Genomic DNA, 72,089 nt, shown 5'->3' on the forward strand with positions numbered 1-72,089 from the left:
CATCAATTCAATGCTGAAGTCTATCTCTCGAATCGGAGGCAATCCAGGAATCTCGTCTGGAAAGACATCACCAAATTCACCGTGATCCTCGGTTTACTTCGTACTTCTGGCAGAGTTTGCAGCAGGCTCTAGGTACGAAATTACATTTGAGTACCGCATATCATCCACAGACTGACGGACAGTCAGAGCGGACGATTCAGACTTTGGAGGATATGCTGAGAGCTGTAGTGCTTGATTTTGGCACTAATTGGCAGGATGCATTACCACTTTGTAAGTTCTCGTACAACAATAGCTATCAGACGAGTATTGAGATGGCTCCATTCGAAGCGTTGTATGGAAAGAAGTGTCGATCCCCTCTGTAATGGGATGATATCTCTGAAGTTTCTGAGATTGGACCTGACATGATCAGAAATATGACTGAGAAAGTAAAGTTTATTCAGAAGAGAATGAAGGCAGCTTAGGACAGACATGCCAAATATGCCAATGTTCGACGACGACCGTTGGTATTTGAGACAGGAGACCGAGTATTTTTGAAGATTTCACCTTTTAGAGGAGTTATCAGATTTGGCAAGAAAGGGAAATTATCTCCACGATATATTAAGCCTTATGAGATTCTCGACAATATAGGAGATCGTGCCTATCGACTCGCCCTACCGCCTTAATTATCTGGGATACATGATGTCTTTCATGTATCCTTATTGCGGAAGTACATACCGGATGCTTCACATATTATTCAGCCGAACGAGGCTGAACTGGACGAGACGTTGAGCTATTTCGAAAAGCCGATTCAAATTCTCGATCGGAAGTAAAAGCAGCTCAGAACGAAGACTATTCCACTTGTAAAGATTCAGTGGAGTCGTCATGGCATTGAAGAAGCTACCTGGGAAACTAAGTCTGATATGAGACAGAGATTTCTAGAGTTATTTCACTGATGTGAGTTTTTTTTTATTCGCTTCTGTTATACATTTCTTTCTCATATGATTTGATTGCCTTTGATTTCGGGGACGAAATTTTATCTTAGGGGGGGAATGTAATGCCCGAGATTTTGATTCTGTTAATATGAGATTATTGATTATGAACTGATATGATATAGACGGGCCATTCCGAAACCAGATTGGGTGAAGCATGTGATTTATGTATATTTTGTACAGAACTGCTGGCACCCGAGCGGTAGAAAAGGGCCGCCCAAGCGCCAATGCACCACAAGAATGGATTTTGTACAGAGAGTCTGGCGCCCGAGCAGTAGTTTTTGACCGCCCGAGTGCCAGGGTTCAATAGGATTATATTCGGGCAAAAGATGTGGCGCCCGGGTGGTAGTTTGTGACCGCCCGAGCGCCAGTGCATAACAAGTAACAAGTGCTTGCAGAACGTTTCGCGCCCGGGCGGTAATTCTCGACCGCCCGAGCACCGCCTGAAAGGTGTGAAAATAAGACACATTGCTTTGACATGCATTAGGATATATATATATATATATATACGTATATCCTTCAGAATTAAGGAGAAATGAAGAAAGGAAATCGAGAATCTTTCGATTCGTCCGTCTGATTTTCAATCCGACTATAGTACCGTGTTCCTAGCGACGAGAGCTTTAACTGGACGTAAGTTTTGTTACGTTTTGTTATCATTCAAAATTATGATATTTCCAGAATCGGATATGATTCATATATGGTGTTTCTAATATGTTAAACATCCTATAATTGAAACCAGATTGAAGAACGGTTATCTTATGAAATTTTTATGATTTTCTGAACTGATTAGATTGAGATGTGATATCAGATTTGTATCGTTATTGATTATGAGTTGCAGGAATTGATATGTATTTATTTGTACTGCTGGGTATATTGAGATTGTACAGTTATGCTGTTGAAACAAAATTTAATTCAGTTCTGATAATATCCAGTGTTGATTGAGGGAGGTATTGATATTGTATTCCTCGTTATTGTCATTGTCAGATTGAGTATTGAGAGGCATTGAATCTGAGACTTCGTGTTCCACCAGTGTTTAGCAACGTCATGCATCTGGTGTCCGATCAGTTTCACCCTCTTTTCCTCATTATATTCCAAGGATTCGAACAACGATTCAATATCGTCCAACCAACTTTCACATTCCACGGAATTCTCCGTCCCTTTCAAAGTCGGTGGATGGAATGACTGAAATATTTTCAACAATTGCTCCATTGGAGTAGGGGTTACATCCATAGGAGGATTCGATGTACTTCCCTGTTCTGGTATCCTTCTCGGAGGCATATCTGATAATCGAAGAGGTTAGTAATTCCAAATGCCACTTACCAGTTTCAATCCTCCTCGGATCATCTTACAGCTGATCCATTCCAATAATATACAATACCATATCAATATCAGATAATTCAGGTAGCATATATTAAAACAGGAATCATGCTAGCAATCAAAAGCAGGAAAGAAAATCAATCTACCCCGCTCACTAGCTTCTATCTCAGTCTAAGGGATCTATCGCTCTGATACCACCTTTTGTGGGGACCCGGACGCTAATCAAGTTCTTAATCATCTTTGGGACTAATTAATCAATTATAAACAGGGTCTAATTTTTTTTTTTTTTAAATGCGGAACGTAGTGAAATTAAAACATATATACATATCAGTATATAAAATACAAGTCCTGTATTACAACACATTTATTCAAACTAGGGTTTGACAACTACTATCAAGTGTTCAACCCTATCTCTAGTCCAAGTCCGGTGCCACCACTCTAATCACGATCTCTCTCTTCATCTTCTCGACCCTGAACCTGTCCCACCTGTTGTCAAGTACACATACAGACAAGACAACAGCCGGATAAACCGGTGAGAATATACTCCCAGTATAAATCAACGAAACATGCAATCATATAAACAATATAAAGCATGTAATCAGGTAACAGATATATGTAACAAAGTCTGAAACATAATCATTATCAAACTGTCAACAATACTCGTAGCTACATCATTCAGACTAGACTCAATTCTAGTCTAGGGATCCCGATTCCAGAAGTTGGCATGCATATATCGACTAACAGTAATAGAAAAGACTCCAGTTCTATTCACGCCGATATGGTATCGATCAACAGTAATAGAAAAGACTCCAGTTCTATTCACATCGATACGGTATCGATTACCAGTAATAGAGGAAGCTATTATTCTATCCACATCAATATAGTACCGATTAACAGTAATAGAAGCAACTCTAATTCTATCCACATCGATATGACATCGATTAACAGTAATAGAAGAGCTACTAATCTATCCACATCGATACAATACTGATTAACAGTAATAGAAAAAGCCACCATCCTATCCACATCGATAGCCAAACATCCAGTGACAGTCTTTGGCACATCCGCCAATACACCATCTTATGACATCGTGCAATGTGCCCGTGGTGATCCCACCACTAACGGCACTTCTGTCATAAGATTACTCTTCTAATACCTGTAATCTATAACTCAAGAAAACAAGTATATCAATCAATCAATGCAAATATCAATGCAATAAAGTAAAGTATGTGATTTAGGGAAACTCAAGTCTCAGCTGACTCAAGTCCATCTCCCAATACCACATTGATTTACACCTTTCTTTTGTCGATTTCTGGCTCAGTCGAAGTCCTGAACTCAAAGCCTGTCTGGTACTGACAATATCAATAATCTCATATCAATATACCAGTCAATTCCATAATAATCTGATCAATCTGGATTTAATTCAAAATCAACGGTATAACGGTACAATTTCAATATCCCCGTCCATACCAATTCACCGGATAACAGTTACAATCTATAACCCAGTCCAATACAATCTATAATCAATCCATAATCTAAATCTGTCCGATATCAACCGATTATAATCAGAAATTCATAACAATTCCATAATCAGTCTATTTCTTAATCTGACTTCGATTCTATGATGTCTAACATGTCAAGAACATCATATATGAATCCTATTTAATTCTGACAATAGCATAATTTCAAAGCATGTCAAAACGTATCAAAATTTACGTCAAAGTGTAGCCTACGTCGATAGGATAACAGTACCGAAGTCGGATTATAATTAAGACGGACGGATTGATCGCACGGTTGAATTCTCCTAACAAAAGTCGAAGCTTTCCCTGGATTCTCGTTTTCCTTCCTATTTCATTTCTGAAGATTCATTTTGCATGTGTGTGTGTGTCTATATATATATATATATATTTATATATATATATATATATATCTCGCACATGCAATGAGCCAAGTGGCCGAGTGTGCCTATTGCATGTCTCGCGCATATGCGCGATTCATTGCGGCGCATATGCGCGAGAACAAAATCTCCGCGCGTGTCTTGCACACTGCCTCGCGCATATGCGCGCACACTATCGGCGCATATGCGCGGGGCCAATCAAAATTTAGGGGGGCTACTGTCCCCTTCGTGCATATGCGCGCAATCAACCGCGCATATGCGCGAAGCCCAGTGTTCGATGCGCGCGCATTGGTCCGCGCATGTGCGTGCTGCCTCCTTACACTTACACACACTTTTCACACGTACCTGTATTTCGTGTCCCGATTAATCCTTTCGTAATCACATCAAATTATATATCAATAATTACGGATTAACAGGATCAAATTCCCGGGCATTACATATTAAACAATAACCAATAAGTATGTCATTTAAGGAAACTCAAGTCAAGTCTAACTCGAGTCTTATCTCCTAGATCAACATTGATTTATACCTTTCATTCGTCGAGGTTTCAACTATGGTCTATCGTTGAATCTACAATATCGATCTGGAATGACATATTCGAGGAATACCATATCAACATATACCCCAATCAATATCATATATAATCAGAACTCAATCTAATTCTGTTTCGACGGCATAATTGATATATGTGATTTTTTTGTGTTTTTATTTCGTTATTCTAAGTCTGTTGTTACACTATTTTATCTGTATTTATTCATTTATTTTATAATTTATGTTTTTGAGTCAGTTATTAATTATGTTGATTATATTTTAGGAGAAATACCAAGAAGATGGACCTAAGACGAAAAAATAAATTTTATGACAGAAGGTCTCGCGCTCGAGCCAACAAAGATGACCGCTCGAGTGAGATTGGCACTGAAAAAAAAAGGGAATCACTTCATATGGAAATCAAGTTGCTTAAGTGGGGCCCGCATCAATTGAGATTAAATGGGTGACCAAGAATTGTGACTTCGATTTTGACTAGGAAAGAAAATTAATATGGGGCCCGCCGCTAGGATTAATTGTGTGGAGGCTTTACGGGAAATTTATAGAAAGAAGTGGGCCAGTGATTTTGAAATTTGAAATTGGGCTGCACGAATTAAAAAGAAGGAAGAACAGATAAAAAATGGGGGAGAGGAAGAAGGCGCCGACTTGGTCTGGGGAGGAGAAGGCGCGAAGCACGAGGATAGAGCATCACTGTAGCAAGCGCATATCAATTCAACCGGAACAAAAACCCGACAGTGTTTTCTCTTTACTCTTTTATTGTAGTTAGGATTTAGGGTATCCGACCCCGAACTGTTGTTTGATTATTTAATTCTCGACTTTTGATTTATTCTTGATTGTGTTATTATTTTACATTGAATTGTTAAAGCCTAGCTAACTTTAATAATATCTAATATTGTGGGTGAGTTCGAGAGATTAACTTGCGATGGGAACGAGTAGCATAATCCGTGGATCTACAATTTACATAGAGATATAAAGTTGGATACACGTTGGTAGTCATAGTCCAGTAGAGCGAATGCTAAAGGATTTCACAGATCGACATGCAATTCACCGTTAGTAAATAATAAAAGAAATTTTAGTATTCTTTCGTGTAGAATTAATTTAGCATAGCTCGAGAGAGTATGTTAATTGTTTAGGAAATCCTGTCAAAAGCGTAAATCAGTGTCAAGATTAATTAATTAAATTAACGACGGGTAGGTGAACCGAGATCCTAACACTCGTTTATTTATTATTTTAGTTTATATATTTTTTAATGTGTTTGTTTCAATTTATTGTTCTAGTATTAATTTAGTTATTAAGTAATTCGATTGTCGTTTTAATTAATTAAAGAATTTAATTTAAAGTAAATTTGTCTAATCAATCTCTATGGGATAGGTACTCGTACTCTTATATGTTTTACTATAACTTGACATCGTGAACTTACGATTATTTCGAGCTTGGATTTTTGTTTATTTTTACTGGAGATTCCACAATGCAAGTTTTGCCCGATCAAGTTTTTGGCGCCGTTGCCGGGGATTGAAATTTACAAATTTTTCTTTTTGTTATTTTCTTTAGTTAATTTAAATTTTATTTATTTATTTTTATTTATTTTATTTTATTCCTGCATAATCTATCATTTTCTATTTTCTTTTTGCAGGAAATTTTCTTGTGCAATACTTTGAGATGTTTCATCGAAAAGTATTCACAAGATTTGCCCAACAACGCGGAGAGCCTTTTTATGCTACATGGGAGAGATTCGATTATTTAGCAAACAATTTCCTGTATCATAGGTTTTCTAACTATTCTCTTCTTAAATTTTTCCTTAATGGTTTGGATGCAGTTACACGAAGATGGGTGATCGACGGAGCACTAACAACCGGCAGTCCACTATTTTGCCGAGATGATGAGGAAATGATACTTTTGTTGGGTGATATAGCTGACTTTGACTACCATAAGTATTGGGGTCTTTCACCACAGTGTTGGAGTCATCAATACACACAAGATCATTACCCAGAGTTTATAGACCAACCATTTGAGTTTCAAAATGATGAGAGAGATAGCCATGACTGATCACTAGTCAACTAGAAGATACCGTGAATAGGTATGTGGCACTGACTGAGGCAGCTATGGAAAATCAAATTAATTCTCTGTGCAACCTTGAGGAGCAAATAGAGAATATCAAGAAACCCATCTTTCAGAGTCGCCGAAAACATGAAGTGAAGCGAGATACTCAACCGGTGATCGATCCGGTTTGGTTTGATGATGATGACTCAAACAACCAAGATAGTGAGAATGATTTGGATAAGACTGAAAATCTAGAGTTGTTTGAGCCTTCGCTGGTATTTGAGCCTCAGTCGGAAGAGATTTTTGAAGAATTTTCTGATAAAGGAGTGCCGACACTGTTTTTCTCATCTCATGCCGATTATTCAGAGTTGTGTGTTGTTGAGGTGACGAGCTTAATGTGTCTATATCTAGCCAGACTTGAGGGCATATGGAATCCAGACCTAGATGTGGAATCATATGACACTTACTTTAGGCATCAGCTGCTCTTTGATAAGGGCTTCTGAGGGTCAAGCCGACGACTAGAAATCAGGCGCTACTTGGGAGGCAACCCAAGAGTTTTGTATTTTAGTTATTTATTTTAATTTTAGTTGTTGCATTGAGTCTTGTTTCTTTGTGATTTGATTTTGCTCAATTTCTTGTGTGCAGGGTGAGCATATTGCAGACGTGGAAGATTGATGGCCTCAAGGGCTCATACAGTAGGAAAAGATTAATATCCAACTACAAGTACTACATTATAATCAACCAGGGGAGTTTTTAGTTTTATTTTTTATTTTTTATTTTTTTGTATGCATGCATTTAGTTGTTGGTGTTAGGTCGACTTTTTTTTTCTTTTCTTATGTGTGGGGACCCGAACGCTAATTCCAATTTTAATCATTCTTAGGAATTAATCAATCAATTATTATAAACATGGTCTAATTTTTTTTTTTTTTAAATACAAAGCAGAAACATAATGTAATTTACTTCAAATCACATATTAAACATAAACATACAAATCGTGTATTATCTACAAGAACTCAACTAGGTTCAACTATATATTCGTGCTGAATCCTAAGTTTCTTTGGAGCTCGGATCTCCACGCTATCTAGTCCAGCTTCGTTCTCTTCATGACCCTGATCCTATCCCACCTGTTGCCATGCACACATACAAACAAGACAACAGCCGGATAACTCCGGTGAGAATTACATTCTCAGTACAAATCATGTATACATGCAATAACATAATCAATGTAAATGCATAAAACAAACATTCATAACATGTATCCAAATCAGATTATAAATCCATATCAAGAATAAATCATATTCTAAACATGTACCATCATCAGGAACATAAATCGACATGCACCATATTCAGGAACATAACCAACATAAATCAATATGAACTGTCAATCGTACTTGTGACTCCACGACTCAGACCAGACTCAATCCTAGTCTAGGGATCCCGATCAGAATAAGAACATACACCCACCTACACTCCCGATCGGGGTGGTGGTATGTTCTTATTCACGGACTTTGGCTCTTTCCATATCGAATACCAGTAATAGAAGAAACTCCGATTCTATCCACTCCGATATAGCCAAACGTCCGGTGTCTGACCTATCCGTCACAGACTTTGGCATTTTCACCAATACACTATCCTGCGACAAAGTGCAATGGGCCAGTGACGAGTCCTCACTATCTGTCCCGTCTGTCACAAGATCAAATGTCTACAACTAGGCACATCCACATTTGACCCAAGACATACATTGTCTATACATCCATAGACCAAAGATATCAATCACATTCAATTGCAAATAACAATGCAATAAAATAAAGTATGTGAATAAGGGAAACTCGAGTCAAACCTCGCTCGAGTTGTGCAATCCCAACTCAACATTAATTTATACTTTTATCTTCTCGGTCTGACGAAGACGAAGTCCCGAAATTAAATCTGTCCATATCCAATCTGAAATGACAATATCGGATAGAATATGTAATAAAAAATTCAATTCACGGCCTGTTCTGATCAATACGCAAATGAAGACATAATCTGATCAATATCGAATCAAGATATAATCTAATCCATATCGATGATATCCCGATAAAATGGAAATCACTACTGAATCTGATCAATATCTACCCACTGATATTTCGACGGCATAATATTACTGTCTCAATAATTCTGTCAATCTCAATATCACAGACATAGTACCAGACTTGTTACCAGTATCAGTATAACTCATAATCTCCATGATAATACAAATCTTATATCGAATCTCATTCATATCACTTCAGAAAATCATAACAAATATATAATCAGTCTGTTCTTCAATCTGATTTCAAATATATGATGTCTACTATATCAAAAACACCATACATGATTCATATTCAATCTTGACACTATCATAATTTCAAACGATATCTAAACGTAACAAAACTTATGTCCAATTGTAGCCTGCGTCGATAGGAACTTAGTACTGAAGTCGGATTAGAAATTAGACAGACGATTCTTTCATAATCCCAATTCTACGATCAATGGATTGAAAACTCTCCAAGGCTTTCCCTCGGTTTCCTTTTTTTTTCATCTGAAGGGAATTCGCATGCTTATATATATATATATTTATATATATATATATATAGACATATGTTGCATGATGCTAGGGCAAGTGGCGTTGTGCATGTTTTGCACGTTGCGCGAATATGCGAGCCTAAGGCCCGCGCATATGCGCCGGTAGTTCGAACTAGCATTTGTCTGCTCGCGCATATGCGCTGCTCAATTCTGCGCATATGCGCCAAACGTTCTGCCCATCACGCGCATGTGCGCCATTTACGTCGCGCACATGCGCCGAACGTTCTACCCATCACGCGCATGTATGCGCACCAACTCGCGCATGGCGTATCCTTCGCACATATTTCGCGTCCATTCTTGTCGTTCGTGGTCTAATCTATTCCGTCTATAATCTTGTCAATTCACCAATAAATCATTTCAGATTAATATCAGATTACGGTAATAAAATCTCGGGCCTTACATTTCTGCCCCTCTAAGATATGATTTCGTCCTCGAAATCACAGGTAATCACATCAGATAAAGAAGAAATGTATAATAGAGGTTAATTCAGAAAACTCATTCTATAAAACCATTCTGAAATCTCAATCTCATCTAAAATACTGTCTCTCAAATAGTTTCTTTCAATGCTTTGCCAACTTTACCGTATTTCCAACAGAAAAATAGTTTTCATTCTGAATTTTCATTCTTTCACACATCCCTGATTTCAATCTGGAGAAGAATTCAGGAAGTATAATATCATCACACTACTTAAGATCATTCTGGTAAAATCAATCGCAAATACTGGCTATACAGCATCCGTATATACCAATCGATAGCTCCTAACAACTCAATCGCGGCCGCAAATACCAACAATCATCGCCCGACGTTGGCATTTTCCATATCAATTTCCGAGCTATCTTCATTTGCTTCTGAATCAGTTTTATTTTCTCTATCAAATCTCTGATCCTATCAAATCCAATCTTAGGCATCACCGCAATATCATTCCCATACGAAGGAAATCTGTTGTCTCACTGTACAATACCTTGACTAAAGCTATCTCGATACTCATCTAATAGCTATTATTTTACAATATTTCATAAGGTGACAAGACATCAGATAACTAGTGCTAAAATCCAGCACTACAGTTCCTGGATATCCTCCAGTATCTAGATATTTCGCTCCGACTATTCGTCAATCTATAAACCATAGATAAAAAATAATGCTATATATTCTGCCCAAAAGTACAAAATCAACCCAAAATCATGGTATGACATAATCAACTCTGGCATTCAATACAATCCGACCCCTTTTCTGACATACCTCTCAGTCGTCTAGTCATATCTGTACGTCATCCTGTACAATATAACATATGTAGATTTGAACAATCGTTCAATCATAACCACATCCTGGTACATTCTTGGCAAGATTTCAGTAAATCTATCACCAGATCCATAGAATTGTACTCCTATTTCTATTCAGGAATCGATAATCTGTATAACCAATCTCTTGGTTTATATCTTCCTGACTTCATTTGTCAGCGATTTAGAAATTTCAATCCAAATTCTGACATAACTGATTTCATTTGTTTACATAAAAACTGTCCGTTCGAATTATCACACATTTCCTGTTACCAGGATAATACTAAATCTACTATTGTGTGCATCTGAGAATACTTGTCATTTCAGATTCGAAATATCTGACACAAACAAATCAGCTAATTATATAAAATAAAACATTACCTACCTGGTATTCTGATTGACACACTATTCTGATTATCGAAATCAAGTTCTGAACAGTCTGATCAAACTTCAGAACTGCTGTAATTTTCAAAATCAGCTCTGAGTCGTCTTGAACTGTATATAATCTCAACGGTTCATAACAATCGGTATCAAATACGGATTCAGAATAACAGCAATATCGGATCGGATTCAGAATACCAATCATTTATACTGATCTAGTAAACTCATAAAACGTAATTTCTGACATTTTTGAAGTTCTGCCATTTTCAATATCGTTTTCAGCCATTGATCATGGTCTCAACTGTGCTACAATCAATCAGTATACTATCTTCAGATATCACAGACTCTGAATACAATCTGTTGTAATCAAGATTCATATCCGAACCATTATGTATACAACAATCTCAGTTCCCAGAATATTCAATACAAATTTCAAGTGTTCGATTCAATCAATCATACGCTGCGCATGTATCAAAATATCATAGATAAAACGAGCATAAGGCCATTGGAAAACTTTTGAACACGGGATTTATCAACACATACGCAGAACTGAAGTATTTTACAGAGAAACACACAATCAGATGTAACTCTAACTCGCAGGCAGTAAATCTTCTAACTGATATTTCAATTCTTTCAATTCAATCAGTCTCATTCTATACGGAATTCTAAAATTAAACCAGTACCTGGCATCGAATCAAGGCTGAAATCAGACAAACCTGAAATCTCATCTGAAAAAACTATAGCAACTCTCCTGCTACTGATAAATCGGTCCCTGATAGGCTCAACTTCAGTAATCAACTGAATACATAAGGAATTACTCCATTCCTTTCGATAATCATCGAATCATACATGATACGGATATCAAGGAATTCAAAATCGAGAATCCTTACCGTATATCATTCATTAATCGGCCATTGCAGGTCCGAATCTTACCATCTCATGGCAAGAATCTACACAACCCTGTACTTGTTCAATATATCAATATCAATCATGTAGTCATAATCAGACAACACAAGTACCACACAATCTAACTCAATTCCATTCTCATCTTACTGTAGTATATTGTATGTCATAGAATTTCCCTGATGTCAAAATCTCTCCCCAAAAGGTACAAAGATCAATACTACAGTAATACAGACCCAATAGGTACAACATATATGAATGCAACTCAGTAAAAGATAATTTTAGGGAATGCATTAGAATATATCAATACGTATGTAACATAATCATAAAATAACAGTACCTGTCACTATGTCATCGCGTGTATCCTGGGTCTGTTCCTCGATTACTACCACCAGATGATTCTGCTCCCTGAAATCTTCGGGAACCTTTCTGTGGACATACTCTAGCAAAGTGTCCCTGCTGCTTACAGATATTGCACCTACTAGTCACTCCCTGGCATTGCTCCATGGGATGTCTCCCTCCGCAAGTCTTGCAATAAACTCCAGTATAACTCGAGCTAGAACCACTGGCGCTAGATGAACCACTCGGTCCGTTTCCCAACTTCTTAAACTGTTTCTTTCGAGCTTTCAATTGTTCTTGCTTTCCACCACTGCTGCTGCCAATCTCGATTCGGGAAGGTAGTTGTTGTGGTCTCGATGTTGGAAGAACATACGAAGCTCTTTTTTGTCCCATCAGAACTGTTTCTACTCTTTTGGCTCTGTTCAGGGTATCAGCAAAGTTAGTCGGTTATTTCACATTTACCAATGTACGTATCTCCGGATTCAGTCCTTGGATAAACTGACCAGATATAGCTTCATCATTCCTAGCCACGTGAGGGGCAAAATGTAACAAGGTAAAGAACTGAGCCAAATATTCATCAATATTTAACTGACCATGTCTTAAATTTGCAAACTCTGCACTTTTATCCTGTCTGTATGATACCGGGAAAAATCTTTGATAGAATTCAACTTTAAAAATTTTCCTCGTAATCGCTGGACCACGCTGTTCTAAGGCTTCTTTGGTTACCAGCCACCAACTCCTTGCGACTTCCCGTAACTGGTTCCCAATATGTTTAACTCTACAATCATCTGTGAAACCCAGAAATTCAAACAGCATTTCTATGTCTTCTAGCCAATTCTCACAGTCAACCTGCGTCTCAGTACCTCTCAGAATCGGCGGTTGAAATGACTGAAACTTCTTCATCATTGTTTCCATCAGAGTTTCTGACACATCCATCTGATCAGTCGAAGTACTACCTCGATCTGAAATTCTTCTAGGGGGTATATCTGATAATCACAGGTGTTAGTGGTAACATGAGACAAATCCGTCTCAATCCCAATTCCAATCAGCTTACCTCTGATCAAGAATTGGTTCCAATCCAATCTCAAATAATACACAATACCAAATCAACTCAGATATTCAGGTAACATGTATTTAAAAGCAGTAAAACATAATATCATGCTAGCATACACAATGTAATTCAACATTTTAATAAATCACATGCTAGCACTCACATGCAAGGAAAGAAAATTCATTCTACCCCGCTCACTAGCTTCTATCTCAGTCTCAAGAACCTACAGTTCTAGAACCTACTGTTCTGGAACCTAATGCTCTGATACCACCTGTTGAGGGGACCCGGACGCTAATTCCAATTTTAATCATTCTTAGGAATTAATCAATCAATTATTATAAACAGGGTCTAATTTTTTTTTAAATACAAAGCGTAAACGTAATGTAATTTACTTCAAATTACATATTAAACATAAACATACAAATCGTGTATTATCTACAAGAACTCAACTAGGTTCAACTATATATTCGTGCTGAATCCTAAGTTGCTTTGGAGCCCGGATCTCCACGCTATCTAGTCCAGCATCGTTCTCTTCATGACCCTAATCTTATCCCACCTGTTGCCATGCACACATACAAACAAGACAACAGCCAGATAACTCCGGTGAGAATTACATTCTCAGTATAAATCATGTATACATGCAATAACATAATCAATGTAAACGCATATAACAAACATTCATTATATGTATCCAAATCAGATTATAATTTCATATCAAGAATAAATCCTATTCTAAACATGTACCATCATCAGGAACATAAATCGACATGTACCATATTCAAGAACATAACCAACATAAATCAATATGAACTGTCAATCGTACTTGTGACTCCACGACTCAGACTAGACTCAATCCTAGTCTAGGGATCCCGATCGGAATAAGAACATACACCCACCTACACTCTCGATTGGGGTGGTGGTATGTTCTTATTCACGGACTTTGGCTCTTTCCATATCGAATACCAATAATAGAAGAAACTCCGATTATATCCACTCCGATATAGCCAAACGTCCGGTGTCCTGACCTATCCGTCACATACTTTGGCATTTTCACCAATACACTATCCTGCGACAAAGTGCAATGGGCCAGTGACGAGTCCTCACTATCTGGCTCTTCTGTCACAAGATCAAATGTCTACGACTAGGCACATCCGCATTTGACCCAAGACATACATTGTCTATACATCCATAGACCAAAGATATCAATCACATTCAATTTACAAATAACAATGCAATAAAATAAAGTATGTGATTTAGGGAAACTCGAGTCAAACCTCACTCGAGTTGTGCAATCCCAACTCAACATTAATTTATACCTTTATCTTCTCGGTCTGACGAAGACGAAGTCCCGAAATTAAATCTGTCCATATCCAATCTGAAATGACAATATCGGATAGAATATGTCAATAAACAGTTCAATTCACGGCCTATTCTGATCAATACGCAAATGAAGACATAATCTGATCAATATCGAATCAAGATAAAATCTAATCCATATCGATGATATCCCGATAAAATTGAAGTCACTACTGAATCTGATCAATATCTACCCACTAATTTTCGACGGCATAATATTACTGTCTCAATAATCCTGTCAATCTCAATATCACAGACATAGTACCAGACTTGTAACCAGTATCAATATAACTCATAATCTCCATGATAATACAAATCTGATATCGAATCTCACTCATATCACTTCAGAAAATCATAACAATTATATATTCAGTCCGTTCTTCGATCTGATTTCAAATATACGATGTCTACTATATCAGAAACACCATACATGATTCCTATTCAATTATGACACTATTATAATTTCAAACGATATCTAAACGTAACAAAACTTACGTCCAGTTGTAGCTTGCGTCGATAGGAACTTAGTACTGAAGTCGGATTAGAAATCAGACGGACAGATATTTCATAATCCGAATTCTAAACTCTCCAAGGCTTTCCCTCGGTTTCCTTTTTTTTTCTTCTGAAGGAAATTCGCATGCTTATATATATATATACATATGTTGCATGATGCAAGGGCAGGTGGCTTATGTGCATGTTCTGCACGTTACGTGCATATGCGCTGGTAGTTCGAACCAGCATTTGTCTGCTCACGCATAGGCGCTGCTCAATTCCGCGCATATGCGCCAAACGTTCTGCCCATCACGCGCATGTACGCCATTTACGTTGCGCATATGCGCCGAAAGTTCTTCCCATCACGCGCATGTATGAGCACCAGCTCGCGCCTGTGCACGCATGGCATCCTCTTCGCACATATTTCGCGTCCATTCTTGTCTTTCGTGGTCTAATCCGTTCCGTCTATAATCATGTCAATTCACCAATAAATCATTTCAGATTAATCTCAGATTACGGTAATAAAATCTCGGGCCTTACATTATGTGTTGTTTAATGCATTGGGGACAATGCATGACTTTAGTATGAGGGGGGTTTTGTTATTTGGTGTCAACAAAAAATTAAAAAATTAAAAAATTAGATGATGAAATTTGGCCAATGATGAATGTGAACTGATGATAGACATACTCATTGATCTTCATTTTTCCGTAGTTTTAGACACCCCTGTTGTTGAAACATGAAATTTTTGCAAGAATGTTGAATATTTTTAAACACATGTTGTAACTAGTGAATTGTGTGAATAGTAGGAAATTTTGAATTTTTGTGGGAAATTTGAGAAACATGAGGTGTCGGTTGAACTTGAGTGCATGTCTGTGAAATAAATTACTAACCAGTGGCACAATAATGAATTAGGCAATTTTTTTTTGTTATGGATTTGAATATGGAATACATAGTGAAAATTGTGCATTTAAAAAAAAGTTTCTTGTAAAAAGGAACTATTGAAAAAAGGAGATGTAAGGTGAGGGGGAGCCAAATAAAGGAATGCAATCCTATTCCTGGGCTAAAAAGTTGGAGATGCAAGGAGACGAGGAATGTCAGATGAAAAATCTGACAAGTGCATAATGAAAATTAACTGCGTACTCCCAAGCTATTTAATCAATTGACATCACTCTAGAAATAATCTCCTGAATCCGAATGTGCAAATATGAAACCCTAATAAGTTGCGCTTACTGGTTGGTAATAAGTGGAAACTGATGCATGAGAGTGGACTTGCACTAATATGTAGATCGAGTTATCTTGCAAATTTTGAGAATGAATCTACTGGAAATACATGAGACTGGAAACAACATTGCACTCACACACATTCACGTTCAATGCAGAAAAAATTAGTGTGAAAATTTCAAGTGGTGTGCGATGACTTGTGATGAACGTGGATCGATGAAAAATATGCCAAAGATTTGTTGATGCATGAGTTGAGCAATGATATCATCATTTGAACTAGTTTTATTTTATTTTTATTCAATTTTATTTTTTTGTGTTTTGTAACCTATTTTGCTCGAGGACGAGCAAAATGTTAGTATGAGTGAGTTGATATATGTGATTTTTACGTGTTTTTATTTCGTTATTCCGAGTCTGTTGTTACATTATTTTATCTGTATTTTATTCATTTATTTTATAATTTATGTTTTTGAGTCATTTATTAATTATGTTGATTATTTTGTAGGAGAAATACCAAGAAGATGGACCTAAGACGAAAAAATAAATTTTAGGACAGAAGGTCTCATGCTCGAGCCAACAAAGATGATCGCTCGAGCGAGATTGGGACTGAAAAAAAAAGGAATCACTACGTATGGAAATCAAGTTGCTTAAGTGGGGCCCACATCAATTGAGATTTAATGGGAGACCATCAATTGTGACTTCGATTTTGACTAGGAAAGAAAATTAATATGGGGCCCGCCGCTTGGATTAATTGTGTGGAGGCTTTACGGGAAATTGATGGAAAGAAGTGGGCCACTGATTTTGGAATTTGAAATTGGGATGCACAAATTAAAAAGAAGGAAGAACAGATAAAAAAGATGGGAGAGGAAGCACGCGCCGACTTGGTCTGGAGAGGAGAATGCGCGACGCACGAGGATAGAGCATCAGTGTAGCAAGCGCATATCAATTCAACCGGAACAAAAACCCGACAGCGTTTTCTCTTTACTCTTTTATTGTACTTAGGATTTAGGGTATCCGACCCTGAAACCGTTGTTTGATTATTTAATTCTCGACTTTTTTGATTTATTCTTGATTATGCTATTATTTTACATTGAATTGTTAAAGCCTAGCTAACTTTAATAATATCTAATATTGTGGGTGAGTTCGAGAGAGTAACTTGCGATAGGAACGAGTAGCATAATCCATGGATCTACAATTTACATAGAGATATGAAGTTGGATACACGTTGGTAGTCATAGTCCAGTAGAGCGAATACTAGAGGATTTCACAGATCGACATGCAATTCACCGTTAGTAAATAATAAAAGAAATTTTAGTTTTTTTTCGTGTAGAATTAATTTAGCATAGCACGAGAGAGTATGTTAATTGCTTAGGAAATCATGTCAAAAGCGTAAATCAGTGTAGAGATTAATTAATTAAATTAACGACGGGTAGGTGAACCGAGATCCTAACACTCGTTTATTTATTATTTTAGTTTATATATTTTTTAATGTGTTTGTTTCAATTTATTGTTCTAGTATTAATTTAGTTATTAATTAATTTGAGTGTCGTTTTAATTAATTACAGAATTTAATTTAAAGTAAATTTTTCTAATCAATCTCTGTGAGATCGATACTCGTACTCTTATACGTTTTACTATAACTTAACATCGTGAACTTGCGATTATTTCGAGCTTGGATTTTTATTTATTTTTATTGGAGATTCCACAATGCAAGTTTTGCTCGATCAATAACTGTACAATCTCAATGTATCCTACAATACAAATATCAAAATATATCAATCTCAACTCATAATCAATCGACAAACATAATCTGTTATCAAATCTGTATAATCTCAACCAAATCAACTCTGAAAAATCATAAAAATTTTATACGGTATCTGTTCTTCAATTCGGTTTCGATTATACGATGTCTAATATATAAATCTAATATATAAAGAACACCATATATCAATCATATTTGATTCCTTCAATATCATATTTTCAAATCATATCAAAACATAAGAAAACTTACGCCTCGTCGAAGCCTGTAACGAGAGGAATACGGTACTGAGCTCGGATCGAAAATCATACGGTCGGATCATACAAATCACAATTATAGTCTTTGAAGGGAAATGAAGCTTTTCTTCTGAAACCTTTCTCGTTTCCTTCTTTCCTATGAGATAATGGAAGGCTTAATATATATATTGCATGATAATGTATGGGTGGCTTCATCTTGTTGCTGCACGTCTCGCGCATATGCGCGACCATCCTCGGCGCATATCCGCGAGACATTTTGCTCGACGCGTGTCTTCTCGACAGCTCGCACATATGCACGTACCATCGCCGCGCATATGCGCGAGACCTACTGTCTCGGCTGCACAGGCTCCCGTGTGCATATGTGCACACTCACTTCGCGCATATGCGCGAGGTTCTCTGCCCATCTCGCGCATATGCGTGCCTTCTGGTCACGCATATGCGCGAGGGGTTCTGTCCTCGCACATACCTCGTGTCTTTTTTCGTCTTTCCCATCTGTTTCTTCCCGGCTATAATTACATCAATTATTAATTAATCATTTCAGATTACGGTAATGAAAATCTCGGGCATTACAAATATGCAAGAAAATATATCAGTAATTGAAATGATTTGTAGATGATATTTGAACATTAAATAAATGCTATGTAAATTTCCAGGCCAAAGGCTTTAATAGAATAATGAATATTAAATTTCTCAGCTGATAACTTACGGTTTTAGGCTCGATTAGTAATCCGAGTTGCTGGAGCAAGTCCTAAAATATATTATGTGTGATATTTATATGTTAGAATTTTTAAGTAATAGCTGATCATTTCCAGATTATTTTTTTGTTCAAAATTTAACCTTGTTTATTTTACTTTAGTTCGCAAAATTCATATTAGTTAGAATATATCTCTAAACATTACAAAAGTTGGCCAAAACGTCCGAAATATCACCAGGAAAGTTCTGCCACCGGAAAAACGGTAATTTTGGGTTTCCAGGGGCAAAATGATCATTTTGCACCCGGGTGAGATTTTGGTCCTGGCAGCGTCCTGAGCACAATCTTATCATGTTTTTAAATGTTTATACATCATGGTCATAATTTTTATGGAATTACGATAAACACTTTCCAAGCTTGATTTAAAGAAAAAATTATGTATATGCATGTTTTTTATTTAAGTGGTGAATATGATGACATGTTTTGAAGGATGAGAGTTGGTTGCGACTAATACGATGACATGATGAAACGAAAGGTTGGGGCTCAGTGGACCGGTAATTCTGTCGCTGATAACTCCGCCGTCGGGTACATAAGTTACACGTAGATGGATCCATCGAATGACATGATAATACGAAAGTCACAACTGACGAACGAAATTCATATTAAGAAAATTAACACGTAAATGTTGATATGATGATACATGCTATGATTTTTATCGTGTTTTGACAGGCCACGATTATGCATATGATTTTACTGCAAACATGAAATGTATGTTGATTACAATATTTTTCAATGCTCCTTGTTACGTATATATATTAATTATAACGATATAGGTGTGTTGAGTCTTTAGACTCACTAGGCATGTATGATGCAGGTCATCATGATTTTGAGGGGACTGGAGTTGCTGAACTCTGAGCCAACGGACCTGGTGGGCAACATGACCCGAGAACCTCATGATATTCCGCACATTAACAATTTTATGTTATTGGGAGGATATGAGCATTTTTACGATGTTTTGTTTTACTGTTTGATGTTAGGATTTTTACTTGTTTTACTCCGCTATATTTTTATCGGTAATTACTTATGATTATTTTTAAATGATATTTTTAATAGGACTGAATGCATGCAATTTTTTTAAATGATTAATTTCAAAATGTGAACTTTAAAAAAAATATTTCCGCACTTTTAAAAGGGTAGACGTCACATCTACCATTTTTCGATGATCACAAAACTTGGATATACAATCTATTTCAACTAACATATTTCTCCCCTTTTTTTATGAATCAAAAAATCATATTTTCAAAAACATTTTAAGCACAAAATTTTCTCCCCCTCAATATTTAAAAATAATATTTCCATTCAAATTAAAACTTTTTCTCCCCATATATTTCTGAAATTTTGAAAATTATGAAAGAAGATGGATAACTAACTAGTTTTCACCATGACTCATTTTCTGCCGCCTCACTTAATGTAATGCCCGAGATTTTATTCTGTTAATCTGAGATTAGTGATTTTGAATTGATATGATTATGAAAGATCATTCCGAGACTTGATTAGAGTTAGCATGAAAAGATTCAATGTGGGAGGACAGTACCCCTCGCGCATATGCGCGACATGATGTGCGCATATGAGGGAGATGGGCAGAGGACCTCGCGCATATGTGCGAAGGGTGTGCGCGCATATGCGTGAGCTGTGCAGGAGATACTTGCGAAGTCCAGAGAACCTCGCGGATATGCACGGAGATGATGCACCCATATGCGCGAGCTGCCGAGAAAATTACGTGTCGAGACAGTAGGTCTCACGCATATGCGCAGGGCTAGGGCGCGCATATACGCGAGGCATGCAGAATGAAAAATCGACACTTGGTTTCACCATGCAACTTGATATGTGTTGATTGAGATTTGTGTTGTTATCGATTATGAGTTGTGGGAATTGATATCTGTTGATTTGTATTGCTGGGTATACTGAGATTGTGCAGTTATGCCGTTGAAACAGAATTAGATTGAGTTTTTATTATATCCAGTATTGATTCTTGTAGTATATTGATATTGTACTCCTCGATAACGTCATTGCCAGATTAAGTATTGACAGACTTCGAATTCGAGACTTCGACTTCGTCAGATCGACGGAAAGAAAGGTATAAATCAATGTTAATCGGGAGATCGACTCGAGTCAGATTGGACATGAGTATCCCAAAAACCACATACTTTATTTACTGCATTGATATTTGCAATTCATGAGATTGATATGCTTAGTCTATTTATTTATAGCAAAACGTGTATTGAGTCATGGGCGGAGATCCCTAGTCATTGGCGGAGATGCCGAGTCTGTGCCGGATATGCCAAGACATTAGATGATTGAATTATATCGATGTTGCTTAGGAGTAGATTGACTCCTATCGCTGAGATTCAATATATGGGACAATATCCAGGAACCGGGATCCCTAAATTAGAAATGAGTCGAATCGGAGATGACGAGTCAATAGTCGAGTTACAGTTTTATATCGATTCATGTCTTTCAGATTTTGATACATGTTTCTGATTTTTGTTTAATGCTTTTATATTTGTTATATGATTGCATGTACATATTGTTTATACTGGGATTATATTCTCACCAGATTTATCCGGCTGTTGTCGTGTTTGTATGTGTGAATGACAACAAGTGGGACAAGATCAGGGTCAAGAAGAGGATGAGAGAGGACAAGTTAGCGTGGAGATCCTGATCAGAAGTAGATAGGCTTCAAAACTTGATATATAGTAGTTGAACCCTAGATGATTTTAATGTATTGAGTACAAGACATGTACTTATACTTTTGATATGTATATTAAATTGATTCCATTCCGTTTTGCACTTATATTTAAAAAAAATTAGACATGTTTATCTTAATTGATTGAATTATTCCCAAGAACAATTAAGGAATGAATTAGCGTCCTGGTGCCCACAGCAGGTGGTATCAGAGCAGTAGGTTCTAGAACTTTAGGTTCTTGAGGCTGAGATAAAAGCTAGTGAGCAAATTAAAATGAGTTTTCCTTCCTTGCTTTTGAATGCTAGCATGTGTTATTGCTTTACATAATACATGTTTACTTGATTATCTGATTTGATTGGTAATATGTATTATTGAGAATGAATCAGAACCGATTCTTGATCAGAGGTAAGATGATCAGAAGGGGACGGAGACAGATTTGTCAAATGTGATTGCTAACCCTTTTGATAATCAGATATGCCTCCTCGAAGAATCCTAGAACAGGGCAGTACCTCAGCTAATCCGATGGATGTTACAACAACACCGATAGAAACGTTACTAAAGAGATTTCAGTCTTTCAAATCTCCAACCTTGAAAGGAACAGAAACTTTTGTTGACTGTGAGTGTTGGTTAGATGATATTGAAATCCTGTTTGATTTCTTGGATTATACAGATGAGCGCCGAGTTAGACTGATTGGGCACCAGTTGCATGACATTGCAAAGATTTGGTGGATTACAACAAAGAGAGCTTTGGAGCATCGAGGTACGAATATCACTGGAATGTCTTTAAAATTGAATTTTATCAAAGATTCTTCCCAGTGTCGTACAGAAAGAACAAGGGTGCAGAGTTTGCAAATTTGAGACAGGGTCAGCTGAATATAGAAGAATATGTGGCCAAGTTCTCTACATTGCTGCGATTTGCTCCGCATGTGGCTGAAAATGATGAATTCGTTGCTGATCAGTTCATCAATGGATTGAATCTAGAGATTCTTACACTGGTGAACACAAGGCAACGGAATAACTTTGCTGATGCCTTGAACCGAACCAAAGGAGATGAAGCTGGCCTGATTAGGCAGAAAGGAGCTTACTATGTTCCTCCAGCACCGAAACCACATCAACCACCTCCCAAATTTGAGAGTGGCAGCAGCAATGGTGGAAAGAAAGATTATCTAAAAGCCCGATGGAAACAGTTCAAGAAGTCGGGCAGCAGTTCTTCTAGCTCCAGTGGTTCCAGACAGAGTTATACCGGGGCTTATTGCAGAACTTGCGGAGGAAGACATCCGACCGAGCAATGGCAAGGAGTGATTGGTAGTTGCCGTATCTATAGACAGCAGGGAAATTTTGCTAGAGTATGTCCACAGAGAGGTTCCAAGGGAACAAAATCAGCTGGATCAGTGGCTAAGACTGATAGAGGCCAGGAGGAAGCCAGAAATTTAGCCAGCCTCCTAGATAGCAGGACAGAGTATTTTCTTGGACAGAGGAACAGACTCAGGAAGCACGAGATGATGTTGTTGCAGGTAACTGTTCTTTATGTGGTTACCCTGCTTATGTATTGATAGATACAGGTGCTTCTCATACGTTTATTTCAGAGCGATTTGCTTTGATGCATGATTTGTCTGTTGAGTCTTTATATGCTGTATTTATTTCTCTTCGCCATTGGGGACATGTTCGATATCTGTGAATTCGGTTAAACATTGTATGTTACAGTATGACGGGCATGAGATTGAGTTAGATTGTATTGTACTTGGGTTATCTGATTTTGATTGTATTATTGGTATTGATATGCTGACCAAGTACAGAGCTACCGTTGACTGTTTCCATAAGATTGTGAGATTCAGACCTGAGATGGCTGAAGAATGAAAGTTTTATGGTAAGGGTTCTAGATCGAGAATTCCTTTGATATCTGTTATGTCTATGACGCGATTATTGCAGAAAGGAGCAGAAGGGTTCCTTGTATATTCAGTTGACTTACTGAAATCGAATCCATCATTGGCTGATTTGCCAGTGGTGTGTGAGTTTGCTGGCGTCTTCCCATATGATATTCCTGGATTTCCTCCGGTCAGAGAGATAGACTTCAGCATCGAATCGGTACCAGGTACAGTTCCGATTTCTAGAGCTCTGATAAGTGCAATTTATTGCACTTTTATTACTTGTTTTAAACTTAGAATTTTATGATTTTTGAGCAGGTTTTATGTGAATTTTTGTTGTTAATATTGTTGTAGTTTGGAGGCGTAGAATGAGAGTTTGGAATATTAAAGTGTTGAATTGGAAAGTGCAAAATATAAAAAAAATACAAAAGCAATATCGCACTCGTGTTCATCTTTACACCGCACCTGCACGCGCACGCCAGAACCAACACCGCACCCGTGGTGTCCTCTTGACCGCACCCGCGCTCCTTCCAAGACAGAATTAGGAAAATCTGTATTTTTGTGTGCTACGCATGGAAGTTCATGATTTTGTTGTGCTGCGAACTGAGGTTTGTCTGGGACTATAGAAAGACACCATTTACTTATCATCGAGGGTATTGGGAGCCAAGGAAGGAGTAGAGGCTGCTGCTAGAGGATTGAAAATCCAAGTTCATCAAGTTCTTGGGAAACCTTTTGCACAACTCCGGGGACGGAATCAATACTTCAAATTCTTGTTCTAAGTTCTTCTTTCTTTTATTTTTCAGTTGATATGTCTTGTTTTAAAACCATATTTTGTTGTTTTGCTTGTGTTATTATAAAATAAATTTTATTTCAAGAAGAAAGATGGAACAAAACTAGAAACCATGTGTTAGAAGCTATGAACTAAGCTATTTAAGTTCTTCATATTGTTCATTTGTATTGTTCTACTCTTAATGCTTTCGATTTATTGGCCATAATTTGAATGATTTTTATGTTTATAATTAATCACTCGGAAGAGGAAATTATAAACAAGAAATGAGAAAAATACATCAATGGTATTTATAGAGTTCGGGAGGGCCTATAATGCTATCGAAGCCCATATAGAATGTAGTGCTTGATGTGTTATTATTTGTAGATTGTTGATGGGAACGTTGCAATCCATTTTTTGATAATTATAGAATACTTAACACTCGGGAGAGGGATAGATAATTATAAGATTCTTGGCTAATGAATAAGAAGGATTTTTATAATATAGCTACAAGAAATTACACATGGTGGACAGTTGCGTGAAATAGGACCTCTAGATCTTTTATTTCATTGTTAATTGCTATAAATTGGTATTAGATTTAAATCCATTTTCAATTTAGTTATTCTTGCAAACAAATCTTTTAATTGATTATTCTAAATAAAGTCAAGACTATTTTAATCACAAGTACTAATATACTTTTATATACACATTCCTCGTGGGATCAACACTTGCACTCAAAAATACATTTTACTATAACTTGACGTCGTGCGCTTGCGAGCAATCAAGAAAACATGCAACAAGTTTTTGGCACCGTTTCCGGGGATTTTTATTTTAAATTTATATTTGTATTGTTACCAAAATTAGTCTAGATTTTAATTTAGAGCTGCTTTTATTGTATTAAATTAAACATTGATTTGTTTCTTATCTTTTTTGACAGTGCATGTGAAGATCGCAAAATCTTGACTTGCTTATCTTTGATCCCGAAATTGAAAGAACCACAAAAAGATTAAGAAAGGCAAGAAGAGAAGCGATTCAAACTGTGACACCTCGACCCGTTTACTGTAAAATACAGCGGAATTTAAAATTTTCTTTCAAATGGAAGGAGTTTCAAAATACATTACCATAAAATGTTTAAAGGTAAATACATGATCATTCAAATGATATAACAAAAATACAAAATATCATTCCTATGATCATGTCCAAAATGCTATCAAAATCATCTTCCTTCCAACTTGGTATGCATATGACTCCGGCCACAATCAACGTCCTGGTCCGTTGCTCTTATCTGCATCACATGAAATAACTGAAATGAGTATAAAACTCAGCAAGTGGAACTCTTACATAGCAATGATACATAGTATACTCTGTAAAACATGGCTTTGAAAAACATTAAATACCATCAACTTTGAAACATGAATATCATAGCATAACAATGAGATGATATTTCTCTTTACTATGGTGGATTGATATTAATAGTAACTCTGTCTGTGGTGCTCGTATCCCATCGATATAAATCGACAACTCTGAGGGATATAAGCCTATGGTCATTGATCAACTAATTGCATGCAATCTCTGACTATGTATCTATCAATCCATAAAACATTTAAACTATTTCTTTGGGACATTTCATCAAACACTTTAATATTCTTTCTCTTTTGTATTCCCTTCTCATAGTTGAGACATCAATTGCCTCCACAATATACAACAAAGGTATCAATACATAATAGTGAATCAAATGAAGGGAATAACATAATAAAACCTTTGAAACACAATACATATATAATCATGTGAGCACAAGGGATGAAATTCCACTTACAAACCACTAGAACACCTTCACTAATCACTTGGTTGAAATCCTACAACAATAATCCATAAATAAAACCATCAACATCTTAATAACCAAACACCCAAGCCAATTAATCCATAAAACCAACATAAACAACAAACCCATATCATCTCTCCTCCAAAACCAAGAAATAACTATACCAAAAGCTTACCTTAGCTTCTTAGAGCAACCAAGAACCTCGATCTCAACTCGAAAATCCAACTAGAAGCTTGAATCAAAGATAGGAAGCGAAAGAAAATGAAGAAACCCTAATCTCTAGAGAGAAAAGTCGAAAAGAAAGGGAAGAAATGAGTAAAGTGAAGCCAACCACTCCAATAAAGCACTTAAAATCTCGACCATGCCTCAATAATGCACGACCGCGGGTGCGCTCCACCATGCACCGCGGGTGCGCCATGCTCACGGCAACCACACAAAAATCCTGAACTCGACGACCGCAGGTGCGGTCCTAACACCACCGCGGGTGCGGTGCCATCACCGCGGGTGCGGTACTAATACACCGCAGGTGCGGTGAAGCTACGGGAAAAACACCAATTTCCAAGAATTACGACCGCGGGTGCGGTCCTGCACTGAGCGCGGGTGCGGTCTGGTCACGGCCAAGACAAAATCTAAAGCAACTAAAATCGATCCGAAACACTGATACAAAACAACCAACACCAACTAACAACATCAACCATGCCACAAAACAATAATACCAACTATACTATAACCCATAAACACAACTCTAAACATCTAAATCACATAACCAAATAAACATACAAAACTTAAACCGTACCGTACACCAGCCTCGGCTATTACAATCTCCCCTCCTTAGAGGAATTTCGTCCTCGAAATTGACGTCACTGCACGAACAACTCACGATACTTCTCTCTCTTCTCATCCTCTGGTTCCCACGTGGCCTCTTCGATCAAATGGTTCCTCCAAAGAACTTTAACGATGCCGATCTCTTTGTTCCTCAAAACTTTAACTCTGCGGTCCAGAATCTGAACCGGAATCTCTTGGTACGTCAAATTCGACGTCAAGTCCAATGGCTCTTGGCGAAGAACATGGGAAGGATTCGCAATATACTTCCTGAGCATCGATACGTGAAAAACATTATGGACTCTGTCAAGATCTGGCGGTAGGGCTAACCTGTAGGCTCGATCACCAACTCTGTCCAAGATCTCAAAGGGGCCAATAAATCTCGGACTCAACTTGCCCTTCTTGCCAAACCGCATCACACCCTTGAGAGGTGCTATCTTCAGAAATACGTGATCGCCAACCTCAAACTGCAAAGGTCTACGACGTACATCCGCATAGCTCTTCTGTCTCGACTGCGCTGTCTTCATCCTCTCTCTAATAACAGCAACAACATCAGCAGTCTGTTAGACCAACTCTGGACCCAACATCTTCCTCTCACCAATCTCATCCCAATACAAGGGAGATCTACACTTCCTGCCATAAAGTGCTTCGTACGGTGCCATCCCAATCGTCGCCTGGTAACTGTTATTGTACGTGAACTCAACAAGAGGCAATTTAGAATCCCAGCTACCAGCATAATCAATAGTGCAAGCTCTGAGCATATCCTCTAGAATCTGAATAACTCTCTCTGATTGACCGTCGCTCTGAGGGTGATATGTTGTACTGAAAGCTAACCGTGAACCCATAGCTCTGTGCAAACTCTTCCAAAACTCTGAGGTAAATCTAGGGTCACGATCAGACACAATCGACACAGGGACACCGTGAAGTCTAACAATCTCTGCTATATAATCCTCGGCGTACTGGTTCATGGAATACGTCGTCTTGACTGGGAGAAAATGCGCTGACTTGGTCAATCGATCAACAATAACCCAAATAGAGTTAAAACCTTTCTGCGTTCTGGGAAGACCAGTCACGAAATCCATCGTAATATGCTCCCACTTCCACTGAGGAATCGGCAAAGATAACAATGTCCCAGCAGGTCTCTGGTGTTCAATCTTCACCTGCTGACAAGTTAGGCACTGAGAAATAAACATGGAAATATCTTTCTTCATACCTGGCCACCAATAAAGCCAACGAAGATCCTGATACATCTTAGTGCTGCCTGGATGTGTAATGCCCGAGATTTTAATTAGATTAATATGAGATTATGGATTATGACTTAATGTGGTTATAGCCGGGCCAGTCCGAGATTTTATTGGACCAAGAAATAGGAAGAGCCAATATGTGGGCCGAAAGTGTCTCGCCCGGGCGGAAGTTTTTGTCGCTCGAGCGAGACGGAATTATGCAAGAGGGCCGAAAGTGTCTCGCCCGGGCGGAAGTTTTTGTCCGCCCGAGCAAGACTGAATCGCGCAGAAGGGCCGAGAGTTGCTCGCCCGGGCGGAAATTTATGTCCGCCCGAGCGAGAGATGTGTTTTGAAAAGGAAGAGGCCACGTTTTGAAATCATGCAACGTATAGATATATATATATATATACAAACGAAATTCCTTCAGAAAGAAAATGGAAATCGAAGGCTTCGGGGGAAAATAGCTTTTGATTTCAGAATTTGATTTACGATCATTCCGTCTGTTAGATTTTAAATCCGACTTCGGTACCGAGTTCCTATCAACGTAGGCTACAACTGGACGTAAGTTTTACTACGTTTTAACATGTTTTGAAATTATGATGTTGTTAGAATTGAATACACGTCATATATGTTGTTCTTGACATGTTAGACAGCGTAGAATCGAAGTCAGATTAAGATACGGACTGAATATGGAGTTGGTATGATTTTCAGAAGAAATTGACTAGAATTGATATCAGATTTGTGCGGTGGTTGATTGTAAATGATTGGAATTGATATAGACTGATATAGTATTATCAGTATCGCAAGATTGTGCTGTTGTATCGCCAGAATTTGATAAAACAGAAATGTTGTGATTTGATTTGAATATTGATACAGAATATTGATATTGTCATTGCCAGATTGAACAGTGACAGACGTTGAATCAAGACTTTGATTGTATCAGAACGACAGCAAGAAAGGTATAAATTAATGTTGAGTTGGGATTGCACAACTCAAGTGAGGTTTGACTTGAGTTTCCCTAAATCACATACTTTATTTTATTGCATTGATATTTGCAGATTATCAGATTGATATGTTAATGTATTGACTTAGAACAGAGTCAGAGTCCGAGTCTAGGGCAGACAGCCTAGCTAGGTGATCGAGCAAAACTTGCACAGCGAATAGTTCCAAAATTTGTTTTATAAATGAAAGCTCGATTTAAAATATCGCAAGTGCACGATAGTCAAGTTATAATAAACGTAAGTGAATACGAGTATCGATCCACAAGGACTGCGTTACACTATTCTTATTTTCACTTCAATTTCTTTAGCAACGATAGATTGAGTTGGTGATTAAACTAAAGTGAATTTAATAACTAAAATGATTAAAATGCAAGAACAAATAATCAAGAAATCAATGATTAAATTGGATGTAAATCAAATGAGAAGCGAATTTGTTGGGAATTATCAGTTCACCTACCGCTCGTGTTCAAATAATTATACTCGACTTTTACTCGTGCATTCGACGGAATTCCCTAGACTAATTAATATACTCTGTCGAGCTATATTAATACTAATCATAAACATGCAGTAATCAAGTATCCTCAATTATTTAACAGTTCACGATTGCATTACGTTCTATGGAATCCGCTAGCTTTCATCCGGGTGAATTATCACTATCGACACGTACCCAATTCCGTATATCTACTAAAATTGTAAATCCGTGGTCTATGCTATTCGATCCTATTGTCAATTATTCTATCGAAATCATTAACAACATGAAATAATCAAAGGAAGTTAGCTAGACTTCAATTGAAATGAGAAAGCACAAAAGCATAAACAAATCACTCATAAAAACGTCGATAAATAATGTTAAACAACGAGTACGGGGTAGGATCCCCTCAAATCCCAACAAATATAGAGTTTAGCCAACAAAATTCATAATAAAAATCAACAATCTATGCAAGAAATAAAAACTGAATAATTAAAATACTAAGGTTGACGATGGATGACGGCTGCGACGCTTGGAATTCTCGAGTTCTTCGAAAGTCTCTCTTGCTCCTAGCCTTCCTCCCAAGAAAAGTGATAGAAAATATCAGAATAGTCTCCAAATCGGCGCCTCTCTCGTGTATTAGGTTATGGTCTAAGATAGAGTCCACAAAACTTGGAAACAAATCTTCCCGGATTGCGTCGGTCGCTAGGGCGGTAAAGATTGTCCGCTGGGGCGAGTGATTCTCGAATTAAAATTCCTGGCCGTGTCTTTGGTCTCGCTGGGGCGGTCACTTTTGACCGCCCTAGCGAGAGCTTCACGCAAAATATTCTCGTTCACATCGATGGATTCACTGGGGCGGTCATTTTTGACCGCCCTAGCGAAGGACTCGCGCAGAAACTCCTCGGCTGGGCCAATATGCTCGCTGAGGCGGTCACTTTTGACCGCCCTAGCGAGACCTCTTCGATGCTATGCAAATAAAATCCCACTTTTTGGTCCACTTCCTACAAAACCACCACAAAATACACGAGATCAGCCAAATGCTAAATAATGCTAAATGAATGCTAAATGAATGCTAAATTAAACTAAACAAACTAATATGATGCATGAATGCGACTCAAAACCAACACTAAAAACACGTAAAAACGAGTCCTATCAACCCCCTCATACTAACCTTTTGCTCGCCCTCGAGTAAAATAGGTTAAAGCACGAGATACTAACCAAACTCAAACAAGAAAAACCAACACAAGTAAATGTCAATGGTGAGTCGACAACGGTTATGTTCATGCCTCAGTTTACTTTCCCACTACCAATCATAGTCAAGTCAAATCGCAAACGAATACTCATTTCTCATCTACACATAAATATCAACACTAGTTTGAACGTGTGTGTGTGTCGTGATGGGTCTAGTCATTCGTACGTCAAATAGATCAATTATCAAATCATGCGAGTCACTTAATTAGCACTTCAATACAAGTCTCACTAGCATGAATTCCCGTATCCATTTATCACTAGCCATAAAGTGAACTTTATTCAACTTTTAAGAGCAGATAGGGGTGTCGAAAGGAAGGGAAATAAGCTCAAGTGGCTAAAAAGTTGGGAGTACACCAATCATTTTCATTGTGCAATCGTCAAGACTTTTGCGTCTGACTTTCCTCGTCTCCTTACATCTCCAACTTTTAGCCTAGGAATAGAATTTCATTCCTTTTATTTAGGCTCCCCCTCACCTTACATCTCCTTATTTTCTTTTCTCCCTTTTTTTTTTTTTTTGAATGCACAATTTTCACACATGTACTCCCTAGGATAAGAATGATATCACTTTGGATTATAGCCGGTTGGGAGTTTGATCTTTTAATTAGTGCATTGGAGAGGAGGTACAAGTAAAGTTCAAGGCAAATTAACTTTTCTCAATCAAGGTCCCAACTAGCGACTTATTTTCACGGGTTTACATGCCAAATCAACTCATAAATGGTGCCTTTCAAGTTAGCCAAACAAAATTTTCAAATTTCACCATTATTCCTACAAAATCCTAGTCCCCACACATGTGTGCTCAAAAGGTTCAAATTTTGTACCGAAATTAATGCTTTAACAATCAAGAGTATCATTCACGACGTGACCCAATCAACACTTTTGTAAACTATCAATTCAAATCATCATTGGCTCATAAACGATGTCTTCTCACCATAAACGACACCCAACAAAAGAAACCAACATAAACGACACCAAACAACATAAATGCAACGAAACTAAACCACTTAACTAAACAATCAAAACAATAACCAATTGACTAAACAACCAAAACAATCTACCCACCCCCTCATACTAGAGTTGTGCCATGCCCTCATAGCACAAAACGAAACAAAGGCTAAAAACATAAAAACGAATGAATGCAAATGCAATGACAAAACAAACAAAATAAAAATAAAAAGAAAGGGGAAACAGTGAACTCCCCTGATCAGAACTCCTCATCCTCGTCATGCTCAGGTGGTGGGACTCCCTCGTCAGCTGGTGGCGGCATAGGGTAATGGTACTGGAACTGGAAGGGTGGCGGGTATGCGGGTGGTGGTGGCAGGCCGGATGTGTCGATGCCCAAATGCGTTGAGATCCCCTGTACCAAGTACTCGACGTTCTGAATATGAGCTTGATTGACGGCCTGATACTCAGTCTGGTAAGTGGCCCAAGCGCCCAATTCGTTGATGCGATCACGCATGGCACGGCGGCGTGGCTGCGGAGGAGGCAGTGCATGTCCTAAAGCCGGAGGTGGTTGAGCTGCGCCCCCATAATCGAAAAATACATCCTCGGGCAGCTCTGCCTGCCTCTTCTCCCTCTTGGATCGATAAAGAGCGTCATCAATAGCTCTCATCGGTGGTAGCCACTCATCATCATCGGCAAATATCACCCCCGCTCGGGCACATAACTCAGTCACGATCGTCGGAAAATAAAACGCCAAATTGCTGCTGTGTATGCACATGTTGAGCTGTCCAAAGATGAGTCTGCCCACATCAATCGCCATCCCAGTCTGGATGGCATACAGAACAACCGCCCGCTCACGCTGGACATCACTCGTATGCCCGACCGGCATCAATCTCTTAGATAGAAACGCATACCACATTGCCGCGTCCACTCTCAAAAACTTTTCAAGAAAAACCGTATACGTCCCCGGCTGTTTCCACGTGGTGCCCGGATAGCAGAGCGTGCGAATAATTAAATCATAGTCCGGGTTGAGCACCCACGCCTGAAACTCAGAGTCATCGACCGACGGTAAACCCAGCAAGTCATTGATAGTTCTCGAATCATACGGGACTAGACGCCCCCGCACAGATGCCTTAGGCTCACTCCGCTCCGGAGCATTTGCATAGAATTCACGCACAACTGGAATCACCGCGGCATTCGGTTGTGCTAAGAAATTACTCCACCCTCGTCCCTCTACTAAGACTTCCGGAAAATCACTAATAACAGATGTAGTAAACCCTCGCTCAGGGATTGGTTTTCTATGTAGTTTAGCATGCTCAAACCGCTCCCGAGCTTTCTCATTAACAAAATTAGACGGAGTCGAACGAGAACTAGAGGCACCGTGAGTTACCTTAGACCGTTTAGGTGCCATGTCGAGATGGGAGTGCAAAGAGTTTGAAGTCGCCGGAAAATTTTCGAAGTTCGCCGGAAAAGCTCGCCGGAATCCTTGGAAGATGACCGGAGTAGAAGAAATTGTAGTGTAAACGCGTCCCGGTGGAGTGTAGCGTCCAAGATCAAGTCTTTTCCCTGAAAAGATCACAAAATAAGAAGAATTGAGCTTAAAAGAAGGAGGAAGCGCCGATAAATTTGAGAGAAAGGGGTAGGGTTCGAGTGGGGAAGAAAGAAAAGAGGCGCAGCTTTTTGTAAATATCGCGACTCGCTAGGGCGGTCAAAAGTTTCCGCCCTCGCGAGCGATTTTCGGTGACAGACTGTTTTAAAAAAAATATGAGGGCGCGCTGGGGCGGTCAAAAGTGACCGCCCTAGCGAGAAATGTTCGCCAGGAAAACTAATTTTGAAAAAATTCACTCGCTGGGGCGGTCAAAAGTGACCGCCCTAGCGAGACATGTTCGCCAGGAAAACTAATTTTGAAAAAATTCACTCGCTGGGGCGGTCAAAAGTGACCGCCCTAGCGAGACATGTTCGCCAGGAAAACTAATTTTGAAAAAATTTACTCGCTGGGGCGGTCAAAAGTGACCGCCCGAGCGAGACTTTTTCGGTGGCTATGTTTTTGAAAAAAAATGACGTCTCGCTGGGGCGGTCGGTTATGACCGCCCTAGCGAGATACTCTCGAAAAAGAAAATAAATAAATAAAGACGATGAATGCAATGCCATGCAACTACCTAAATGCAATGATACGAATGCTAAAAAAAAAATCTAATTAAAATCAAAATAAGGAGTAGAGGTAGTTCTCAATTTATAGTCTAGAGCTCGACTTTTCACCCATGTCCTCAACGACTGTCATGGAGCCGAGTGACTCCAATTTGTGGCTCAATTGTGCCACCAATATAGTGCTTTAATCTTTGGGCGTTCACAGTAAACGTCCCTTCCTTGCCATCATACAACACCACTGCACCTGATGGGAACACCTCGGCTATGATGAATGGTCCTGACCATCTGGACTTCAGCTTGCCCGGAAAAAGTCGTAAGCGAGAGTTGTATAACAACACCGCTTCACCCACTTTGAATTCTCTTCTTACAATGTGTTTATCATGGGCTCTTTTGGTGCGTTCCTTGTAAGATAGGGCAAGATCATAAGCTGTATCTCGGAACTCATCCAACTGACTCAACTGCAGCAATCGTTTCTCACCTGCAAGAGCAAAATCAAAGTTTAGTGCCTTGGTCGCCCAATATGCTCTATGCTCTAATTCTACGGGTAGATGACATGCTTTACCAAAAAGTAACCTATATGGTGTAGTGCCTATAGGTGTTTTGAACGCAGTACGATAAGCCCACAAAGCATCATCTAACCGAATGGACCAGTCCTTTCGATTCACATTAACCGTCTTTTCTAAAATCCTCTTAATCTCTCGATTGGACACTTCAACTTGTCCACTAGTTTGGGGATGGTATGGAGTGGAAACTTTGTGGGTGACACCATATTTGCCCAACAGTTTATCAAAAATTTTATTGCAAAAATGGGTGCCGCCATCACTTATGATTGCACGCGGTGTACCAAATCGATTAAAAATGTGTTTCTTTAAAAATTTTAACACCACTTGTGCATCATTCATGGCACAAGTCTCTGCCTCCACCCATTTCGACACATACTCCACTGCCAACAAAATAAATTTCTTTCCAAAAGAAGCAGGAAAAGGACCCATAAAATCAATCCCCCACACATCAAATATTTCACACTCAATAATATTATTCAAAGGCATCTCATGACGGTTGGAAATATTACCTGTGCGTTGGCATCTATCACAATTGAGAACATACAAACGAGCATCCTTAAAAAGAGTTGGCCAATAGAAGCCACATTCAAGTACCTTAGATGCCGTCCGTATGGGTCCAAAGTGACCACCTACCTCACGGTCATGGCAGTGGTTCAGAATTTGACTGGTTTCCTCCTCCGCTACACATCTCCTTATCATGGCATCTGCACAGATTTTAAACAAAAACGGTTCCTCCCAAAAATAATATTTCACGTCAGAAAAGAATTTCTTTCTTTGGTGAAATGATAAATTTGGGGGGGGTGTGCCGGTGACAAGAAAATTGGCAAAATTGGCATACCAAGGGCACGCATTCACCTCAAACAATTGCTCATCAGGGAACCAGTCATCTATATCAGCATCAACGCCATTAATTCTAACATCCTCAAGCCTAGACAAATGATCAGCAACCACATTTTCTACACCCTTTTTATCTCGAATCTCGAGATCAAATTCTTGCAATAGTAAAATCCACCTAATTAACCTAGGTTTCGCATCTTTCTTAGCAAGCAAGTATTTTAGGGCAGAATGATCTGTATACACAATCACTTTAGACAGAACAAGATATGAATGAAATTTCTCGAAAGCAAATACTATAGCAAGTAATTCCTTTTCAGTAGTAGCGTAATTCAATTGAGCATCATTTAAAGTCTTACTTGCGTAGTAGATGGTATGAAATACCTTGTTCTTCCTTTGACCCAGCACCGCACCAACAGCTGTATCACTAGCATCGCACATCACCTCAAACGGTAGCTCCCAATCAGGGGCAGTCAGAACAGGTGCTGTCACCAAACTCTCCTTGAGTATCTCGAATGCCTGCAGACAAGTAGAATCAAAATTAAACTCAACATCTTTCATCAATAGAGAGGACAAGGGCTTAGCAATTTTAGAAAAATCTTTAATGAAACGCCTATAAAAACCAGCATGCCCTAAGAAACTGCGGACTCCCTTGATTGATGACGGAGGTGGTAGATTTTTTATTACTTCCACCTTGGCTTTGTCGACCTCCATTCCATTTTCTGACACCTTGTGCCCTAACACAATCCCCTCTTGCACCATGAAATGACACTTCTCCCAATTTAACACCAAATTGCTCTCTTCACATCTAATAAGCACCAAGTTCAAATTTTCTAGACATTCATTAAACGAAGAGCCAAAAATGGAGAAGTCATCCATAAAAATTTCAAGAAAATTCTCAATCATGTCATGAAAAATAGCGGTCATGCATCTTTGAAATGTAGCAGGTGCATTGCATAGACCAAAGGGCATACGTCTAAACGCAAAAGTACCATAAGGGCAAGTGAAAGTAGTTTTCTCTTGGTCCTCAGGTGCAATTGTGATTTGATTGTATCCCGAATATCCATCCAAAAAACAGTAAAATTCATGACCGGCTAATCGTTCAATCATTTGATCAATAAATGGCAGGGGGAAGTGATCTTTACGGGTTGCATCATTTAATTTCCTATAATCCATGCACACACGCCAACCCGTAACAGTTCTAGTGGGAATCAACTCATTTTTTTCATTGGTAATAACAGTAATCCCACCCTTTTTAGGCACACATTGCACAGGACTTACCCACGCACTATCAGAGATAGGATAGATAGTACCTGCATCCAGAAGTTTGATCGTTTCAGCTTTTACGACCTCCTGCATCTTTGGATTGAGTCTCCTTTGAGGTTGTGCTAGAGGTGAGTATTTATCCTCCATCAGAATTTTGTGCATGCAGATCGAAGGACTTATCCCCTTGATGTCCGCAACTTTCCAAGCGAATGCTCCTCTATGCTCCTTAAGGACTTCTAAGAGCTTACTCTCCATATCATCTGTCAAAGAAGAAGAAATAATAACAGGCAGTTTATTATTTTCTCCTAGATATACGTACTTGAGATGTGGAGGTAGTGGTTTGAGCTCCAAAGTAGGTGGCTCCTCTAGGCTCGACTTTTGAGGCATTAAATCTTTTCTGTCTCCCAATTCCTCTAGTCGAAGCCTCACTTGCTTTCTCCAAGGTGGAATGGCATTCAAGTGAGCTATCATCTCCATCTTTTCCTCGTCTAACTCGTCCTCCTGCTTTTCCGTAGTGAGAGTGGCCTCCAATGGTTCTTGCAACCCATCCTGCACAAAATCACAAACGAGAGAATCTAAGACATCAACACGAAAACAACTATCATTGTGCATTGTGTGCTTGAGAGTATTAAAGACATCAAAAATAATTTCTTCTTCTCCAACTCTCAGTCTCAATTTTCCCTCGTCAACATCAATCAGTGCTTTCCCTGTAGCCAGAAATGGTCTCCCTAGGATTAAAGGCATCTCTAAATCTTCCTCCATGTCAAGTACTACAAAATCTGCAGGAAAAATAAACTTATCCACTTTCACCAAGACATCTTCGATAATCCCACGTGGATACTTGACAGATCTGTCAGCCAGCTGCAATGACATCCTAGTTGGCTTGGGTTCACCCAATCCCAGTCTCCTACACACAGAATAGGGCATCAAATTAATACTCGCACCAAGATCACATAGAGCTTTATGAAAATTAATATCACCAATAATGCAAGGTATAGAGAAACTCCCTGGATCTTTTTGCTTTGGAGGCATCTTGTTTTGAACTAAAGCTGAGCAATTTTCAGTCAAGTTCACAGTCATATGATCTTCTAGCTTCCGCTTATTCGCCAAGATATCTTTCAAGAATTTTGCATAACTTGGCATATTCAATAAGGCATCAGCAAAAGGAATGTTAATATGCAGTTTTTTGAATACCTCAAGAAATTTACCAAATTGTGCATCTAACTTAGCTTTCTTCATTGCTGCGGGGAAAGGTGGAGGGATAACAATTTTATTCGGTGCAGTAGGTGTAAATGTAGAGTTAGAAGACTTACCTCCTTGATGTTCCACCTCATCCTCACCATGCTTGGTCCTTTCCTCATTAGACTCGAGTGCTCTTCCACTACGCAATTCCACAGCTTTCACTTGCTCTCTCGGGTTAGTCTCCGTGTTGCTTGGCAAAGTTCCTTGCTCCCTATTAGCAATTAACTTAGCCAACTGCCCAATTTGATTCTCTAACCCCTTTATGGATGCATCCTGATTCTGAAATCTCGTCTCGGTTGCTGAAATAAATTTAGTCATCATTTGCTCTAAATTTGACTTCTCCTCCCTAGGCGGTTCTGGCTTGAATCCTTGGTGCATCCCATGTGGTGGACCTCTTTGTTGGCGGTTTTGGTTGTTTTGACCTCCCCACGAAAAGTTTGGGTGATTCCTCCATCCCGGATTATAAGAGTTTGAATAAGGGTCATTTCTAGGACGGTTCTGGAATCCCACGTGTTTTGCTCCCTCAGGCACATAGAATGGATTGCCATCTTGGCAATCCTACACGTCATGCTCACCTTCACACTTATCACAGAAAATCTCTTGCAGACGCATAGCCGATCCACTCGCACTCATCCCATCAATCTTTCTGTTCAAAGCCTCTAACTGTGCTGACACCGCAGACAAATCAGTAACTTGATTAACTCCAGCACCTCGTTTCTGCCTATCGGAATGAGGATGATAGCTACTAGCAGCCATCTCCTCCAATAATTCATATCCTTCCTCAGCCGTTTTTCTCAGCAAGTTACCACAGGCAGCAACATCTATCATGGTACGGTTAGGAGTAAGCAGGCCGTAGTAAAAAGTTTGAACAACTAACCCAAGAGGTAGCTCATGGTGTGGACATCTCCTCAATAAATCCTTGTATCGCTCCCACGCCTCGTAAAGTGACTCAAGCTCATATTGAGCAAAAGTAGTAATGTCGGCTCTCAGCTTCATAGTCTTCGACGGAGGAAAGTACTTGATCAGGAATGCCTTCGCCATATCCTCCCATGTAGTGATAGACCCTACAGGCAAACAGTTTAACCACGCCTTAGCTTTATCTCTTAGTGAAAATGGAAATAAACGCAAACGAACAGCATCATCAGACACAGCATTAAACTTAAAAGTATCGCAAATTTCAAGAAAATCAGCTATATGAGAATTAGGGTCGTCAAGTGCACTTCCCCCAAATTGAACAGTGTTTTGAATCATCTGAATGATAGCTGGCTTGATCTCAAACTGGTTAGCTCGGATGACTGGTCTCACGATGCTTGGACGTGCTCCATCAAGAGACGGTTGTGCATAATCCATCATCGGTATACGGCGTGGCATCTCAATCCGTCTCTCATTTTGGCGGTCCGCCTCCTGCTCTTGTTCGTGCCTATCCATTTGTTCCTTGAGTCTTTGCTGTTTTCTTCGGCGTCTAGCAGTGCGTTCGATCTCAGGGTCAAAAGGCTCAAGCTCAACTTCGAGTGATCTTCGCATACACCACAAGAAAAATCTGCAACAGAATAGGAGTATCAACTAACAATAAAATAAATAATACTAAAGAATTTAAATGAAAAATAGAAAAATTGTGAATCAACAGTCCCCGGCAACGGCGCCAAAAACTTGATCGAGCAAAACTTGCACAGCGAATAGTTCCAAAATTTGTTTTATAAATGAAAGCTCGATTTAAAATATCGCAAGTGCACGATAGTCAAGTTATAATAAACGTAAGTGAATACGAGTATCGATCCACAAGGACTGCATTACACTATTCTTATTTTCACTTCAATTTCTTTAGCAACGATAGATTGAGTTGGTGATTAAACTAAAGTGAATTTAATAACTAAAATGATTAAAATGCAAGAACAAATAATCAAGAAATCAATTATTAAATTGGATGTAAATCAAATGGGAAGCGAATTTGTTGGGAATTATCAGTTCACCTACCGCTCGTGTTCAAATAATTATACTCGACTTTTACTCGTGCATTCGACGGAATTCCCTAGACTAATTAATATACTCTGTCGAGCTATATTAATACTAATCATAAACATGCAGTAATCAAGTATCCTCAATTATTTAACAGTTCACGATTGCATTACGTTCTATGGAATCCGCTAGCTTTCATCCGGGTGAATTATCACTATCGACACGTACCCAATTCCGTATATCTACTAAAATTGTAAATCCGTGGTCTATGCTATTCGATCCTATTGTCAATTATTCTATCGAAATCATTAACAACATGAAATAATCAAAGGAAGTTAGCTAGACTTCAATTGAAATGAGAAAGCACAAAAGCATAAACAAATCACTCATAAAAACGTCGATAAATACTGTTAAACGACGAGTACGGGGTAGGATCCCCTCAAATCCCAACAAATATAGAGTTTAGCCAACAAAATTCATAATAAAAATCAACAATCTATGCAAGAAATAAAAACTGAATAATTAAAATACTAAGGTTGACGATGGATGACGGCTGCGACGCTTGGAATTCTCGAGTTCTTCGAAAGTCTCTCTTGCTCCTAGCCTTCCTCCCAAGAAAAGTGATGGAAAATATCAGAATAGTCTCCAAATCGGCGCCTCTCTCGTGTATTAGGTTATGGTCTAAGATAGAGTCCACAAAACTTGGAAACAAATCTTCCCGGATTGCGTCGCTCGCTAGGGCGGTAAAGATTGTCCGCTGGGGCGAGTGATTCTCGAATTAAAATTCCTGGCCGTGTCTTTGGTCTCGCTGGGGCGGTCACTTTTGACCGCCCTAGCGAGAGCTTCCCGCAAAATATTCTCGTTCACATCGATGGATTCGCTGGGGCGGTCATTTTTGACCGCCCTAGCGAAGGACTCGCGCAGAAACTCCTCGGCTGGGCCAATATGCTCGCTGAGGCGGTCACTTTTGACCGCCCTAGCGAGACCTCTTCGATGCTATGCAAATAAAATCCCACTTTTTGGTCCACTTCCTACAAAACCACCACAAAATACACGAGATCAGCCAAATGCTAAATAATGCTAAATAATGCTAAATGAATGCTAAATGAATGCTAAATTAAACTAAACAAACTAATATGATGCATGAATGCGACTCAAAACCAACACTAAAAACACGTAAAAACGAGTCCTATCACTAGGGCAGAACTGCCGAGTCTTTCTCAGACCCGATAAGACTCTAGACTTACGGTGTATCGAAGAGCTTCAGATGTAGATCGACTTCTATCTCAGACACATTCGATACAGCATACCAAAGTCTAAATTAGATTGGGATCCCTAGATTTGAGATAAGATAAGATTAGATCACGAGTCATTGATTCATGTAGTCAGATTAGATACATGCTTCGATGTTTGTTTATGCTTTTATATATGTTTTATATGATTGCATTTAATACATTGTTTATACTGGGATATTTATATCTCACCGGAGTTATCCGGCTGTTGTCTTGTTTGTATGTGTGCATGACAACAGGTGGGACAGGTACACGGTCACAAAGATGAAGACAGACTGAGATTAGAGTGGTGATACCGGACTTGGACTAGAGCTAGGGTTTAAACACTTGATTGTAGTTGTTGAACCTGAGCATGTATGATTGTATATTTTATCAGAGTGATACTTTTATACTGATATGTATAGTAGCTTGATTCCATTACCTTCCGCATTTAAAAAAAAAATTTAGACCCTGTTTATTATAATTGATTTAGTCCCAATGACGATTAAGAACATGATTAGCGTCCGGGTCCCCACAACAGGTGGTATCAGAGCAATAGATCCTTTAGATTGAGATAGAAGAGGCTAGTGAGCGGGGTAGATTGAGGTTTTCTTTCCTGCTTTTGAATGCTAGCATGTCTTACTGCTTTATTACATGTTACTTGTTTATCTGATTGGATATAGTAATATGTTTTGTTGAGATTGGATCAGTACTGATTCTAGATCAGCAGTAAGATGATCAGAGGAGGATTGAAACAGAATTGTTGTATCTGTTACTAATCTATTTGATTATTAGATATGCCTCCGAGACGAGTACCAGAACAGGGAAGTACATCAAATACTCCAATGGATGTCACACCGACTCCAATGGAAACGTTATTGAAACGTTTTCAGTCATTTCATCCGCCGACCTTGAAAGGCACAGAGAACGCTGTAGAGTGCGAGAGTTGGCTTGATGATATTGAGATGCTGTTCGAATCCTTGGAGTATACCGATGAGAAGAGGGTGAAATTAATTGGACACCAGCTGCACGATGTGGCCAAGGACTGGTGGATTACGAGGAAGAGAGCCATGGAGCATAGAGGTACGATGATTACCTGGAATATATTTAGAACTGAATTTTATCAACGATTCTTTCCAGTGTCGTACCGGAAGGATAAGGGGGCGGAGTTTGCCAATATAAAGCAAGGACAGATGAACATAGAAGAATACGTGTCCAAGTTCTCCTCCTTGTTGAAATTTGCTCCACATGTGGCTGACAGTGAAGAAGCTACTGCTGACCGGTTCATCAATGGCCTGAACCCCGATATTTTCACATTGGTGAACACAGGGCGACCAGATAATTTTACTGATGCCCTGAACAGAGCCAAGGGAGCAGAAGCCGGTCTGATGAGACAGAAAGGAGCTTCATTTGTGCCTCCAGCACCGAGACCACAGCAACCACCTCCCAGATTTGAGAGTGGCAGCAGTAGTGGAGGAAAGAAAGAATTTTTGAAATCCAGGGGAAAGCAATTCAAGAAATATGGCAGTAGTTCGTCCAGCTCCGGTGGTTCCAGACTGAGCCAGAGTTACACTGAGTTTATTGCAAGACTTGCGGAGGAAGACATGCAACTGAGCAATGCCAGGGAGTGACTGGTAGTTGCAATGTTTGTAAACAGCCGGGACACTTTGCTAAAGTGTGTCCCCAGAAAGGTTCCCAAAGATCGCAGGGGGCCGAGTCATCGGGATCAGCAGCACCGACGGAGAGACGACCAGCTGCTGTTCACACGTTCCAGCCAGCGCCAGCTCAGTCACAGCAGAGGCCAGGAGGAAGCCAGACAGTTGGGCAGCCTCCGAGACAGCAGGCCAGAGTCTTCGCTTTGACAGAGGAGCAGGCCCAAGAAGCACCAGATGACGTTGTGGCAGGTAACTGTTCTTTATGTGGTTACTCTGCTTACGTACTGATTGATACCGGTGCTTCACACACATTTATTTCTGAACGATTTGCATTGAGTCATGCATTGCCTGTAGAGTCTTTAGCTACGGTAGTGTCGGTATCTTCGCCTTTGGGGATAGGATTGATATCTGTAAATTCTGTTAAGCGTTGTGTAGTACAGTATGACGGGCATGAGATTGAGTTAGATTGCATCGTACTTGGATTGTTTGACTTTGACTGTATTATCGGTATTGATATGCTGACCAAGTACAGAGCGATAGTTGATTGTTTCCACAAGATAGTGAGATTCAGACCAGATATGGCTGAAGAGTGGAAATTTTACGGTAAGGGTTCTAGATCGAGAATTCCTTTAGTGTCCGTATTATCTATGACTCGATTGTTACAGAAAGGAGCAGAAGGATTCCTTGTATATTCAGTAGATTTACTGAAGTCGAGTCCAGCATTGGCAGATCTGCCAGTGGTACGTGAGTTTGCTGACGTCTTCCCAGATGAGATCCCGGGGTTACCTTCAGTTAGAGAGATAGACTTCAGCATTGAACTGATGCCAGGTACAGTACCGATTTCTAGAGCTCCGTACAGAATGGCACCAGTTGAATTGAAAGAATTGAAGGATCAGTTGGAAGATTTACTGGCCAAGGGGTACATCAGACCGAGTGTTTCTCCTTAGGGTGCTCCAGTATTATTCGTAAGAAAGAAAGATGGTTCGATGAGACTCTGCATCGACTATCGGCAACTGAACAAGGCAACGATAAAGAATAAATATCCTTTGCCTCGTATAGATGATTTATTCGATCAGTTGCAGGGTTCTTCAGTATATTCCAAGATCGATTTGAGATCGGGATATCATCAGCTGAGAGTCAGAGATTCTGATATCTCAAAGACAGCATTCAGAACCAGGTATGGGCACTATGAATTTATTGTCATGCCGTTTGGTCTGACGAATGCTCCAGCTGTATTCATGGGATTGATGAACCGTATCTTCCAGAAATATCTCGATGATTTTGTTATTATTTTCATCGATGATATTTTGATTTATTCAAAGAATATGAGTGAGCATGCTGAGCATTTAAGAACTGTGTTGCGAATTCTAAGGGCTGAGAAGTTATATGCTAAACTGTCGAAATGTGAGTTTTGGCTAAGACAGGTAGTATTTCTGGGTCATATTATATCAGGAGATGGTATATCAGTTGATCCCAGTAAAGTGGAAGCCGTGATTTCTTGGCCAAGACCGACATCAGTACCTGAAATTCGCAGTTTTATGGGTTTAGCGGGATACTACCGTCGTTTCATTAAAGATTTCTCGAGTATAGCTAAACCAATTACTCAGCTGACTCAGAAGAATGCTCCATTTGTTTGGTCTGAAGAATGTGAGACCAGTTTTCTGGAGTTGAAGAAGAGGTTGACCAGTGCACCGGTGTTGACTATTCCCTCCGGTACTGGTGATTTTGTGGTTTATTGCGACGCTTCTCACAGAGGATTGGGATGTGTGCTGATGCAACGAGGGCATGTTATTGCTTATGCCTCAAGACAGCTTAAACCACATGAGACCCGTTATCCAATTCATGATCTAGAATTGGCAGCCATTGTCTTTGCATTAAAGATATGGCGACATTACCTTTACGGTGGAAAGTTTGAGATATATTCTGATCATAAGAGTTTGAAATATCTGTTTTCACAATCTGAATTGAATATGAGGCAGCGAAGATGGCTTGATTTGCTTAAAGATTTTGATTGTGAAATCAAATACTATCCAGGAAAGTCTAATGCAGCAGCTGATGCACTGAGTCGAAAGGTATGTTCTTTATCCTTATCGACGATTGGTGTTTCAAATTTGATAGAAGACTGTTGTTTGTCTGGATTAGAATTTGAAACAGATTATAGACCGTTGAGACTTTATACGGTGCAAGTAGAACCAGAGCTGATTATGAGGATTAAGGCAGCTCAGCGAAGTGATCAGAATGTACAGAAATCAGTATCGATGGTTAGAGCAGGACATCGATCAGAATATCAGGTACGTGACAACGTCTTGTATGTGAATAATCATCTGGTTGTGCCGAATATTTCAGATTTGAGACGACAGATACTGTCAGAAGCGCACAACAGTCGATTCAGTATGCATCCTGGTGGCAGAAAGATGTACAACGATTTGAAAAGACAGTTCTGGTGGAAACAAATGAAGACTGACATTGCCGAATTTGTTTCCAAATGTCTGAATTGCCAACAGGTGAAAGCAGAAAGAAAGAAACCGGGAGGTTTATTACAGAGCTTGTCCATTCCTGAATGGAAATGGGATCACATTTCCATGGACTTTGTGACGCAGTTGCCGCGTTCCTCCCGAGGTTGTGATGCGATTTGGGTCGTGATTAACAGATTGACCAAATCCGCATGTTTTATACCGTACAAGATGACGTACAGATTTGACCAGATGGCAGAGATCTATGTCAGAGAAGTAGTCAGATTGCATGGAGTGCCGAAGTCGATTGTATCAGATCGTGATCCTCGATTTACTTCTCACTTCTGGCAGAGTTTGCAGCAGGCTCTCGGTACGAAGTTACATCTGAGTACCGCATATCATCCACAGACCGACGGACAGTCAGAGCGGACTATCCAGACACTGGAGGATATGCTGAGAGCAGTAGTGCTAGATTTAGCACTAATAGGCAAGATGCAGTGCCTCTTTGTGAGTTTTCGTACAACAACAGCTATGAGACGAGTATTGAGATGGCTCCTTTTGAAGCGTTGTACGGAAAGAAGTGTAGATCCCCTCTCTATTGGGATGATATCTCTGAAGTGCCTGAAATTGGACCAGATATGATCAGGGATATGACAGAAAAAGTGAAGCTAATTAGAAAGAAAATGAAGGCAGCGCAAGACAGACAGGCCAAATATGCCAATGCTCGACGTAGACCGTTGGTATTTGAGGTTGGAGACCGAGTATTTTTGAAGATCTCACCTTTCAGAGGAGTTGTCAGATTTGGCAAGAAAGGGAAATTGTCTCCACGATATATTGGGCCTTATGAGATTCTCGAGAAGATAGGAGATCGTGCCTATCGACTCGCTTTACCGCCTTCATTATCTGGGATACATGATGTCTTTCATGTATCGTTATTAAGGAAATACCTTCCCGATGCTTCACATGTTATACAACCAGACGAGGCCGAGCTTGATGAATCTCTGAGCTATGTTGAAAAACCGATTCAGATCATTGATCGTAAAGAAAAACAGCTCAGAACGAAGATGATTCCACTTGTGAAAGTGCAATGGACTCGTCATGGTGTAGAAGAAGCAACCTGGGAGACTGAATCAGATATGAGACAAGAATTCCCAGAGTTGTTTCGATGATGTAAATTTGCATACAGTTTTGTATATATACTCCTTAGTGATACGAATAAAATACCTGTGATTTCGAGGGCGAAATCGTATCTTAGGATGGGAGAAATGTAATGCCCGAGATTTTAATTAGATTAATATGAGATTATGAATTATGACTTAATGTGGTTATAGCCGGGCCAGTCCGAGATTTAATTGGACCAAGAAATAGGAAGAGCCAAGATGTGGGCCGAAAGTGTCTCGCCCGGGCGGAAGTTTTTGTCCGCTCGAGCGAGACGGAATTATGCAAGAGGGCCGAAAGTGTTTCGCCCGGGCGGAAGTTTTTGTCCGCCCGAGCGAGAGTGAATCGCGCAGAAGGGCCGAGAGTTGCTCGCCCGGGCGGAAATTTATGTCCGCCCGAGCGAGAGACGTGTTTTGAAAAGGAAGAGGCAACGTTTTGAAATCATGCAACGTATAGATATATATATATATATATATATATATATATATACAAACGAAATTCCTTCAGAAAGAAAAGGGAAATCGAAGACTTCGGGGGAAAATAGCTTTTGATTTCAGAATTTGATTTACGATCAATCCGTCTGTTAGATTTTAAATCCGACTTCGGTACCGAGTTCCTATCAACGTAGGCTACAACTGGACGTAAGTTTTACTACGTTTTAACATGTTTTGAAATTATGATGTTGTTAGAATTGAATACACGTCATATATATTGTTCTTGACATGTTAGACAGCGTAGAATCGAAGTCAGATTAAGATACGGACTGAATATGGAGTTGGTATGATTTTCAGAAGAAATTGACTAGAATTGATATCAGATTTGTGCGGTGGTTGATTGTAAATGATTGGAATTGATGTAGACTGATATAGTATTATCAGTATCGCAAGATTGTGCTGTTGTACCGCCAGAATTTGATAAAACAGAAATGTTGTGATTTGATTTGAATATTGATACAGAATATTGATATTGTCATTGCCAGATTGAACAGTGACAGACGTTGAATCAAGACTTTGATTGTATTAGAACGACAGCAAGAAAGGTATAAATTAATGTTGAGTTGGGATTGCACAACTCAAGTGAGGTTTGACTTGAGTTTCCCTAAATCACATACTTTATTTTATTGCATTGATATTTGCAGATTATCAGATTGATATGTTAATGTATTGACTTAGAACAGAGTCAGAGTCCGAGTCTAGGGCAGACAGCCTAGCTAGGGCAGAACTGCCGAGTCTTTCTCAGACCCGATAAGACTCTAGACTTACGGTGTATCGAAGAGCTTCAGATGTAGATCGACGTCTATCTCAGACACATTCGATACAGCATACCAAAGTCTAAATTAGATTGGGATCCCTAGATTTGAGATAAGATAAGATTAGATCACGAGTCATTGATTCATGTAGTCAGATTAGATACATGCTTCGATGTTTGTTTATGCTTTTATATATGTTTTATATTATTGCATTTAATACATTGTTTATACTGGGATATTTATATCTCACCGGAGTTATCCGGCTGTTGTCTTGTTTGTATGTGTGCATGACAACAGGTGGGATAGGTACAGGGTCACAGAGATGAAGACAGACTGAGATTAGAGTGGTGATACCGGACTTGGACTAGAGCTAGGGTTTAAACACTTGATTGTAGTTGTTGAACCTGAGCATGTATGATTGTATATTTTATCAGAGTGATACTTTTATACTGATATGTATAGTAGCTTGATTCCATTACCTTCCGCATTTTAAAAAAAAAATTTAGACCCTGTTTATTATAATTGATTTAGTCCCAATGACGATTAAGAACATGATTAGCGTCCGGGTCCCCACAACAGGTATCGAATATGGCGCGGTATGAGCCTCTGTCAAGACGTCTCGCCGAATATCATCACCAGCGGGGACACAAATACGGCCTCTGAAAGTCACCAAACCATCTCCATTCACTCCAAACTCTGAGTTACCTCTCTCCTCTGCTCTAGCTCTCATCTCTGTCAACTGAACATCAATGGCCTGCCCTCCACGGATCCTGTCCGTCAAAGTAGCCCGAATAACCAACGCTGAAAAACGAGCAATGGTTCCAGGGACTACCAAAGAAATCTCCTCTCGCTGCAAGTCCAACAACAACGGCTTCTGAATCATCGAACTCAAGGAAGAACTCGATTTACGGCTCAAAGCGTCTGCTACAACATTCGCTTTCCCTGGGTCGTAACTGATATTCACATCATAGTCTTTGACAAGCTCTAACCACCTCCTCTGCCGCATGTTGAGCTCCTTCTGAGAGAACAAATACTTCAAACTCTTGTGGTCTGTGAAAATTTCACACTTTTCGCCATACAAATAATGTCTCCAAATCTTCAAAGCGAAAACCACAGCTGCTAGCTCCAAATCATGCGTCGGATAATTCTTCTCATAGTCTTTCAACTGGCGAGAAGCATAGGCTATGACCTTACCACGCTGCATCAACACTGCACCAAGACCCTTCTTCGATGCATCGGTCTACACAACAAAATCCTCTGAACCACTAGGCAATGAAAGAACAGGAGCTGTCGTCAACTTCTCCTTCAACTCTTGGAATGCACTCTGGCAATCATTGGACCACTCGAACTTCACAGTCTTCCTCGTCAGATTGGTTAATGGCAGGGCAATCTTAGAAAAATCTGAGATGAAACGACGATAATAACCTGCCAACCCAAGAAAACTGCGTACCTCTGGTACAGTAGTAGGAATAGGTCACTTCTGAATCGCCTCTATCTTTGCTGGATCAACAACTATACCATCCTTCGATACAACATGGCCTAGAAAAGAAATCTGCTCCAACCAGAACTCACACTTCTTCAACTTGGAATATAGCCTCTTCTCTCTCAACAATTGAAGAACCACTCTAAGATGCTCTGCATGAAGCTCTCTGGTCTTGGAATAGATCAAGATGTCGTCGATGAAAACAATGACGAAGCTATCCAAAAACGGCTTGAACACACGGTTCATCAGATCCATGAAAACCGAAGGATCATTGGTCAGACCAAAAGACATTACAAGAAACTCATAATGACCGTACCTGGTACGGAACGCCGTCTTAGGGATATCAGACTCCCTAACCTTCAACTGATAGTAGCTAGATCGAAGATCAATATTCGAAAATACAGTAGCACCTTGCAGCTGATCAAACAAATCATCTATCCGTGGCAACGGATACTGATTCTTGATAGTCACTTTGTTGATCTCTCTGTAGTCAATACACAGCCGCAACGACCCATCTTTGTTCTTGACAAAAAGAACCAGAGCTCCCCAAGGCGAAGAACTCGGTCGAATAAAACCCTTGTCTAAAAGATCCTGCAACTGCGTCTTCAACTCCTTCATCTCGGTAGGAGCCATCCTATACGGAGCCTTAGAAATAGGAACCGTACCTGGAGCTAGATCAATCACAAACTCAACATCCCTGTCTGACGGCAAACCCGGCACATCATCCTCAAACACATCAGCAAACTCCCTCACAACATCGATATCATCTATATTCAACTTAATCATTCTATCCACATCCACAATCGAAGCCAGAAATACATCACAACCTCTACACAGCAACTTCTCAGCCTCAAGACAAGAAATAAAAGGAAGGACCAGCGAAGTACCTGCACTGGCGAGCATACCTTCTCTATTGCCATCATCTGCAAATGACACCGTCTTAGCAACGCAATCAATCATTGCACGATAAGTTGATAGCCAATCCATGCCAAGAATATCATCAAATGCAACCATAGGGATAACAATCAAATCAGCAAAGACCACTCGCTCATCAATACAAATAGAGCACGCATACACAATCGACGTCGGGCACAACACATCCCCCAAAGGCAAAACGACATTAAACTGGAGGGGAAGAACAGAAGGAACTATATCCAACGATCTCAAAAACAATTCAGACATAAAAGAATGAGTAGCACCAGTATCAATCAAAGTCGTAGCTACTCTGCCTGAAATTAAAATAGTGCTAGAGATCACAGAAGAATTATGGTTTATACCTTCCTTGGTCATCGTAAAGATAAGACCCTGCACTTTATCCTTGCTCGCTCCCCTTGGACAATCTTTAGCAATATGGCCTGCAGTGCCACAACGATAACAAATATGAGTGCCAAATCTGCACTCTCCTCGATGATGTCTGCTGCATTTAGGACACAACGGCTTCTCAGGATCAACTGGAACTGGCGGTGGTCTAGGACTCGATTCCATCTTGCCCTTCCCTTTGAAACGATCCTTGCCTCTTTGATTCGAGCCCTGGCCTCTCTGAGCAATAGCTTGATGCCTCTCCTGCCTCTCTCTGGCGATATCCTTCTCGTCTTGTTCGGCCAATAACGCCTTTGACACAATCTCTTTGAATGTCACGGCCTTGGACATGTTGATATCCCTTCTGATCTCTGCTCTAAGGCCTCGAATGAAATGAGCACCTTTGTCCTTGTCGTTTGAAGCAATATACGGAGCAAACAGGCAACCCTCCTCGAACTTGAGAATGTACTCATCAACGTTCATGCCTCCCTGTCGAAGCTCCAGAAACTCAGTCACCTTCCTAGCTCGAAGTGCGTCAGGAAAGTACTTGTCATAGAATAGGTCTGTGAACTCTTGCCACTTCAAAGCTGAAACATCGACACCAACCTTAGTGGCATTCCACCAGATACGTGCAGCCTTTACCAACATGAATACTGCACAGCTGATCCTGTCTTTATCTTCATACTGGAGATGGTCGAAGATTGCTTCAAGCGCTTTGACCCACTCGACAGCCACTAACGGATCAGTGCTACCTGCGAATTCCGGTGGATCCATTCTCTTAAAAGCAGAAAAGACGGCATCAGTGCTAACTGCCTGAGCTACTTGGCCTCTCACTTGACCTCTACCATGTCCTGTTCCTTGCAACCGAAGCAGCTGCTGAATCTGCTCGCTATGGACTTTGGCCTGCTCTTTAAGCAACTTGCCGAACTCGTCGACAACTCTCGAGGAAGAACTATCCTCACCCTTTGAAGCCTTACGCTTAGGAGGCATACTCTACAATGTGCTCTCAAAAGACATATCAATAGATAACAAGGAATAGATGCAAAAGAAAACATACCCGGACGGTTGAAAGTAGACGAAGTCATATGCATTGGTCCGAAGACCGGTGCTCTGATACCACTAAATGCGACACCTCGACCCGTTTACAATAAAATACAGCGGAATATAAAATTTTCTTTCAAATGGAAGGAGTTTCAAAATACATTACCATAAAATGTTTAAAGGTAAATACATGATCATTCAAATGATATAACAAAAATACAAAATATCATTCCTATGATCATGTCCAAAATGCTATCAAAATCATCTTCCTTCCAACTTGGTATGCATATTACTCCGGGCCACAATCAACGTCCTGGTCCGTCGCTCTTATCTGCATCACATGAAATAACTGAAATGAGTATAAAACTCAGCAAGTGGAACTCTTACATAGCAATGATACATAGTATACTCTGTAAAACATGGCTTTGAAAAACATTAAATACCATCAACTTTGAAACATGAATATCATAGCAATAGCATAACAATGAGATGGTATTTCTCTTTACTATGGTGGATTGATATCAATAGTAACTCTGTCTGTGGTGCTCGTATCCCATCGATATAAATCGACAACTCTGAGGGATATAAGCCTATGGTCGTTGATCAACTAATTGCATGCAATCTCTGACTATGTATCTATCAATCCATAAAACATTTAAACTCTTTCTTTGGGACATTTCATCAAACACTTTAATATTCTTTCTCTTTTGTATTCCCTTCTCATAGTTGAGACATCAATTGCCTCCACAATATACAACAAAGGTATCAATACATAATAGTGAATCAAATGAAGGGAATAACATTATAAAACCTTTGAAACACAATACATATATAATCATGTGAGCACAAGGGATGAAATTCCACTTACAAACCACTAGAACACCTTCACTAATCACTTGGTTGAAATCCTACAACAATAATCCATAAATAAAACCATCAACATCTTAATAACCAAACACCCAAGCCAATTAATCCATAAAACCAACATAAACAACAAACCCATATCATCTCTCCTCCAAAACCAAGAAATAACTATACCAAAAGCTTACCTTAGCTTCTTAGAGCAACCAAGAACCTCGATCTCAACTCGAAAATCCAACTAGAAGCTTGAATCAAAGATAGGAAGCGAAAGAAAATGAAGAAACCCTAATCTCTAGAGAGAAAAGTCGAAAAGAAAGGGGAAGAAATGAGTAAAGTGAAGCCAACCACTCCAATAAAGCACTTAAAATCTCGACCATGCCTCAATAATGCACCACCGCAGGTGCGCTCCACCATGCACCACGGGTGCGCCATGCTCATGGCAACCACACAAAAATCCTGAACTCGACGACCGCAGGTGCGGTCCTAACACCACCGCGGGTGCGGTGCCATCACCACGGGTGCGGTACTAATACACCGTGGGTGTGGTGAAGCTACGGGAAAAACACCAATTTCCAAGAATTACGACCGCGGGTGCGGTCCTGCACTGAGCGCGGGTGCGGTCTGGTCACGGCCAAGACAAAATATAAAGCAACTAAAATCGATCCGAAACACTGGTACAAAACAACCAACACCAACTAACAACATCAACCATGCCACAAAAGAATAATACCAACTATACTATAACCCATAAACACAACTGTAAACATCTAAATCACATAACCCAATAAACATACAAAACTTAAACCGTACCGTACACCAGGCTCGGCTATTACACAAACAATGGCTGACAACAGAGATAACGAAAATCCACGCCCTACAAGACCCATCAGAGATCATTTTAGTCCGGTACTAAATGCTCATTATTCGGGCATAGCACGAGGGATTATTAATGCAAACAACTTTGAGCTCAAGCCCGCATTGGTAAACATGGTTCAACATAACCAATTTGGGGGAGCTGCAACTGCAGATCCTCATCTACATCTCAGAACATTCCTTGAAATCACTGACTCGGTAAAGATAAATGGTGTCCCTGATGATATAATTCGATTGCACTTATGTCGGGACCCAGACGCTAATCAAGTTCTTAATCATCATTGGGACAATTTAATCAATTACAGTAAGCAGGGTTTATTTTTTTTTATACAAATATCAAATGCGGAACGTAATGGAATTCATTCGATTATATACATCAAAAGCAAAGTACAAGTCTTATACTATATACAATCAATCCAAAATAAGGTTTAACGACTACATATCAAGTGTTCAATCCTATCTCTAATCCAGGCCCATAGTCTCCACTCTAATCACCATATCTCTTTATCTCCTCGACCCTGAACCTGTCCCCACCTGTTGCCATGCACACATACAAACACAAAAACAGCCAGATAACTCCGGTGAGAAATACATCCCAGTATAAATCAATGAACATGCAATCAAATATTCAATAAAAAGCATGAAACAAATATCAGTCATATGTATCAAAATCTGAAAACATAATCAATATAAAACTGTCAATTAGACTCGTGACTCCACGTCTCAGACTAGACTCAATCCTAGTCTAGGGATCCCCATTTCCAGACGTTGGCATCCCATATCGAATATCAGTAATAGAAGAAATTCTAATTCTGTTCATCATTGATATAACCAAACACCCGGTGTCCTGACCTATCCGTCACAGAATTTGGCACTTTCGTCAAACCACTATCTTGTGACAATGTGCAATGTGCCAGTGACGATTCCATCACTATCTGGCTCCTATATCACAAGATCACTAGTCTAATACTCGTCTAATACATGGTTTCTATAAATCAATAGAACAAGCATATCAATTCAAATCAATGTACACAATAACAATAAGTATGTGATTTAGGGAACTCAAGTATATCATACTCGAGTCGTTCTCCCGGTACCACATTGACTTATATCTTTCTTTTATTGCAGTTCTGACATCGTTCCTGTCGGGAATTCCAAGTCTGTCAATATTCAATCTGGTAATGACAATATCAATTAGTATAATATCAATATACTGCGTCAATCAGTACCAATTCTGATCAATCTGGATTTAACTCAAAATCAATGGCATAAGGCATAGTCTCGATATTCCCGTCAACACAAAATCAATAGCCATTATTTACAATCCATAACCAATATCTAATAAAATCTGTAATCAATCAACAATCCAAATCTGTCCAATATCAATCAATATAATCTGAAAAATCGTAGAAATTCCATAATCAAATTGTTTCTTAATATGACCTCAACTCGCGCATGTGCGCGAGACATACTGGTCTTTGCGTTTCACTTCTCGGCAGCTCGTGCAAATGCGCGCACCCTCGTCGTGCATATGCGCGATGTTCTCTAGACTTGGCACTTTCCTTCCGCACATTTCGCGCATCAGTGCCGCGCATATGCGCGAGGGGTACTGTTCCTCGTACACATTCCATGTATTTTCTCGTCTTTCTCGTGTCCGATCCTTTTCGTCCATAATTGCAGCAAATTATAATTCAATAATCGCAAATTATCAAATAAATTCCTGGGCATTTCATTTCTCCCCCTCTAAGATACGATTTCGTCCTCGAAATCACAGGCAATCAATCATATCAATAAGGAGTATAAAACAAAATACTGAATAGAAAACTCACATCAATGAAATAACTCGGGAAATCTCTGTCTCATATCTGACTCAGTCTCCCAAGTCGCTTCTTCGATGCCATGATGACTCCACTGAACTTTTACAAGCGGAATAGTCTTCGTTCTAAGTTGCTTTTCCTTCCGTTCAAGAATCTGAATTCGCTTTTCGTAGTAGCTCAATGTGATAGGATCGGTTATCAAACTAAGAGTGTTTAGAAGGGGGGGGGGGGAGTTGAATAAACACTCACACTAAAAATTGTTCTTTAAGAATATTTGAGTTCAGTTTAGTGACAAACTGAAACTCGGAATCTTGTTGGTCCATAACAATCAGTTAAACTGGAGTAGTTGCGGAAAGAAACTGACTGAAAGATAGAATACAAAACTGAAAGAAATATGCAAGAGTTGTTTCTGGATATTCGGAGAATTTAATACTCCTACGTCACCCCTTCTATCACAAGGATATGATATTTACTAAAAGACTTTGATCAAGTACAACACTTGTACAGACCCACTTAAGTTTGGACTTACAACTGCCAAAACTGAAACTCTTAGATATACACAGTGTTTTCAGTACGTAACTGATATTAGCACAATTGAATCTAACAACTTTTAGAGAGTGATAATAAGCTCAGATTGTAGCCTTGATTGCTACGAGTAATTCAAATGAGAGTGAGCTAAGATTTTGACAGAGTAACAACAAGCTTAAGATTGAATGATTGTCTCTGAATTTTATCTGCTGTTCTTTAGTTATATTTATACTTCTTTTTCAACGGTAACTTTGATATGCATTTGAATTCTAGTATCCGTTGATTGCCACTTCATCATTACTTGGGCAATGTTCTCTTTATTGATTGTGATACGGCGTTAAAAGGAGCATTCTTCTGAGTCAACTGAGTAATCGGCTTGACAATGTTGGAAAAATCTTTAATAAATCAACGGTAATATCCTGCCAAACCCATAAAACTGCGAATCTCGGGCACTGATGTCGGTCTCGGCCAAGAAATCACTGCCTCAACCTGATAGGGATCGATTTTATGGTGTTCAAATGCGCAACGGAAGTTCAAAATTATTTTCTAAACATGAAAACCGAAATTTTTGAGTAAAATCTTCAAAAATTCTAACACCATGTACTAGTGTGCAACATATACAAAATCACCTTTGTCATACATAGGGTGTTAAGAAATTATACCTATCAACCTCTTGAGGTTGATGATGGCTCCAACCAAGTTATAAACAATCTTGGCTCTTGAATGGAAGACAAATCTACAAGCCTCCTTCTATCCTTCAAAATCAAGCCCACCACCAACTAGGAAGATCCACCTTACACTTGCACTAGAAAATGTAAGGCATTTTCTTTGAGAAGTTTGCTATCAATTCATCAAAATGAATAAGGAAAAAATTTTAAGAAAAAGAAGGAGAAAATTCGGCCAAAGGGAAGGAGAAGAGAGAGGGAGAAGAGTTTTCTTGGTGCTTGAAAAAGTGAAGTCTAGCATGTGCATGCCATGCCTTGTTTGTTACAAAAGTTGTCTCCAACCTTTCACCTTCCCATGCATGCTTTTGAGTGGTATTCTAACCATTACAAAAGGCCCATGGACTTTTATTTAAATTGTCTCAAACATATTTGAGCCCAATCAAATCTTACTTGAATTACTCAAGTCCACTAGTTAAATAATTATTTCCAATTGGGCTTTACAAGAGCCAATGTTATTTAATTAATTCAACACTTGAAATAATTTAATTATTTGAACTCTACTTGGCCCACTAGTGTTTAGTTAATTAAACACTTGAATTAATTTAATTTAGTCCATAATAATGTTTATGAAAATCACAATTTTCAAATACATTATTCACTTGGCCTATTTTTAATTTAGGAACACATTCATAAATTAAAAGTTACATTTCTCTCATAGAAGTCTTAATTCTATTTTTCTTTATGCTTATAAACTCATTTATAAGTCGTTCAACACATTGAACAATTTTAACTTCTCAACGGGATCTAGATAGCTAGTAATTGTGTGGCCCTCAATGGTTCATTGATACAACTAGCCGTGGGTTCACATCTCCATGTGATTCGGACTAAACATGTCCTTATACGAGCATACCCCAATTGCTCCATTCTTACTTATCAACTCTTTGGTAACAAGAACGTCAGAACTCTAGTCTGATAGTACCCAACCAATCATGTTAAACGCCTAGCAGCATCGCTTACATGATTCCCTAGGTATCAAATGATAGTGCCTGCAAGAACCATTCAATTATGGTTAGCGTACAGTACGGTCCCTTCAACTCATATATCCCGACCGATTCGACAACCATTGGTTTATCGAGAGTTGTCAATGAATCGATACAATGTGTGATGTCGTAGTTGCATCGATGGTGTAATCTATGAAACCCCTTTCATAATTAACACCATAATCTGATCAGAGAATTCAACCTACATACACAGGAGAACACATAGGATATCCATACCCGAAGGTAAGCGGTGAATCCCCGACTACAATGCGTAGACTCCTATATGTTTCGACAAAACACCCAACCTTGCCACCTGATGACCCCTTGAGAGTCGTTAAACAAGTCAAAGTGTAATGCTAGCACATAGAGTATTAATGTTGTCCCGGGTCATAAGGACTAATGGTGTACAACCATAAACTACGACGTTTCCACTCGATAAGTGAGAACCACTTGGAGAGCCCTTTATGGAGGGTTGTTCAGTGCACTCTACCAGGAGCACCTATTTGCATGCTCGGACATCACAATGTCCCCTACCAAGGAAACATGGTACTCACATCGCAGATACTAGTCTCAAACTCGAGCGGCCTATATACTTCTTAGCGGCGGCTGAATCGACTAGAAACTGTTTAGAATATACAATATTCCAAATATGAGTTTCATGATACTCATCATATGAGCATCTCATATTCTTTCTACTATTTGTATATTCAAGGGCTTTATCTATGCAACTAGCATGGGTATACAGATAAAGATGTGCCAAAATAATAATTTCAAATATTATTAAAATAAAGATTGCTTATACATAGAGTTTCATTGTGAACACTCGGCCAACACTTGCCTCGAAGTGCACCTACTCTAACAATCTCCCACTTGCACTAGAGCCAACTACCCATGTGCTTTAAACCGATGAATTCGCAATGCATCTCGAATAATGGTCCAGGTAAAGGCTTAGCTAGTGGATCAGCAACATTATCTGCGGAGCCGACTATGTCAATCGAGACTTCTCCTCTTACCACAATCTCTCAGAGGATGTGGTACTTTTTCAATACGTGTTTGGATTTCTGATGAGACCTTGGCTCCTTTGCTTGAGCTATAGCTCCCGTGTTTTCACAAAACACCGGGATATGAGAAACTCCATTAGGAATGACGCCCAATTCTTGGACAAAATTCCTTATCCAAACAGCCTCCTTTGCTGCATCTGATGCAGCAATGTATTCGGCCTCTGTGCTGGAATCCGCAGTATTGTCTTGCTTGGAACTCTTCCAAGAGACAGCAGCACCATTGAGCATGAATACAAACCAGAGGTTGAATTCGAGTCATCAATATCGGTTTGGAAGCTAGAGTCGGTATAGCCTTCCAATTTCAGTTTTCCACCCCATAGACCAAGAACAATTTATTGGTCCTTCTCAACTACTTGAGGATGTCTTTCACAGCTTTCCAGTGTGGAAGACCAGGGTTCGATTGATATCTACTCACTACACTTAGTGCGAAAGCCACGTCAGGACGTGTAGATATCATCCCATACATGATGCTACCAACTGCAGATGCATAAGGAATGCTTGTCATCGCCGCTATCTCTGCATCAGTCTTGGGAGACATAGACTTGGATAGGGACATGCCATGACACATTGGTAGATGTCCTCTCTTGGACTCATCCATCGAGAACCGCTTCACGATGGTATCAATGTATGTGGACTGGGTGAGACCAAGCAATCTTCTTGATTTATCTCTATAGATCTGTATTCCCAATACAAAAGATGCTTAACCCAAGTCCTATATCGAGAACTTACTTGCTAACCATATTTTAGTTTATTGCAACATTCCTACATCATTCCCAATGAGTAGAATTTCATCAACATAAAACACCAGGAATGTCACAACACTCCCAGTGACCTTCTTATACACACAGGGTTCCTTAGGATTCTTAGCAAAACCAAACTCTTTGATTGTACTGTCGAATCTGAGGTTGCAACTCCTAGATGCCTGTTTTAGACCATAAACAGATCTCTGAAGTTTGCATACCATATGCTCACTTCCGATAGATGTAAACCCTTCAGGTTGAGACATGTAAATCTCTTCCTTAATATCCCCATTAAGAAAGGCTGTCTTGACATCTATCTGCCATATCTCATAGTCATACCATGCAGCTATGGCTAGCAAAATCCTTATGGACTTGAACATTGCAACTGGAGAAAAGGTTTCCTCAAAGTCAACTCCTTGTCTTTGATTATATCCTTTTGCCACCAATCGCGCCTTGAAGGTCAATACCTTCCCATCCGCCCCAAGTTTCCTCTTGTAAATCCATTTACACCCTATGGGAACAATTCCCTCAGGTGGATCCACGAGATTCCACACTTGGTTCGAATGTATGGAATTCATCTCAGATTCCATCGCTTCAAGCCACTTGGATGAATCGACATCAGATAATGCTTCCTTGAAGGTCCTTGGATCACATCCATGGTTAGCCTCATCATGGCCCTCTTCAAGAAGCAGACCATACCTCATAGGTGGTCTCTAGACTTTCTCGGATCTTCTAGGAGCTTGTATGTAAGGCTCGAAGATTTAGTTATTATAATCAGATAAATTTGTTAAGAATTAAGATGATTATAGATGTATTTTATTGGATTTAAAAAGGAAGGCAAAATGTATAAAAGAGAGGAGAAAGGTCGAAGCTCCAGCGCACTTGCGCGAAGATATGCGCGCACATGCGCGTAAATTCCAGTAGCTTCGGCGCACGTGCGCGAGATAATCCGCGCATATGCGTGATACCTCCAGCAGCTATGGCGCACATGCGCGAGTTTAGTCGCGCATATGCGCGGTCGGTCCAGAAGCATTGGCGCATATGCGCGAGAGTAGTGGCGCATATGCGCGGAGCGTCCAGACACATTGGCGCATATGCGCGAGTTGAGTGGCGCATATGCGCGAGTGTTAAAATCTACGAGACAGTAGGTCTCGCGCACATGCGCGAGTAATGCCGCGCATATGCGCGAGACGTGTGCTTCAAAGGGTGAGCCATGTGTTCGAAACATGCAAGGTATATATATATATGATTGCCTCGAATTCTTCTTATTTCAGCAGCAAGAATCGAGGTTTCTGAGGAGGAAAGGCTTTCAAATTTCTCCTTCACTTATAATGGTGATTTTGTAAGATTTAAGCATCCAAACTTTGATCCGACTTCGGTTTTGAACTCCTCTCTTCATTATCTACAAAGTGATGTAAGTTTTCTTCAATTCCAGCATGTTTTGAAATATATATGTTGGGAGAATTATGGTTTAAGCTTTAGAATGTGTTCTTGTAGTTATTGATACCGTAGAAATACAATCGGATCGAAGAACGGATATCGTATGCTATTATTATGATTTTTCAGCATGTATAGAATGAAGTATATGCAGATTTTGAGATCTTGACTTGGGATATTGTGATGATTATGAATTGAGGATATAGTTTTGGGTTGATTATGTTGTATGGATTGACCGGTATCGAGAAATACGCCGTTATGCCGTCGATGGTGTTGAAATGCACTAGTGAATTGATAATATAGGTGTTGATTTGGATTAGTAATTGATAAATTGTGTATCAACATTCCATTTCAGATTCATCTTACCTCACTTCGACATCGAGACCTCGACATCGTTAAAGGTTTAGCGACGAAAGGTATAAGTCATGTTTTGTTTGGGGAGATGTAACTCAAATAAGATATTATTTGAGTTTCCCAACCAAAATGACATACTAGTATTATTAGATATATTGTAACATGTTTATGAATTGTGTATAGCATTATATTCAGTCTTTTAACATGTTTATGCTTTGATTTCAGAATTGTATTCAAGCATGTATGATCAGTGTGATATTCATATATGAATATGATTATACTTTGTTTACATATTGATATTCATTGCATCTAAGATAGGAGAGTCTTTGACAGGCATTGTCAAATAGCTAGACGTTTCGGTGTATCTCAGCATAGGAGTAGGTATTACTCTTATTGCCGCCGTTGATACAGCTCAGACCGAAGTCTAGGAATGAGACGTTCATTACCCCGATTGGAGGGTAGGTAGTGACGTCTTATTCACACCGGGATCCCTAGAGTTCTAGTCGAGTCGAGTCCAGACATGGTTTGATTTGCATTGCATTGCATGTGCATATGATGTCAGTCATGATAGCATGTTTCATGTTTAATTGATTATATGCATGTATACATGTTTATACTGGGATTTGTTCTCACCGGTTTTCCGGCTGTTGTTATGTCTGTATGTGTGCATAACAACAGGTGGGGCAGGATCTGGGTCACGCAGAGGATGAGAGATGGACATAGCGTGGTGATCTCGGGCATAGCAGAAGAACTTATAGTTGTACTTTTGGCATGTACTGTATTTAATTACTAGTTGTCGAATATGGTTTGGAACCAGACATATTTGTATCTTATGTTTGTATATTATGTTGTTAAATAACATAGAGACTTCTTAAGTTATCTTTCATTTAAGTTAATGTAAAAGCGAAAAATTTGACCCACTTTTTATATTAATGATCCGTTTTAATCCCAAAGAAAAGAATTAGAGCCCGGGTCCCCTCAACAGGTGGTATCAGAGCCGTAGGTTCTGTAGACTGAGATAGAGTAGAATGAGCGGGGTAGATCGAGTCATCTTCCTTGCTTATGCTGTGCTAGCATGTTTATTGCTTTACTTGTTACATGTTGTTTGTTATTTGATTGATTACAGCATGTATTGGTTAAGACTGAATCAGAACCGATTCTAGATCAGAGGTAACTGACTAGAGGAGGGCTGAGACAGTTGTATATCTTGTATTCTAATCAGTTGGATTATTAGATATGCCTCCTAGAAGAGCAGCCGTACCTCTACGACCAGCAGCGCCAGAACAGGGGAGCACATCCGGAGATCCTATGGATGTTACGGCGACCCCTATGGAGACGTTGCTGAAGCGATTCCAATCCTTTCGACCTCCCACATTAAAAGGTACCGAGAATGCCATTGAGTGTGAAAGTTGGCTTGAGGACATTGAGATATTATTCGAGTCTCTGGAATATAGTGACGAGAAACGAGTGAAACTCATTGGCCATCAACTACAAGATGTGGCTAAGTATTGGTGGGTGAATATAAGGAGAGTACTAGAACAGCGTGGCACTGAGGTTACATGGAAAGCATTCAAGACGGAGTTCTATCAGCGATTCTTCCCTGTATCCTACCGTAAAGATAAAGGCGCTGAATTTGCAAACCTGAGGCAAGGGCAATTGAACATTGAAGAGTACGTTGCTAAATTTTCTTTTTTGCTTCGCTTTGCACCTCACGTTTCAGGCAATGATGAGGCCATGGCAGATCAGTTTATAAACGGCTTAAATCCTGATGTCTTTACATTGGTCAATACTGGGAGACCCAATAATTTCGCTGAAGCATTGAATCGTGCCAAAGGAGCTGAAGCAGGATTGCTTAGGCAACGGAGTGTTCCGTATGTTGCTCCGAGTCCGAGACCGCCACTACCTCCAGCACAACATCCTCCTCGACTCGAAAGTGGTGGTAGCAGTAGCGGACGCAAAGATCAGTTGAAAGCAAAGGGTAAACAGTTTAAGAGGGCAGGGAGCAGTTCTTCGAGCTCCAGCGGGTCAAGACAGAGAGGTTTTGGCCAGAGTCTAGAGGTGGCAAGTGGATATTGCAGTACTTGTGGAGGTAAGCATGCCACAGAACAATGTCAAGGTGTAGTGGGCAGGTGTAACGTATGCAAACAACAGGGGCATTATGCCAAGGTCTGTCCTCAGAGAAGTGGTGCATCGAGATTCCAGGCTGCAGGATCGTCTGCCTCCGTGACTCAGCCTGAGAGGCAAGCTTCATCTGTTCACTCATTTCAGCCGCCACCAGCACAGACCCAGCCTAGAGCCAGAGGTGGCCAGCCAGGGAGTCAGCCTCAGAGACAACAGGCTCAGGTGTTTGCCTTGACTGAAGAGCAAGCACAGGATGCCCCAGATGATGTCATTGCAGGTAACTGTTTCCTTTGCGGTTATCCTGCTTATCTATTGATAGATACGGGTGCATCGCATACATTCATATCAGAACGATTTGCATTATTGCATTCTCTGCCTGTTGAGTCGTTACTAGATGTCGTGTCTATTACTTCTCCGTTGGGAAGTGGTTTGATAGCTGTGACCACGGTTAGACATTGCATCTTACGGTTTGAGGGTCATGAAATTGATCTAGATTGCATAGTACTCGGGTTAGATGATTTTGATTGTATTGTTGGAATTGACATGTTAACAAAGTACAGAGCTACCGTGGATTGTTTCCACAAGATTGTCAGATTCAGACCTGAAATGACAGACGAGTGGAAATTCTACGGAAAGGGTTCCAGATCCCGGATTCCCTTGATTTCGGCTTTGTCTATGAATACGTTGTTACAGAAAGGAGCAGACGGGTTCCTTGTGTATGCTGTAGATGTTCAGAAATCTAGCCCGACATTAACAGATTTGCCAGTAGTCCGGGAATTTGCAGATGTGTTTCCAGAGGAGATTCCAGGGTTACCTCCAATGCGAGAGGTAGATTTTAGTATAGATCTTATTCCAGGTACCACTCCTATTTCGAGAGCTCCTTATAGGATGGCGCCGATAGAGTTGAAAGAATTAAAGGCACAGTTGGAAGATCTTCTAGCCAAGGGATATATCAGACCTAGTGTATCTCCTTGGGGCGCTCCGGTGCTATTTGTGCGAAAGAAAGATGGATCGATGCGGTTGTGTATCGATTACCGGCAGTTGAATAAGGCAACGATCAAGAATAAATATCCTTTGCCTAGGATCGATGACCTATTTGATCAGTTGCAGGGATCCTCTGTGTATTCTAAGATTGACTTGCGATCCGGATATCATCAGCTCAGAGTTCGAGATGTAGACATACCGAAGACAGCATTTCGAACCAGGTATGGGCATTACGAATTTATTGTTATGCTTTTTGGTTTAACAAATGCTCCGGCGGTATTTATGGGATTGATGAATCAAATCTTTCAGAGGTATTTGGATGATTTTGTTATTGTCTTTATCGACGACATTCTGGTGTATTCTAAGAACAGGAATGAGCATGCAGAACATCTCAGAATTGTGTTGCAGACACTGAGAAATGAGAGACTGTATGACAAATTGTCAAAGTGTGAGTTTTGGTTGAATCGAGTTGTCTTTTTGGGACATATCATATCTGGAGATGGTATCTCTGTAGATCCGAGTAAAGTGGAAGCTGTGATCAGTTGGTCAAGACCGACTTCTGTACCAGAAATACGCAGTTTCATGGGTCTAGCAGGATACTATAGACGATTCATCCAAGATTTCTCCCGTATTGCCAAGCCAATCACACAATTGACACAGAAGAATGCGCCATTCCTATGGTCTGAGGAGTGTGAGTCTAGCTTTCTAGAATTGAAGAAGAGGCTGACCAGCGCACCTGTCTTGATGATTCCTTCAGGTACGGGTGATTTCGTTGTATATTGTGATGCCTCTCACAGAGGTTTGGGATGTGTTTTAATGCAACGAGGGCATGTGGTCGCATATGCATCAAGACAGCTGAAGACTCACGAGACTCGATACCCCATTCATGATCTTGAATTGGCGGCTATCGTCTTTGCACTGAAGATCTGGCGTCATTATCTTTATGGCGAGAAATTCGAGATCTATTCAGACCATAAAAGCCTAAAGTACTTGTTCTCTCAGTCGGAATTGAACATGAGACAGCGTAGATGGCTTGATCTGTTAAAGGACTTTGATTGCGAGATCAAATATTATCCAGGAAAGTCAAATGCAGCAGCAGATGCCTTGAGTCGTAAGGTATGTTCTTTGTCCTTATCGACGATAGGTGTTAACAAGTTAGTTGAAAATTGCTGTACATCTGGATTAGAATTTGATACAGATAGTAAGCCACTACGACTGTTTACGATCCAATTTGAGCCCAATTTGATTATGAGGATCAAGGAAGCACAAAGAACCGATCAGAATGTACAGAGATCGATTCAAATGGTCAGATCAGGGCATGTATCAGAATATCAGGTACGAGATCATGTGTTGTACGTGAATAACCGTCTAGTTGTGCCAGATGTTGCAGATTTGAGACAGCAGATTCTGACAGAAGCACATTGTAGTCGGTTCAGCATTCATCCGGGTGGCCGGAAGATGTACAACGACTTGAAGACACAGTTCTGGTGGAAGCAAATGAAGTCAGACATTGCCGAATTTGTGTCTAAGTGTTTGAACTGTCAACAGGTGAAAGCTGAGAGGAAGAAACCTGGTGGATTACTTCAAAGTTTAGCCATTCCAGAATGGAAATGGGATTACATTTCCATGGATTTTGTGACGAAGTTACCACGATCATCCAGAGGCTGCGATGCGATTTGGGTCATTATTGACAGATTGACCAAATCAGCTTGTTTCATTCCGTACAAAATGACGTATCGGCATGATCAAATGGCGGAGATATATGTTTGAGAGGTAGTCAGATTACATGGTGTGCCGAAGTCTATCGTCTCAGATCGTGATCCACGATTCACTTCGCACATTTGGCACAGTTTACAGCAGGCTTTAGGTACTACATTGCACCTGAGTACTGCGTATCATCCTCAGACAGACGGACAGTCAGAGCGGACTATCCAGACTCTAGAGGATATGTTGAGAGCCGTAGTGCTAGATTTTGGCACTAGTTGGCAAGATTCCCTACCTCTTTGCGAATTTTCTTACAATAATAGCTATCAGACGAGTATCGAAATGGCAATTTTTGAAGCTTTGTATGGCAAGAAGTGCAGATCTCCGCTATACTGGGATGATATCTCAGAAGTACCAGAACTGGGGCCAGATATGATTCGTGACATGACAGAGAAGGTGAAACTCATTCAAAAGAGGATGAAGACGGCACAAGATCGACAAGCTAAGTATGCCAATATCAGACGTAGACCGTTAGTATTCGAGACAGGAGATAGAGTATTCTTAAAGATTTCTCCATTCCGAGGCGTGGTGCGATTTGGCAAACGCGGGAAACTATCTCCTCGATACATTGGTCCTTACGAGATTCTTGAGAAGATTGGCGATCGAGCTTATCGACTTGCACTTCCTCCTTCTCTATCTGGGATACATGATGTCTTTCATGTATCGATGTTGCGTAAGTATATGCCTGATGTTTCTCATGTCATTCGTCCTGACGAAGCTGAGCTTGATCAGACTTTGAGCTACGTGGAACAACCGATATAGATACTTGATCGGAAAGAAAAGAAGCTCAGAACGAAGAATATTCAACTTGTGAAAGTTCAGTGGAGTCGTCATGGTATCGAGGAAGAGACTTGGGAGACAGAGGCAGGCATGAGACAGAAACACCCCGAGTTATTTCAATGATGTAAGTATTTGTTTAGTGTTGGCGTGATTGCTTTTATACTTGCATTGATAGAATGGCATGCGATTTCGAGGACGAACTCATTTCTTAGAGGGGGAGAAATGTAAGGCTCGAAGATTTAGTTATTATAATCAGATAAATTTGTTAAGAATTAAGATGATTATAGATGTATTTTATTGGATTTAAAAAGGAAGGCAAAATGTATAAAAGAGAGGAGAAAGGTCGAAGCTCCAGCGCACATGCTGAAGATATGCGCGCACATGCGCGTAAATTCCAGTAGCTTCGGCGCACGTGCGCGAGATAATGCGCGCATATGCGCGATACCTCCAGCAGCTATGGCGCACATGCGCGAGTTTAGTCGCGCATATGCGCGGTCGGTCCAGAAGCATTGGCGCATATGCGCGAGAGTAGTGGCGCATATGCGCGGAGCGTCCAGACACATTGGCGCATATGCGCGAGTTGAGTGGCGCATATGCGCGAGTGTTAAAATCTACGAGACAGTAGGTCTCGCGCACATGCGCGAGTAATGCCGCGCATATGCGCGAGACGTGTGCTTCAAAGGGTGAGCCATGTGTTCGAAACATGCAAGGTATATATATATATGATTGCCTCGAATTCTTCTTATTTCAGCAGCAAGAATCGAGGTTTCTGAGGAGGAAAGGCTTTCAAATTTCTCCTTCACTTATAATGGTGATTTTGTAAGATTTAAGCATCCAAACTTTGATCCGACTTCGGTTTTGAACTCCTCTCTTCATTATCTACAAAGTGATGTAAGTTTTCTTCAATTCCAGCATGTTTTGAAATATATATGTTGGGAGAATTATGGTTTAAGCTTTAGAATGTGTTCTTGTAGTTATTGATACCGTAGAAATACAATCGGATCGAAGAACGGATATCGTATGCTATTATTATGATTTTTCAGCATGTATAGAATGAAGTATATGCAGATTTTGAGATCTTGACTTGGGATATTGTGATGATTATGAATTGAGGATATAGTTTTGGGTTGATTATGTTGTATGGATTGACCGGTATCGAGAAATACGCCGTTATGCCGTCGATGGTGTTGAAATGCACTAGTGAATTGATAGTATAGGTGTTGATTTGGATTAGTAATTGATAAATTGTGTATCAACATTCCATTTCAGATTCATCTTACCTCACTTCGACATCGAGACCTCGACATCGTTAAAGGTTTAGCGACGAAAGGTATAAGTCATGTTTTGTTTGGGGAGATGTAACTCAAATAAGATATTATTTGAGTTTCCCAACCAAAATCACATACTAGTATTATTAGATATATTGTAACATGTTTATGAATTGTGTATAGCATTATATTCAGTCTTTTAACATGTTTATGCTTTGATTTCAGAATTGTATTCAAGCATGTATGATCAGTGTGATATTCAGATATGAATATGATTATACTTTGTTTACATATTGATATTCATTGCATCTAAGATAGGAGAGTCTTTGACAGGCATTGTCAAATAGCTAGACGTTTCGGTGTATCTCAGCATAGGAGTAGGTATTACTCTTATTGCCGCCGTTGATACAGCTCAGACCGAAGTCTAGGAATGAGACGTTCATTACCCCGATTGGAGGGTAGGTAGTGACGTCTTATTCACACCGGGATCCCTAGAGTTCTAGTCGAGTCGAGTCCAGACATGGTTTGATTCGCATTGCATTGCATGTGCATATGATGTCAGTCATGATAGCATGTTTCATGTTTAATTGATTATATGCATGTATACATGTTTATACTGGGATTTGTTCTCACCGGTTTTCCGGCTGTTGTTATGTCTGTATGTGTGCATAACAACAGGTGGGGCAGGATCTGGGTCACGCAGAGGATGAGAGATGGACATAGCGTGGTGATCTCGGGCATAGCAAAAGAACTAATAGTTGTACTTTTGGCATGTACTGTATTTAATTACTAGTTGTCGAATATGGTTTGGAACCAGACATATTTGTATCTTATGTTTGTATATTATGTTGTTAAATAACATAGAGACTTCTTAAGTTAGCTTTCATTTAAGTTAATGTAAAAGCGAAAAATTTGACCCACTTTTTATATTAATGATCCGTTTTAATCCCAAAGAAAAGAATTAGAGCCCGGGTCCCCACATTGTATCTCCTCTCTTGACTCTTCCGGTGTGGGTTCTACAATTGTGGGTGTCTCTCGAACCTCTTCGAGTTCTATCATCTCCCCTTTTCTATCCAATAGAAGTTCCTTTTCCAAAAAGGTTGCATTCCTAGAAACAAACACCTTTGTTTCTTGCGGATGATAGAAATGATATCCAACTGAATTCCTATGATATCCCACAAAGTAACATAAAATGGATCGACAATCCAATTTATCTCCCACTACCTGCTTCACATAAGCAGGGCACCCCCATATTCTAAGACAAGAATATTTGGGAGGCTTACCCATCCATATCTCATATGGTGTCTGCCTTTGAATGGACATTTAGTGGAACATCTTTCAATTTTAAGTTGTAGAGATCGTTTTCAAAATCTCCAGTACCAATTAAACATTCATTCTTGTAAATGTTGCAAACACCTTTGCAAAATAAACAAGAATATCCATCTTTATCAACATAGAAATGGAAACAATGTTTTTCACAAAATTAGGTACAAACAAAACATCTCATAAGATAACTTAAAACTATTGTTCAACAATAAGTAAACATCTTCAACAGCCTTGGCAGCAACTCTTACCCCATTGCCCATCCTTAAGAAGGTCACACCTTCCCTAAGCTAACCACCTCTCTTTATTGATAGTGGACTCAAAGGTCACAAGCATGTTCACCAACTCCTCAAGGGTCGGCTGCATCTTGTTCATGTTGAAGTTTACCACAAAAGGATCAAATGAGCTAGGCAATGACAAGAGCAACACGTCGATGGTCAACTCCGAAGGCAACAAAAGTTCCATGCCAACGAGCTTGTCCACGAGCCCAATCACCTTTATGAAAGGGGATCGATTACGGTGACCGGAAGCGCAACGGAAGTTTAAAATCGAATTTTTCATGAATATATTTTCGGCCACCCCTTTTCATGTGTAGCAAATACAATAAAACACAAAAATGACATTCATAGTGTGTTTAGAATTTTACCTATCAATCACAAGGATTGATGTATGGCTCCAACTAAGGTGTAAACACCTTAGCTCTTCAATGGTAGAAACTATCTTCAAGCTTCCTTTGAGCACTCCTTGCTCAACTATTAAGCCCACCACCAACTAGGTAGATCCCCTCTTAATTTGCACTAGAAAACTAAGAGGATTTTTCAATGAGAATTATTTTCTTTCCTCAACACTTGAAGAAGAAAAATTGAGAGAAAAATGAGGGAGAGATTCAATGGAAATTTCGGCCATAGTAGATGGAATGAGGGGGAAGGGAGACTTGTCTTGGTCTTGCCAAAAAGCAAAAAGCAAAAACACCTTTTTGCATGCCATGCCTTGATAACCCAAAAAGTAGTCTCCAACCCTTCACCTCCCATGCATGCATATATTATATGGTTTTTAACAAATTAAAAAATCATGGACTTAATTTAATTATCTCAAACATTTTTGAGATTAATTAAACATTACTTGAATTTACTCAAGTTCACTAGTTAAATAATTTATTTAAATTGAGCTCTACAAGACTCATATAATTTAATTAATTCAACATTTGAATTAATTTAATTATTTGGACTCTACTAGGTCCACTAGTGTTTAATTAATTCAACACTTGAATTAATTTAATTTATTCCATAATAATGTTTATGAAAATCACAATTTTCAAATACATTATTCACTTGGCCAACTTTTACAGTGTGTTTGGCAACCAGGATTTGAGAGGATTTCGTGGGATTTGGAATTGGATTTGGAAATTCAAGTATTTGAAATTCCATTTGGTGTTTGGTTTAAAATTTAAAAATGGTATTTACAGATCCATTTCTTGTTTGAAGAAAAAAAGATTCGAATTTGGAAATTTAAAATTTTACTAAACTACCCTTAGAAATCATATAAACATAAGTAACTAAAAAAAGTTTAGAAATTAATATTTCTTCTCTATTATTTGTATTTGTAAATTCAAAAATTAATTATTATTTATTAATCATAGTGCACATAAAATAATAATTAAAAAATCATCAAACAACTTCAAACTTTAACATGAAATTAATTATTAAACGTAAAAAGAGGCTTTGATAATTACTATAATTTTTATTATATTAATCAGTAAATAACATAAGAAACTTATAAATTTAAACGAAATCTTTCAACTTCTAAAAAAAGTTAAAAAGAAAAAAAAATCTAATCATTTAGAAATTTTTGGTGGAGAATGATATGTTGGATAAAAAAGTAATTTTATGTTTTTAAAATCCAAATCCCACCAAATCTTATCAAATTTGATGGGATTTGGATATACCTGTCGAAATCCCATGAAATCTCATGAAATCCTAAGCAAATCCGAATCTTTTTTTTTTAACATCTTGCCAAACAGTAAAAATAGGATTTTGAAATCCAAATCCCATGAAATCCTCCCAAATCCTGGTTGCCAAACACACTGTTAATTTAGGAACACTTCCATAAATTAAAATTTACATTTCTCTCATAGAAGTCATACTTCTATTTTTCTTAACGCTTATGAACTCATTTATAAGCCGTTCAACACATTGAACTATTTCTCTTCTCAACGGGATCTAGAAAGCTAGTACTTGTGTGGCCCTCAATGGTTCACTGATACAACTAACCGTGGGTTCACATCTCCATGTGATTCGGACTAAACATGTCCTTATATGAGCATACCCCAATTGCTCCATTCTTACTTATCAACACCTTGATAACAAGAACGTCAGAACTCAAGTCTGATAGTACCCAACCAATCATGTTAAATGCCTAACAGCATCGCTTACATGATTCCCTAGGTATCAAATGATAGTGCCTGCAAGAACCATTCAATTATGGTTAGCGTACAGTACGGTCCCTTCAACTCATATATCCCGACCGATTCGACAACCATTGGTTTATCGAGAGTTGTCAATGAATCGATACAATGTGTCATGTCGTAGTTGCATCGATGGTGTAATCTATGAAACTCTTTCCATAATTACCACCATAATCTGATCAAAGAATTCAACCTACATACACAGGAGAACACATAGGATATCCATAGCCGAAGGTAAGCGGTGAATCCCCGACTACAATGCATCGAATCCTATATGTTTCGACAGAACACCCAACCTTGCCACCTGATGACCCCGTGAGTGTAATAGCCAAGCCTGGTGTACGGTACGGTTTAAGCTTTTCCTTGTTATTTGGGTTATGTGATTAGATGT

At 39.5% G+C, this 72,089-nt stretch overlaps 1 protein-coding gene and 1 non-coding gene across 2 annotated transcripts; one reads left to right on the forward strand and one right to left on the reverse strand.

Annotated features, from left to right (window-relative positions):
- Window positions 1-12,719: 12,719 nt before the first annotated feature.
- On the reverse strand, window positions 12,720-13,178 carry LOC140830146 (uncharacterized). The gene has a single exon (XM_073193431.1). It carries the CDS (start codon window positions 13,176-13,178, stop codon window positions 12,720-12,722), a length of 459 nt encoding a protein of 152 aa, XP_073049532.1.
- Window positions 13,179-38,939: 25,761 nt separating this feature from the next.
- LOC140831277 (small nucleolar RNA R71) lies at window positions 38,940-39,046 on the forward strand. The gene has a single exon (XR_012117850.1). It is a non-coding gene; the product is annotated as a small nucleolar RNA R71 (small nucleolar RNA).
- The last annotated feature ends 33,043 nt before the right edge of the window (window positions 39,047-72,089 follow it).

Source organism: Primulina eburnea, chromosome 4, assembly GCF_022965805.1.
Source record: "Primulina eburnea isolate SZY01 chromosome 4, ASM2296580v1, whole genome shotgun sequence".
NCBI classification, from domain to species: domain Eukaryota; kingdom Viridiplantae; phylum Streptophyta; class Magnoliopsida; order Lamiales; family Gesneriaceae; genus Primulina; species Primulina eburnea.

What these genes read in the sequence shown, in the direction of transcription:
- LOC140830146 (XM_073193431.1), bottom strand. Translation starts at nt 13,178, where the DNA reads ATGATGAAGAAGTTTCAGTCATTTCAACCGCCGATTCTGAGAGGTACT.